This window comes from Gorilla gorilla, chromosome 19, assembly GCF_029281585.2.
Source record: "Gorilla gorilla gorilla isolate KB3781 chromosome 19, NHGRI_mGorGor1-v2.1_pri, whole genome shotgun sequence".
Lineage (NCBI taxonomy): Eukaryota > Metazoa > Chordata > Mammalia > Primates > Hominidae > Gorilla > Gorilla gorilla.
In genome coordinates this window covers 113938914-114011002 of record NC_073243.2, presented here as the reverse complement: position 1 = coordinate 114011002, position 72089 = coordinate 113938914, and positions in this window count along the sequence as shown.

Here is a 72089-nt window from a genome sequence, read left to right as displayed (position 1 = left end):
ATCTGTACGAACATGGAAATATCTACACCACTATCTGTATGAACATGCAAATATCTACACAGCTATCTGTATATCAACGGAAATATCTACACTGCCATCTCTACAAACATGGAAATAACTACACTGTTACCTGTATAAACATGGAAATAACTTCACCGCCACCTGTATGAACATGGAAATAGCTACACTGCCATCCGTACGAATATGGAAATATCTGCACCACCATCTGTATGAACATGTAAATATCTACACCGCCATCTGTATGAACATGGAAATATCTACACCGCTAACTGTATGAATATGGAAATATCTTCACCGCTATCTGTATGAAAATGGAAATATCTACACCGCTATCTGTATGAACATGGAAATATCTACAACGCTCTCTGTATGAACATGGAAATATCTACACCGCTCTCTGTATGAACATGGAAATATCTACACCGCTATCTGTATATCAATGGAAATATCTACACTGCTATCTCTATAAACATGGAAATAACTACACTGCTATCTGTATAAACATGGAAATATCTACACCACCATCTCAATTAACATGGAAATATCTACACTGTTATCTGTATAAACATGAAAATATCTACACCGCTATCTGTATAAACATGGAAATAACTTCACCGCTATCTGTATAAACATGGAAATATCTACAACGCTGTCTCTATAAACTTGGAAATAACTAAACCACTATCTCTATAAACATGGAAATATCTAGACCGCCATCTCTATAAACATGGAAATATCTACACCACCATCTCTATGAACATGGAAATATCTACACGGCCATCTGTACGAACATGGAAATATCTGCACCGCTAACTGTATGAAAATGGAAATAACTTCACCGCTATCTGTATGAACATGGAAATATCTACAACGTTATCTGTATGAACATGGAAATATCTACACTGCTATCTGTATGATCATGGAAATATCTACACCACTATCTGTACGAAGATGGAAATATCTACACCGCTATCTGTATGAACATGCAAATATCTACACAGCTATCTGTATATCAATGGAAATATCTACACTGCTATCTCTATAAACATGGAAATTACTACACTACTATATGTATAAACATGGAAATATCTACAACGCCATCTCCATGAACATGGAAATACCTACACCGCCATTTGTATGAACATGGAAATATCTACACCGCCATCTCTATGAACATGAAAATATCTACACCGCCATTTGTATGAACATGGAAATATCTACACCGCCATCTGTATGAACATGTAAATATCTAGACCGCCATCTGTATAAACGTGGAAATATCTACATCGCTATCTATAAGAACTTGGAATTATCTACACTGCTCTCGGTATAAAATTGAGATTATCTACACCACTATCTCTATAAACATGGAAATATCTACACTGCTATCTCTATAAACATGGAAATAACTACACTTCTATCTGTATAAACATGGAAATATCTACACCGCCGTCTCTATGAAGATGGAAATATCTACACCGCCATTTGCATGAACATGGAAATATCCACACCGCCATCTGTATGAACATGGAAATATCTGCACCGCCATCTGTATGAACATGGATATATCTACACCGGCATCTGGATGAACATAGAAATATCTACACCGCTTTCTGCATGAACATGGAAATATCTACACAGCTATCTGCATATACATGGAAATAGCTACACAGATTTCTCTATAAATATGGAAATAACTACAGCGCTATCTCTATAAACTTCGTAATATCTACACCGCCATCTGTATGAACATGGAAATATCTACACCGCCATCTGTACGGCCATGGACATATCTACACCGCCATCTGTATTAAGATGGAAATATGTAAACCGCTATCTGTATAAACATGTAAATATCTGCACCACTATCTGTATAAACATGGAAATAACCGCATCGCTATCTGTATAAAGATGGAAATATCTACACCGCTATCTGCATAAACATGGAAATATCCACACCACTATCTGTGTAAACATGGAAATGTCTACAACGCTATCTGTGTAAACATGGAAATATCTACACCGCCATCTGTGTAAACATGAAAATATCTACACCACCATCTGTATGAACATGGAAATATCTACCCCGCCATCTGTATGAACATGGAAATATCTACACCGCCATCTCTATAAACGTGGAAATATCTACACTGCTATCTGTATGAACTTGAAAATATCTACACTGCTTTCTGTATAAAATTGAAATTATCTACACCACTATCTCTATAAACATGGAAATATCTACACCGCTATCTGTATAAACATGGAAATATCTACACCGCTATCTGTATAAACATGGAAATATCTTCACCGTTATCTGTATATACATGGAAATATCTACAATGCTGTCTCTATAAACTTTGAAATAACTACACCACTATCTCTATAAACATGGAAATATCCAGACTGCCATCACTATAAACATGGAAATATCCACACCACCATCTGTATAAACATGGAAAAATCTATACCGCTATCTGCATAAACATGGAAATATCTACACCACCATCTCTATGAACATGGAAATATCTACACGGCCATCTGTACGAACATGGAAATATCTACACTGCTAACTGTATGAACATGGAAATATCTACACCGCTATCTGTATGAACATGGAAATATCTACACCGCTATCTGTATGAAGATGGAAATATCTACACCGCTATCAATATGAACATGCAAATATCTTCACAGCTATCTGTATAGCAATGGAAATATCTACACTGCTATCTCTGTAAACATGCAAAGAACTACACTGCTATCTGTATAAACATGGAAATACCTACACCGCCCCCTGTTTGAACATGGAAATATCCACACTGCCATCCATATGAACATGGAAATATCTGCACCGCCATCTGTATGAACATGGAAATATCTACACCGCCATCTGTATGAACATGTAAATACCTACACCGCCATCTGTATGAACATGGAAATATCTACACCGCTAACTGTATGAACATGGAAATATCTACACCGGAGTCTGTATAAACATGCAAATATCTACACAGCTATCTGTATAAAATTGAAATTATGTACACCACTATCTCTATAAACATGGAAATAACTACACTGATATCTGTATAAACATGGAAATATCTACACCGCCATCTGTATGAACATGGAAATATCTACACCGCCATCTGTATGAACATGGAAATATCTGCACCGCCATCTGTATGAACATGTAAATATCTACACCGCCATCTGTATGAACATGGAAATATCTTCACCGCTAACTGTATGAACATGGAAATATCTACACCGTTATCTGTACGAACATGGAAATATCTACACCGCTATCTGTATGAACATGCAAATATCTACACAGCTATCTGTATATCAATGGAAATATCTACACTGCTATCTCTGTAAACATGGAAAGAACTACACTGCTATCTGTATAAACATGGAAATTACTACACCGCCACCTGTATGAACATGGAAATATCTACACTGCCATCCGTACGAACATGGAAATATCTTCAATGCTGTCTCTATAAACTTTGAAATAACTACACAACTATCTCTATAAACATGGAAATATCTAGACTGCCATCTCTATAAACATGGAAATATCTACACCACCATCTGTATAAACATGGAAAAAGCTATACCGCTATCTGCGTAAACATGGAAATATCTACACCGCCATCTCTATGAACATGGAAATATCTACACCGCCATCTGTAAGAACATGGAAATATTTACACCGCCATCTGTATGAACACGTAAATATTTAAACCGCCATCTTTATGAACATGGAAATATCTACACCGCTATCTGAATAACAATGGAAATATCTACACTGCTATCTGTGTAAACATGGAAATATCTACACTGCTATCTGTATAAACATGGAAATATCTACACTGCCATCTCAATTAACATGGAAATATTTACACTGTTATCTCTATGAACATGAAAATATCTACACCGCTATCTGTATAAACATGGAAATAACTTCACCGCTATCTGTATAAACATGGAAATATCTACAACGCTGTCTCTATAAACTTGGAAATAACTACACCACTATCTCTATAAACATGGAAATATCTAGGCCGCCATCTCTATAAACATGGAAATATCTACCCCACCATCTGTATAAACATGTAAATATCTATACCGCTCTCTGCATAAACATGGAAATATCTACACCACCATCTCTATGAACATGGAAATATCTACACCGCTAACTGTATGAACATGGAAATATCTACACCGCCACCTGTATGAACATGGAAATATCTACACTGCCATCCATACAAACATGGAAATATCTGCACCGCCATCTGTAAGAACATGTAAATATCTACACTGCCATCTGTATGAACATGGAAATATCTACACCGCTAACTGTATGAACATGGAAATATCTACACCGCTATCTGTATGAACATGGAAATATCTACACTGCTATCTGTATGAACATGGAAATATCTACACCGCTATCAGTATGAACATGCAAATATCTACACAGCTATCTGTATAGCAATGGAAATATCTACACTGCTATCTCTGTAAACATGGAAAGAACTACACTGCTATCTGTATAAACATGGAAATATCTACACCGCCACCTGTATGAACATGGAAATATCTACACTGCCATCCGTATGAACATGGAAATATCTGCACCGCCATCTGTATGAACATGTAAATATCTACACCGCCATCTGTATGAACATGGAAATATCTACACCGCTAACTGTATGAACATGGAAATATCTACACCGCTACCTGTATGAAAATGGAAATATCTACACCGCTATCTGTATGAACATGGAAATATCTACAACGCTCTCTGTATGAACATGGAAATATCTACACCGCTATCTGTATGAACATGGAAATATCTACACTGCTATCTGTATATCAATGGAAATATCTACACTGCTATCTGTATAAAATTGGAATTATCTACACCACTATGTCTATCAACATGGAAATATCTAAACCGCTATCTGTATGAACATGGAAATATCTACACCGCTCTCTGTACGAACATGGAAATATCTACACCGCTATCTGAATGAACATGGAAATATCTACAACCCTATGTGTATGAACATGCAAATATCTACACAGCTATCTGTATATCAATGGAAATATCTACACTGCTATCTCTATAAACATGGAAATATCTACACTGCTATCTGTATAAACATGGAAATATCTACACTGCTATCTGTATAAAATTGGAATTATCTACACCACTATGTCTATCAACATGGAAATATCTACACCGCTATCTGTATAAACGTGGAAATATCTACACCGCTATCTGTATAAACATGGAAATATCTTCACCACTATCTCTATAAACATGGAAATATCTACAACGCTGTCTCTATAAACATGGAAATATCTACAACGATGTCTCTATAAACTTGGAAGTAACTACACTACTATCTCTATAAACATGGAAATATCTAGACCGCCATCTCTATAAACATGGAAATATCTCCACCACCATCTGTATAAACATGGAAATATCTATACCGCTATCTGCATAAACATGGAAATATCTACACCGCCATCTCTATGAACATGGAAATATCTACACCGCCATCTGTACGAACATGGAAATAGCTACACCGCCAACTGTATGAACATGTAAATATCTACACCGCCATCTGTATGAACATGGAAATATCTACACCGCTTACTGTATGAACAAGGAAATATCTGTACCGCTATCTGTATGAAGATGTAAATATCTACACCGTTATCTCTATGAACATTGAAATATCTACACCGCTATCTCTATGAACATGGAAATATCTACACCGCTATCTGTATGAACATGGAAATATCTACACCGCTATCTGTATGAACATGCAAATATCTACACAGCTATCTGTATATCAATGGAAACAGCTACACTGCTATCTATATAAACATGGAAATATCTCCACCTCTATCTGTATAAACATGGAAATGTCTACACCGCTATCTGTGTAAACATGGAAATATCTACATCGATATCTGTTTAAACATGAAAATATCTACACCGCCATCTCTATAAACATGGTAATATCTACACCGCCATCTGTATGAACAGGGAAATATCTACACCGCTATCTGTATGAACTTAGAAATATCTACACTGCTATCTGTATAAAATTGGAAATATCTACACCACTATCTCTATAAACATGGAAATATCTACACCGCTATCTGTATAAACGTGGAAATATCTACACCGCTATCTGTATAAACATGGAAATATCTACAACTCTGTCTCTATAAACTTGGAAATAACTACAGCACAGTCTCTATAAACATGGAAATATCTAGTCTGCCATCTCTATAAACATGGAAATATCTACGACAACATCTGTATAAACATCGAAATATCTATACCGCTATCTGCATAAACATGGAAATATATACACAGCCATCTCTATGAACATGGAAATATCTACAAGGCCATCTGTAAGAACATGGAAATATTTACAACGCCATCTGTACGAACATGTAAATATCTACAACGCCATCTGTATGAACATGGAAATATCTACACCGCTTTGTGTATGAGCATAGAAATATCTACACCGCTATCTGTATGAACATGGAAATATCTACACCGCTATCTGTATGAATATGCAAATATCTACACAGCTATCTGTATAAAATTGAAATTATCTACACCACTATCTCTATAATCATGGAAATAACTACACTGCTATCTGTATAAACATGGAAATATCTACACCGCCATCTCTATGAACATGGAAATATCTACACCGCCATTTGTATGAACATGGAAATATCTACAACGCCATCTCTATGAAAATGGAAATATCTTCACCGCCATCTGTATGAATATGGATATATCTACACCGGCATCTGGATGAACATGGAAATATCTACACCGCTATCTGCATGAACATGGAAATATCTACACAGCTATCTGCATATACATGGAAATATCAACACAGATTTCTCCATAAATATGGAAATAACTACAGCGCTATCTCTATAAACTTCGATATATCTACACCGCCATCTGTATGAACATGGAAATATCTTCACCGCCATCTGTACGAACATGGACATATCTACACCGCCATCTGTATTAAGATGGAAATATCTACACCGCTATCAGTATAAACATGGAAATATCTGCCCATCTGTATAAACATGGAAATATCAGCACCGCTATCTGCATAAACATGGAAATATCTACACCGCTATCTGCATAAACATGGAAATATCCACACAGCTATCTGTGTACACATGGAAATGTCTACACCGTTATCTGTGTAAACATGGAAATATCTACACCGCCATCTGTGTAAACATGAAAATATCTACACCGCCATCTCTATAAACATGGAAATATCTACACCGCCATCTGTATGAACATGGAAATATCTACACCGCCACCTCTATAAACGTGGAAATATCTACATCGCTATCTGTATGAACTTCGAAATATCTACAATGCAATCTGTATAAAATTGAAATTATCTACACCAATATCTCTATAAACATGGAAATATCTACACTGTTATCTGTATAAACATGGAAATATCTACACGGCTATCTGTATAAACATGGAAATAACTTCACCGCTATCTGTATAAACATGGAAATATCTACAATGCGGTGTCTATAAACTTGGAAATAACTACACCACTATCTCTATAAACATTGAAATATCTATACCGCCATCTCTATAAACATGGAAATACCTACACCACCATCTGTATAAACATGGAAATATCTATACCGCTATCTGCATAAACATGAAAATATGTACACCGCCATCTCTATGAACATGGAAATATCTACACCGCCATCTGTACGAACATGGAAATATCCACACCGCCATCTGTATGAACATGTAAATATCTACACCGCCATCTGTATGAACATGGAAATATATACACCGCTAACTGTATGAACATGGAAATATCTACACCGCTATCTGTATGAACATGGAAATATCTACACCGTTATCTGTATGAACATAGAAATATCTACACTGCTATCTTTATGAACATGGAAATATCTACAACGCTATCTGTACGAACATGGAAATATCTACACCACTATCTGTATGAACATGCAAATATCTACACAGCTATCTGTATATCAACGGAAATATCTACACTGCCATCTCTACAAACATGGAAATAACTACACTGTTACCTGTATAAACATGGAAATATCTACACCGCCACCTGTATGAACATGGAAATGTCTACACTGCCATCCGTACGAACATGGAAATATCTACACCGGCATCTGTATGAACATGTAAATATCTACACCGCCATCTGTATGAACATGGATATATGTACACCGGCATCTGGATGAACATGGAAATATCTTCCCCGCTATCTGCATGAACATGGAAATGTCTACACAGCTATCTGAATATACATGGAAATATCTACACAGATTTCTCTATAAATATGGAAATAACTACAGCGCTATCTCTATAAACTTCGAAATATCTACACCGCCATTTTTATGTACACTGAAATTCCTACACCGCCATCTGTACGAACATGGACATATCTACACCGCCATCTGTATTAAGATGGAAATATCTACACCGTTATCTATATAAACATGGAAATATCTGCCCAACTATCTGTATAAACATGGAAATATCCGCACCGATATCTGTATAAACATGGAAATATCTACACTGCTATCTGCATAAACATGGAAATATCCACACCGCTATCTGTGTAAACATGGAAATGTCTACACTGCCATCCGTACGAACATGGAAATATCTACACCGCCATCTGTATGAACATGGAAATATCTACAGCGCCATCTGTATGAACATGGAAATATCTACACCGCTAACTCTGTGAACATGGAAATATCTACACCGCTATCTGTGTGAACATTGAAATATCTACACCGCTATCTGTGTGAACATGGAAATATCTACACCGCTATCTGTGTGAACATGGAAATATCTACACCGCTATCTGTGTGAACATGGAAATATCTACACCGCTATCTGTGTGAAAATGGAAATATCTACACCGCTATCTGTATGAAATTGGAAATATCTACACTGCTATCTGTATAAAATTGAAATTATCTACACCAGTGTCTCTATAAACATGGAAATAACTACACTGTTATCTGTATAAACATGGAAATATCTACACCGCTATCTGTATAAACATGGAAATATCTTCACCGCCATCTGTATGAACATGGAAATATCTACAACGCTGTCTCTATAAACTTGGAAATAACTACACCACTATCTCAATAAACCTGGAAATACCTACACTGCTAACTGTATGAACATGGAAATATCTACACCGCTATCTGTATGAACATGGAAATATCTACACCGCTATCTGTATGAACATGCAAATATCTACACAGCTATCTGTATTTCAATGGAAATATCTACCCTGCTATCTCTGTAAACTTGGAAATAACTACACTGCTATCTGTATAAACATGGAAATATCTACACCGCCATCTCTATGAACATGGAAATATCTACACCACCATCTCTATGAACATGGAAATATCTACACCGCCATTTGTAAGAACATGGAAATATCTACACCGCCATCTGTATGAACATGGAAATATCTTCACCGCCAACTGTACGAACTTGGATATATGTACTCCGGCATCTGGATGAACATGGAAATATCTACACCGCTATCTGCATGAACATGGAAATATCTACACAGCTATGTGAATATACATGGAAATATCTACAGAGATTTCTCTATAAATATGGAAATAACTACAGCGCTATCTCTATAAACTTCGAAATATCTACACGGCCATCTGTATGTACATGGAAATACCTACACCGCCATCTGTACGAACATGGACATATCTACACCGCCATCTGTATTAAGATGGAAATATCTACACCGATATCTATATAAACATGGAAATATCTGCCAAACTATCTGTATAAACATGGAAATATCCGCACCGCTATCTGCATAAACATGGAAATATCTACACTGCTATCTGCATAAACATGGAAATATCCACGCCGCTAACTGTGTAAACATGGCAATGTCTACACTGCCATCCGTACGAACATGGAAATATCTACACCGCCATCTGTATGAACATGGAAATATCTACAGCGCCATCTGTATGAACATGGAAATATCTACACCGCTAACTGTGTGAACATGGAAATATCTACACTGCTATCTGTGTGAACATGGAAATATCTACACCGTTATCTGTATGAACATGGAAATATCTACACCGCTATCTGTATGAACATGGAAATATCTACACCGCTATCTGTATGAACATGGAAATATCTACACCGCTATCTGTATGAAATTGGAAATATCTACACTGCTATCTGTATAAAATTGAAATTATCTACACCACTGTCTCTATAAACATGGAAATAACTACACTGTTATCTGTATAAACATGGAAATATCTACAACGCTATCTGTATAAACATGGAAATAACTTCGCCGCTATCTGTATAAACATGGAAATATCTACAACGCTGTCTCTATAAACTTGGAAATAACTACACCACTATCTCAATAAACATGGAAATACCTGCACCGCTAACTGTATGAACATGGAAATATCTACACCGCTATCTGTATGAACATGGAAATATCTACACCGCTATCTGTATGAACATGCAAATATCTACACAGCTATCTGTATTTCAATGGAAATATCTACCCTGCTATCTCTATAAACTTGGAAATAACTACACTGCTATCTGTATAAACATGGAAATATCTACACCGCCATCTCTATGAACATGGAAATATCTACACCGCCATTTGTATGAACATGGAAATATCTACACCGCCATCTCTATGAACATGGAAATATCTACACCGCCATTTGTATGAACATGGAAATATCTACACCGCCATCTGTATGAACATGGAAATAACTTCACCGACAACTGTATGAACATGGATATATGTACACCGGCATCTGGATGAACATGGAAATATCTACACCGCTATCTGCATGAACATGGAAATATCTACACATCTATGTGAATATACATGGAAATATCTACAGAGATTTCTCTATAAATATGGAAATAACTACAGCACTATCTCTATAAACTTTGAAATATCTACACCGCCATCTGTATGAACATGGAAATATCTACACCGCCATTAGTACAAACATGGACATATCTACAAAGCCATCTGTATTAAAATGGAAATATCTACACCGCTATCTGTATAAACATGGAAATATCTGCCCAACTATCTGTATAAACATGGAAATATCCGCACCGCTATCTGTATAAACATGTAAATATCTACACCGCTATCTGCATAAACATGGAAATACCTACACCGCCATCTGTGTAAACATGAAAATATCTACACCGCCATCTCTATAAACATGGAAATATCTACACCGCCATCTGTATGTACATGGAAATATCTACACCGCCATCTCTATAAAAGTGGAAATATCTACACCGCTATCTGTATGAACTTGGAAATATCTACACTGCTATTTGTATAAAATTGAAATTATCTACACCCCTATCTCTATAAACATGGAAATATCTACACTGTTATCTGCATAAACATGGAAATATCTACACCGCTATCTGTATAAAGATGTAAATACCTTCACCGCTATCTGTATAAACATGGAAATATCTTCAACGCTGTCTCTATAAACTTGGAAATAACTACACCACTATCTCTGTAAACATGGAAATATCTAGACCGCCATCTCTATAAACATGGAAATAACTCCACCACCATCTGTATAAACATGGAAATATCTATACCGCTATCTGCATAAACATGGAAATATCTACACCGCCTTCTCTATGAACATGGAAATGTCTACACCGCCATCTGTACGCACATGGAAATATCTACACCGCTATCTGTAGGAAGATGGAAATATCTACACCGCTATCTGTATGAACGTGGAAATATCTACACCGCTATCTGTACGAACATGGAAATATCTACACCGCTATCTGTAGGAACATGCAAATATCTACACAGCTATCTGTATATCAATGGAAATATCTACACTGCTATCTCTATAAACATGGAAATAAATACACTGCAATCTGTATAAACATGGAAATATCTACACCATCACCTGTATGAACATGGAAATATCTACACTGCCATCCGTACGAACACGGAAATATCCACACCGCCATCTGCATGAACATGTAAATATCTACACCGCCATCTGTATGAACATGGAAATATCTACACCGCTAACTGTATGAACATTGAAATATCTACACCGCTATTGGTATGAACATGGAAATATCTACAACGCTATCTGTATGAACTTGGAAATATCTACACTGCTACCTGTATGAACATGGAAATATCTACACCGCTATCTGTATGAACATGCAAATATCTACACAGCTATCTGTATATCAATGGAAATATCTACACTGCTATCTCTATAAACATGGAAATAACTACACTGCTATCTGCATAAACATGGAAATATCTACACCGCCATCTCTATGAACATGGAAATATCTACACCGCCATTTGTATGAACATGGAAATATCTACACCGCCATCTGTATGAACATGGAAATATCTTCACCTCCATCTGTATGAACATGGATATATCTACACCGGCATCTGGATGAACAAGGAAATATCTACACCGCTTTCTGCATGAACATGGAAATATCTACAGAGCTATCTGCATATACATGGAAATAGCTACAGAGATTTATCTATAAATATGGAAATAACTACAGCGCTATCTCTATAAACTTCGAAATATCTACACCGCCATCTTTATGAAGATGGAAACATCTACACCGCCATCTGTACGAGCATGGACATATCTACACCGCCATCTGTATTAAGATGGAAATATCTACAACGCTATCTGTATAAACATGGAAATAACCGCACCGCTATCTGAATAAAGATGGAAATATCTACACCGCTATCTGCATAAACATGGAAATATCCACAACACTATCTGTGTAAACATGGAAATATCTACACCGCTATCTGTGTAAACATGGAAATATCTACACCGCCATCTCTGAAAACATGAAAATATCTACACCGCCATCTCTATAAACATGGAAATATCTACACCGCCATCTGTATGAACATGGAAATATCTACACCGCCATCTCTATAAACGTGGAAATATCTACAATGCTATCTGTATGAACTTGGAAATATCTACACTGCTATCTGAATAAAATTGAAATTATCTACACCACTATCACTATAAACATGGAAATATCTACACCGCTATCTGTATAAACATGGAAATATCTACACCACTATCTGTAAACATGGAAATATCTTCACGGCTATCCGTATATACACGGAAATATCTACAATGCTGTATCTATAAACTTTGAAATAACTACACCACTATCTCTATAAACATGGAAATATCTAGACTGCCATCTCTATAAACATGGAAATATCTACACCACCATCAGTATAAACATGGGAATATCTGTACCGCTATCTGCATAAACATGGAAATATCTACACCGCCATCTCTATCAACATGGAAATATCTACACCGCCATCTGTAAGAACATGGAAATATTTACACTGCCATCTGTATGAACATGTAAATATCTAAACCGGCATCTGTATGAACATGGAAATACCTACACTGCTATCTGTATGAACATGGAAATATCTACACCGCCACCTGTATGAACATGGAAATATCTACACCGCCATCTCTATAAACGTGGAAATATCTTCACCGCTATCTGTATAAACATGGAAATATCTACAACGCTGTCTCTATAAACTTGGAAATAACTACACCACTATCTCTATAAACATGGAAATATCTAGACCGCCATCTCTATAAACATGGAAATATCTACACCACCATCGGTATAAACATGGAAATATCTATACCGCTATCTGCATAAAGATGGAAATATCTACACCGCCATCTCTATGAACATGTAAATATCTACACCGCCATCTGTACGAACATGGAAATATCTACACCGCCATCTGTATGAACATGTAAATATCTACACCGCCATCTGTATGAACATGGAAATATCTACACTGCTAACTGTATGAACATGGAAATATCTACACTGCTATCTGTATGAACATGGAAATATCTACACCGTTATCTGTACGAACCTGGAAATATCTACACCGATATCTGTTTGAACATGGAAATATCTACACCGCTATCTGTATGAACATGGAAATATCTACACCGCTATCTGTATGAACATGCAAATATCTACACAGCTATCTGTATATCATTGGAAATATCTACACTGCTATCTCTATAATCATGGAAATAACTACACTGCAATCTGTATAAACATGGAAATATCTACACCGCCACCTGTATCAACATGGAAATATCTACACTGCCATCTGTACGAACACGGAAATATCTACACCGCCATCTGGATGAACATGTAAATATCTACACCGCCATCTGTATGAACATGGAAATATCTACAATGCTAACTGTATGGACATGGAAATATCTACACCGCTGTCTGTAAGAACATGGAAATATCTACACCGCTATCTGTATGAACATGCAAATATCTAAACAGCTATCGGTATAAAATTGAAATTATCTACACCACTATCTCTATAAACATGGAAATAACTACACTGCTATCTGTATAAACATGGAAATATCTACACCGCCATCTCTATGAACATGGAAATATCTACACCGCCATCTGTACGAACATGGAAATATCTACACTGCCATCTGTATGAACATGTAAATATCTACACCGCCATCTGTATGAACATGGAAATATCTACACCGCTAACTGTATGAACATGGAAATATCTAAACCGCTATCTGTATGAACATGGAAATATCTACACCGCTGTCTGTATGAACATGGAAATAACTACACCGCTATCTGTACGAACATTGAAATATCTACACCGCTATCTGTATGAACATGCAAATATCTACACAGCTATCTGTATATCAACGGAAATATCTACACTGCTATCTCTATAAACATGGAAATGACTACACTGCTATCTCTATAAACATGGAAATATCTACACCGCCACCTGTATGAACATGTAAATATCTACACTGACATCCGTACGAACATGGAAATATCTAAACCACCATCTGTATGAACATGTAAATATCTACACCGCCATCTGTATGAACATGGAAATATCTACACCGCTAACTGTATGAACATGGAAATATCTACACCGCTATCTGTATGAACATGGAAATATCGACACCGCTATCTGTATGAACATGGAAATATCTACACCGCTATCTCTATGAACATAGAAATATCTACACCGCTATCTCTATGAACATGGAAATATCTACACCGCTATCTGTATGAACATGCAAATATCTACACAGCTATCTGTATATCAATGGAAATATCTACACTGCTATCTCTATAAACATGGAAATAACTACACTGCTATCTGTATAAACATGGAAATATCTACACCGCCATCTCTATGAACATGGAAATATCTACAGCGCCATTTGTATGAACATGGAAATATCTACACCGCCATCTCTATGAACATGGAAATATCTACACCGCCATTTGTATGAACATGGAAATATCTACACCGCCATCTGTATGAACATGTGAATATCTTCACCGCCATCTGTATTAACATAGATATATGTACACCGGCATCTGGATGAACATGGAAATATCTACACCGCTATCTGCATAAACATGGAAATATCCACACCACTATCTGTGTAAACATGGAAATATCTACACCGCTATCTGTGTAAACATGGAAATATCTACACCGCCATCTGTGTAAACATGAAAATATCTACACCGCCATCTCTATAAACATGGAAATATCTACACCGCCATCTGTATGAACATGGAAATATCTACACCGCCATCTCTATAAACGTGGAAATATCTACAATGCTATCTGTATGAACTTGGAAATATCTACACTGCTATCTGAATAAAATTGAAATTATCTACACCACTATCACTATAAACATGGAAATATCTACACCGCTATCTGTATAAACATGGAAATATCTACACCACTATCTGTAATCATGGAAATATCTTCACCGCTATCCGTATATACATGGAAATATCTACAATGCTGTCTCTATAAACTTGGAAAAATCTACACCACTATCTCTGTAAACATGGAAATATCTAGACCGCCATCTCTATAAACATGGTAATATCTACACCACCATCTGTATGAACATGGAAATATCTATACTGCTATCTGCATAAACATGGAAATATCTACACCGCCATCTCTATGAACATGGAAATATCTACACCGCCATCTGTACGAACATGGAAATATCTATACCGCCATCTGTATGAACATGTAAATATCTACACCGCCATCTGTATGAACATGGAAATATCTACACCGCTAAGTGTGTGAACATGGAAATATCTACACCGCTATCTGTATGAACATGGAAATATCCACACCGCTATCTCTGTAAACATGGAAATGTCTACACCGCTATCTGTGGAAACATGGAAATATCTACACCGCCAGCTCTTTAAACATGAAAATATCTACACTGCCATCCGTATGAACATGGAAATATCTACACCGCCATCTGAATGAACATGGAAATATCTACACTGCTAACTGTATGAACATGGAAATATCTGCACCGCTATCTGTATGAACATGGAAATATCTACACCGCTATCTGTATGATCATGCAAATATCTACACAGCTATCTGTATATCAATGGAAATATCTACTCTACTATCTCTATAAACATGGAAATAACTACACTGCTATCTGCATAAACATGGAAATATCTACACCGCCATCTCTATAAACGTGGAAATATCTACACCGCTATCTGTATGAACTTGGAAATATCTACAATGCTCTCGGAATAAAATTGAAATTATCTACAGCGCTATCCCTATAAACATGGAGATCTCTACATTGCTATAAACATGGAAATATCTACACTGCTCTCTGTATAAACATGGAAATATCTACACCGCTATCTGTATAAACATGGATATATCTTCACCGCTATCTGTATAGATATGGAAATATCTACAACGCTGTCTCTATAAACTTGGAAATAACTACACCACTATCTCTGTAAACATGGAAATATCTAGACTGCCATCTCTATAAACACGGAAATATCTACACCACAGTCTGTATAAACATGGAAATATCTATACCGCTATCTGCATAAAGATGGAAATATCTACACCGCCATCTCTATGAACATGGAAATATCTACACCGCCATCTGTACGAACATGGAAATATCTACACCGCTTTGTGTATGAGCACAGAAATATCTACACCGCTATCTGTATGAACATGGAAATATCTACACCGCTATCTGTATGAATATGCAAATATCTACACAGCTCTCTGTATAAAATTGAAATTATCTACACCACTATCTCTATAATCATGGAAATAACTACACTGCTATCTGTATAAACATGGAAATATCTACACCGCCATCTCTATGAACATGGAAATATCTACACCGCCATTTGTATGAACATGGAAATATCTACACCGCCATCTCTATGAACATGGAAATATCTACACCGCCATTTGTATGAACATGGAAATATCTACACCGCCATCTGTATGAACATGGAAATATCTTCACCGACAACTGTATGAACATGGATATATGTACACCGGCATCTGGATGAACATGGAAATATCTACACCGCTATCTGCATGAACATGGAAATATCTACACATCTATGTGAATATACATGGAAATATCTACAGAGATTTCTCTATAAATATGGAAATAACTACAGCACTATCTCTATAAACTTTGAAATATCTACACCGCCATCTGTATGAACATGGAAATATCTACACCGCCATTAGTACAAACATGGACATATCTACAAAGCCATCTGTATTAAGATGGAAATATCTACAACGCTATCTGTATAAACATGGAAATATCTGCCCAACTATCTGTATAAACATGGAAATATCCGCACCGCTATCTGTATAAACATGTAAATATCTACACCGCTATCTGCATAAACATGGAAATACCTACACCGCCATCTGTGTAAACATGAAAATATCTACACCGCCATCTCTATAAACATGGAAATATCTACACCGCCATCTGTATGTACATGGAAATATCTACACCGCCATCTCTATAAAAGTGGAAATATCTACACCGCTATCTGTATGAACTTGGAAATATCTACACTGCTATTTGTATAAAATTGAAATTATCTACACCCCTATCTCTATAAACATGGAAATATCTACACTGTTATCTGCATAAACATGGAAATATCTACACCGCTATCTGTATAAAGATGTAAATACCTTCACCGCTATCTGTATAAACATGGAAATATCTTCAACGCTGTCTCTATAAACTTGGAAATAACTACACCACTATCTCTGTAAACATGGAAATATCTAGACCGCCATCTCTATAAACATGGAAATAACTACACCACCATCTGTATAAACATGGAAATATCTATACCGCTATCTGCATAAACATGGAAATATCTGCACCGCCTTCTCTATGAACATGGAAATGTCTACACCGCCATCTGTACGCACATGGAAATATCTACACCGCTATCTGTAGGAAGATGGAAATATCTACACCGCTATCTGTGTGAACATGGAAATATCTACACCGCTATGTGTGTGAACATGGAAATATCTACACCGCTATCTGTGTGAAAATGGAAATATCTACACCGCTATCTGTATGAAATTGGAAATATCTACACTGCTATCTGTATAAAATTGAAATTATCTACACCAGTGTCTCTATAAACATGGAAATAACTACACTGTTATCTGTATAAACATGGAAATATCTACACCGCTATCTGTATAAACATGGAAATATCTTCACCGCCATCTGTATGAACATGGAAATATCTACAACGCTGTCTCTATAAACTTGGAAATAACTACACCACTATCTCAATAAACATGGAAATACCTACACTGCTAACTGTATGAACATGGAAATATCTACACCGCTATCTGTATGAACATGGAAATATCTACACCGCTATCTGTATGAACATGCAAATGTCTACACAGCTATCTGTATTTCAATGGAAATATCTACCCTGCTATCTCTGTAAACTTGGAAATAACTACACTGCTATCTGTATAAACATGGAAATATCTACACCGCCATCTCTATGAACATGGAAATATCTACACCACCATCTCTATGAACATGGAAATATCTACACCGCCATTTGTAAGAACATGGAAATATCTACACCGCCATCTGTATGAACATGGAAATATCTTCACCGCCAACTGTACGAACATGGATATATGTACTCCGGCATCTGGATGAACATGGAAATATCTACACCGCTATCTGCATGAACATGGAAATATCTACACAGCTATGTGAATATACATGGAAATATCTACAGAGATTTCTCTATAAATATGGAAATAACTACAGCGCTATCTCTATAAACTTCGAAATATCTACACGGCCATCTGTATGTACATGGAAATACCTACACCGCCATCTGTACGAACATGGACATATCTACACCGCCATCTGTATTAAGATGGAAATATCTACACCGATATCTATATAAACATGGAAATATCTGCCAAACTATCTGTATAAACATGGAAATATCCGCACCGCTATCTGCATAAACATGGAAATATCTACACTGCTATCTGCATAAACATGGAAATATCCACACCGCTATCTGTGTAAACATGGCAATGTCTACACTGCCATCCGTACGAACATGGAAATATCTACACCGCCATCTGTATGAACATGGAAATATCTACAGCGCCATCTGTATGAACATGGAAATATCTACACCGCTAACTGTGTGAACATGGAAATATCTACACTGCTATTTGTGTGAACATGGAAATATCTACACCGTTATCTGTATGAACATGGAAATATCTACACCGCTATCTGTATGAACATGGAAATATCTACACCGCTATCTGTATGAACATGGAAATATCTACACCGCTATCTGTATGAAATTGGAAATATCTACACTGCTATCTGTATAAAATTGAAATTATCTACACCACTGTCTCTATAAACATGGAAATAACTACACTGTTATCTGTATAAACATGGAAATATCTACAACGCTATCTGTATAAACATGGAAATAACTTCACCGCTATCTGTATAAACATGGAAATATCTACAACGCTGTCTCTATAAACTTGGAAATAACTACACCACTATCTCAATAAACATGGAAATACCTGCACCGCTAACTGTATGAACATGGAAATATCTACACCGCTATCTGTATGAACATGGAAATATCTACACCGCTATCTGTATGAACATGCAAATATCTACACAGCTATCTGTATTTCAATGGAAATATCTACCCTGCTATCTCTATAAACTTGGAAATAACTACACTGCTATCTGTAGAAACATGGAAATATCTACACCGCCATCTCTATGAACATGGAAATATCTACACCGCCATTTGTATGAACATGGAAATATCTACACCGCCATCTCTATGAACATGGAAATATCTACACCGCCATTTGTATGAACATGGAAATATCTACACCGCCATCTGTATGAACATGGAAATATCTTCACCGACAACTGTATGAACATGGATATATGTACACCGGCATCTGGATGAACATGGAAATATCTACACCGCTATCTGCATGAACATGGAAATATCTACACATCTATGTGAATATACATGGAAATATCTACAGAGATTTCTCTATAAATATGGAAATAACTACAGCACTATCTCTATAAACTTTGAAATATCTACACCGCCATCTGTATGAACATGGAAATATCTACACCGCCATTAGTACAAACATGGACATATCTACAAAGCCATCTGTATTAAGATGGAAATATCTACACCGCTATCTGTATAAACATGGAAATATCTGCCCAACTATCTGTATAAACATGGAAATATCCGCACCACTATCTGTATAAACATGTAAATATCTACACCGCTATCTGCATAAACATGGAAATACCTACACCGCCATCTGTGTAAACATGAAAATATCTACACCGCCATCTCTATAAACATGGAAATATCTACACCGCCATCTGTATGTACATGGAAATATCTACACCGCCATCTCCATAAAAGTGGAAATATCTACACCGCTATCTGTATGAACTTGGAAATATCTACACTGCTATTTGTATAAAATTGAAATTATCTACACCCCTATCTCTATAAACATGGAAATATCTACACTGTTATCTGCATAAACATGGAAATATCTACACCGCTATCTGTATAAAGATGTAAATACCTTCACCGCTATCTGTATAAACATGGAAATATCTTCAACGCTGTCTCTATAAACTTGGAAATAACTACACCACTATCTCTGTAAACATGGAAATATCTAGACCGCCATCTCTATAAACATGGAAATAACTACACCACCATCTGTATAAACATGGAAATATCTATACCGCTATCTGCATAAACATGGAAATATCTACACCGCCTTCTCTATGAACGTGGAAATGTCTACACCGCCATCTGTACGCACATGGAAATATCTACACCGCTATCTGTAGGAAGATGGAAATATCTACACCGCTATCTGTATGAACGTGGAAATATCTACACCGCTATCTGTACGAACATGGAAATATCTACACCGCTATCTGTAGGAACATGCAAATATCTACACAGCTATCTGTATATCAATGGAAATATCTACACTGCTATCTCTATAAACATGGAAATAAATACACTGCAATCTGTATAAACATGGAAATATCTACACCATCACCTGTATGAACATGGAAATATCTACACTGCCATCCGTACGAACACGGAAATATCCACACCGCCATCTGCATGAACATGTAAATATCTACACCGCCATCTGTATGAACATGGAAATATCTACACCGCTAACTGTAAGAACATTGAAATATCTACACCGCTATTGGTATGAACATGGAAATATCTACAACGCTATCTGTATGAACTTGGAAATATCTACACTGCTACCTGTATGAACATGGAAATATCTACACCGCTATCTGTATGAACATGCAAATATCTACACAGCTATCTGTATATCAATGGAAATATCTACACTGCTATCTCTATAAACATGGAAATAACTACACTGCTATCTGCATAAACATGGAAATATCTACACCGCCATCTCTATGAACATGGAGATATCTACACCGCCATCTGTATGAACATGGAAATATCTTCACCGCCATCTGTATGAACATGGAAATATCTTCACCTCCATCTGTATGAACATGGATATATCTACACCGGCATCTGGATGAACAAGGAAATATCTACACCGCTTTCTGCATGAACATGGAAATATCTACAGAGCTATCTGCATATACATGGAAATAGCTACACAGATTTATCTATAAATATGGAAATAACTACAGCGCTATCTCTATAAACTTCGAAATATCTACACCGCCATCTGTATGAAGATGGAAACATCTACACCGCCATCTGTACGAGCATGGACATATCTACACAGCCATCTGTATTAACATGGAAATATCTACAACGCTATCTGTATAAACATGGAAATAACCGCACCGCTATATGTATAAAGATGGAAATATCTACACCGCTATCTGCATAAACATGGAAATATCCACAACACTATCTGTGTAAACATGGAAATATCTACACCGCTATCTGTGTAAACATGGAAATATCTACACCGCCATCTCTGAAAACATGAAAATATCTACACCGCCATCTCTATAAACATGGATATATCTACACCGCCATCTGTATGAACATGGAAATATCTACACCGCCATCTCTATAAACGTGGAAATATCTACAATGCTATCTGTATGAACTTGGAAATATCTACACTGCTATCTGAATAAAATTGAAATTATCTACACCACTATCACTATAAACATGGAAATATCTACACCGCTATCTGTATAAACATGGAAATATCTACACCACTATCTGTAAACATGGAAATATCTTCACCGCTATCCGTATATACACGGAAATATCTACAATGCTGTATCTATAAACTTTGAAATAACTACACCACTATCTCTATAAACATGGAAATATCTAGACTGCCATCTCTATAAACATGGAAATATCTACACCACCATCGGTATAAACATGGAAATCTCTATACCGCTATCTGCATAAAGATGGAAATATCTACACCGCCATCTCTATGAACATGTAAATATCTACACCGCCATCTGTACGAACATGGAAATATCTACACCGCCATCTGTATGAACATGTAAATATCTACACCGCCATCTGTATGAACATGGAAATATCTACACTGCTAACTGTATGAACATGGAAATATCTACACTGCTATCTGTATGAACATGGAAATATCTACACCGTTATCTGTACGAACCTGGAAATATCTACACCGATATCTGTTTGAACATGGAAATATCTACACCGCTATCTGTATGAACATGGAAATATCTACACCGCTATCTGTATGAACATGCAAATATCTACACAGCTATCTGTATATCATTGGAAATATCTACACTGCTATCTCTATAATCATGGAAATAACTACACTGCAATCTGTATAAACATGGAAATATCTACACCGCTATCTGTATGAACATGGAAATATCTACACCGCTCTCTGTATGAACATGGAAATATCTACACCGCTATCTGTATGAACATGGAAATATCTACACTGCTATCTGTATGAACATGCAAATATCTACACAGCTATCTGTATTTCAATGGAAATATCTACACTGCTATCTCTGTAAACATGGAAAGAACTACACTGCTATCTGTATAAACATGGAAATATCCACACCACCACCTGTATGAACATGGAAATATCTACACTGCCATCCGTACGAACATGGAAATATCTGCACCGCCATCTGTATGAACATGTAAATAACTACACCGCCATCTGTATGAACATGGAAATATCTACACCGCAAACTGTATCAACATGGAAATATCTACACCGCTATCTGTATGAACATGGAAAAATCTACACCGCTATCTGTATGAACATGGAAATATCTGCAACGCTCTCTGTATGAACATGGAAATATCTACACCGCTATCTGTATGAACCTGGAAATATCTACACCGCTATCTGTATATCAATGGAAATATCTACACTGCTATCTCTATAAACATGGAAATAACTACACTACTATCTGTATAAACATGGAAATATCTACACCGCCATCTCTATGAACATGGAAATATCTACACCGCCATTTGTATAAACATGGAAATATCTACACTGCCATCTGTATGAACATGGAAATATCTTCACCGCCATCTGTATGAACATGGATATATCTACACCGGCATCTGGATGAACATGGAAATATCTACACCGCTTTCTGCATGAACATGGAAATATCTACACAGCTATCTGCATATACATGGAAATAGCTACACAGATTTCTCGATAAATATGGAAATAACTACAGCGCTATCTCTATAAACTTCGAAATATCTACACCGCCATCTGTATGAACATGGAAATATCTACACCGCCATCTGTACGGCCATGGACATATCTACACCGCCATCTGTATTAAGATGGAAATATCTACACCGCTATCTGTATAAACATGGAAATATCTGCACCGCCATCTGTATTAACATAGATATATGTACACCGGCATCTGGATGAACATGGAAATATCTACACCGCTATCTGCATAAACATGGAAATATCCACACCACTATCTGTGTAAACATGGAAATATCTACACCGCTATCTGTGTAAACATGGAAATATCTACACCGCCATCTGTGTAAACATGAAAATATCTACACCGCCATCTCTATAAACATGGAAATATCTACACCGCCATCTGTATGGACATGGAAATATCTACACCGCCATCTCTATAAACGTGGAAATATCTACAATGCTATCTGTATGAACTTGGAAATATCTACACTGCTATCTGAATAAAATTGAAATTATCTACACCACTATCACTATAAACATGGAAATATCTACACCGCTATCTGTATAAACATGGAAATATCTACACCACTATCTGTAAACATGGAAATATCTTCACCGCTATCCGTATATACATGGAAATATCTACAATGCTGTCTCTATAAACTTTGAAATAACTACACCACTATCTCTATAAACATGGAAATATCTAGACTGCCATCTCTATAAACATGGAAATATCTACACCACCATCAGTATAAACATGGAAATATCTATACCGCTATCTGCATAAACATGGAAATATCTACACCGCCATCTCTATCAACGTGGAAATATCTACACCGCCATCTGTAAGAACATGGAAATATTTACACGGCCATCTGTATGAACATGTAAATATCTAAACCGGCATCTGTATGAACATGGAAATACCTACACCGCTATCTGTATGAACATGGAAATATCTACACCGCTATCTGTATGAACATGGAAATATCTACACGGCTCTCTGTATGAACATGGAAATATCTACACCGCTATCTGTATGAACATGGAAATATCTACACTGCTATCTGTATGAACATGCAAATATCTACACAGCTATCTGTATATCAATGGAAATATCTACACTGCTATCTCTGCAAACATGGAAAGAACTACACTGCTATCTGTATAAACATGGAAATATCTACACCACCACCTGTATGAACATGGAAATATCTACACTGCCATCCGTACGAACATGGAAATAACTGCACCGCCATCTGTATGAACATGTAAATAACTACACCGCCATCTGTATGAACATGGAAATATCTACACCGCAAACTGTATAAACATGGAAATATCTACACCGCCATCTCTATGAACATGGAAATATCTACAGCGCCATTTGTATGAACATGGAAATATCTACACCGCCATCTCTATGAACATGGAAATATCTACACCGCCATTTGTATGAACATGGAAATATCTACACCGCCATCTGTATGAACATGTAAATATCTTCACCGCCATCTGTATTAACATAGATATATGTACACCGGCATCTGGATGAACATGGAAATATCTACACCGCTATCTGCATAAACATGGAAATATCCACACCACTATCTGTGTAAACATGGAAATATCTACACCGCTATCTGTGTAAACATGGAAATATCTACACCGCCATCTGTGTAAACATGAAAATATCTACACCGCCATCTCTATAAACATGGAAATATCTACACCGCCATCTGTATGAACATGGAAATATCTACACCGCCGTCTCTATAAACGTGGAAATATCTACAATGCTATCTGTATGAACTTGGAAATATCTACACTGCTATCTGAATAAAATTGAAATTATCTACACCACTATCACTATAAACATGGAAATATCTACACCGCTATCTGTATAAACATGGAAATATCTACACCACTATCTGTAATCATGGAAATATCTTCACCGCTATCCGTATATACATGGAAATATCTACAGTGCTGTCTCTATAAACTTGGAAAAATCTACACCACTATCTCTGTAAACATGGAAATATCTAGACCGCCATCTCTATAAACATGGTAATATCTACACCACCATCTGTATGAACATGGAAATATCTATACCGCTATCTGCATAAACATGGAAATATCTACACCGCCATCTCTATGAACATGGAAATATCTACACCGCCATCTGTACGAACATGGAAATATCTATACCGCCATCTGTATGAACATGTAAATATCTACACCGCCATCTGTATGAACATGGAAATATCTACACCGCTAAGTGTGTGAACATGGAAATATCTACACCGCTATCTGTATGAACATGGAAATATCCACACCGCTATCTCTGTAAACATGGAAATGTCTACACCGCTATCTGTGGAAACATGGAAATATCTACACCGCCAGCTCTGTAAACATGAAAATATCTACACTGCCATCCATATGAACATGGAAATATCTACACCGCCATCTGAATGAACATGGAAATATCTACACCGCTAACTGTATGAACATGGAAATATCTGCACCGCTATCTGTATGAACATGGAAATATCTACACCGCTATCTGTATGATCATGCAAATATCTACACAGCTATCTGTATATCAATGGAAATATCTACTCTACTATCTCTATAAACATGGAAATAACTACACTGCTATCTGCATAAACATGGAAATATCTACACCGCCATCTCTATAAACGTGGAAATATCTACACCGCTATCTGTATGAACTTGGAAATATCTACAATGCTCTCGGAATAAAATTGAAATTATCTACAGCGCTATCCCTATAAACATGGAGATATCTACATTGCTATAAACATGGAAATATCTACACTGCTATCTGTATAAACATGGAAATATCTACACCGCTATCTGTATAAACATGGATATATCTTCACCGCTATCTGTATAGATATGGAAATATCTACAACGCTGTCTCTATAAACTTGGAAATAACTACACCACTATCTCTGTAAACATGGAAATATCTAGACTGCCATCTCTATAAACACGGAAATATCTACACCACAGTCTGTATAAACATGGAAATATCTATACCGCTATCTGCATAAAGATGGAAATATCTACACCGCCATCTCTATGAACATGGAAATATCTACACCGCCATCTGTACGAACATGGAAATATCTACACCGCTTTGTGTATGAGCACAGAAATATCTACACCGCTATCTGTATGAACATGGAAATATCTACACCGCTATCTGTATGAATATCCAAATATCTACACAGCTCTCTGTATAAAATTGAAATTATCTACACCACTATCTCTATAATCATGGAAATAACTACACTGCAATCTGTATAAACATGGAAATATCTACACCGCCATCTCTATGAACATGGAAATATCTACACCGCCATTTGTATGAACATGGAAATATCTACACCGCCATCTCTATGAACATGGAAATATCTACACCGCCATTTGTATGAACATGGAAATATCTACACCGCCATCTGTATGAACATGGAAATATCTTCACCGACAACTGTATGAACATGGATATATGTACACCGGCATCTGGATGAACATGGAAATATCTACACCGCTATCTGCATGAACATGGAAATATCTACACATCTATGTGAATATACATGGAAATATCTACAGAGATTTCTCTATAAATATGGAAATAACTACAGCACTATCTCTATAAACTTTGAAATATCTACACCGCCATCTGTATGAACATGGAAATATCTACACCGCCATTAGTACAAACATGGACATATCTACAAAGCCATCTGTATTAAGATGGAAATATCTAAAACGCTATCTGTATAAACATGGAAATATCTGCCCAACTATCTGTATAAACATGGAAATATCCGCACCGCTATCTGTACAAACATGTAAATATCTACACCGCTATCTGCATAAACATGGAAATACCTACACCGCCATCTGTGTAAACATGAAAATATCTACACCGCCATCTCTATAAACATGGAAATATCTACACCGCCATCTGTATGTACATGGAAATATCTACACCGCCATCTCTATAAAAGTGGAAATATCTACACCGCTATCTGTATGAACTTGGAAATATCTACACTGCTATTTGTATAAAATTGAAATTATCTACACCCCTATCTCTATAAACATGGAAATATCTACACTGTTATCTGCATAAACATGGAAATATCTACACCGCTATCTGTATAAAGATGTAAATACCTTCACCGCTATCTGTATAAACATGGAAATATCTTCAACGCTGTCTCTATAAACTTGGAAATAACTACACCACTATCTCTGTAAACATGGAAATATCTAGACCGCCATCTCTATAAACATGGAAATAACTACACCACCATCTGTATAAACATGGAAATATCTATACCGCTATCTGCATAAACATGGAAATATCTACACCGCCTTCTCTATGAACATGGAAATGTCTACACCGCCATCTGTACGCACATGGAAATATCTACACCGCTATCTGTAGGAAGATGGAAATATCTACACCGCTATCTGTGTGAACATGGAAATATCTACACCGCTATGTGTGTGAACATGGAAATATCTACACCGCTATCTGTGTGAAAATGGAAATATCTACACCGCTATCTGTATGAAATTGGAAATATCTACACTGCTATCTGTATAAAATTGAAATTATCTACACCAGTGTCTCTATAAACATGGAAATAACTACACTGTTATCTGTATAAACATGGAAATATCTACACCGCTATCTGTATAAACATGGAAATATCTTCACCGCCATCTGTATGAACATGGAAATATCTACAACGCTGTCTCTATAAACTTGGAAATAACTACACCACTATCTCAATAAACATGGAAATACCTACACTGCTAACTGTATGAACATGGAAATATCTACACCGCTATCTGTATGAACATGGAAATATCTACACCGCTATCTGTATGAACATGCAAATGTCTACACAGCTATCTGTATTTCAATGGAAATATCTACCCTGCTATCTCTGTAAACTTGGAAATAACTACACTGCTATCTGTATAAACATGGAAATATCTACACCGCCATCTCTATGAACATGGAAATATCTACACCACCATCTCTATGAACATGGAAATATCTACACCGCCATTTGTAAGAACATGGAAATATCTACACCGCCATCTGTATGAACATGGAAATATCTTCACCGCCAACTGTACGAACATGGATATATGTACTCCGGCATCTGGATGAACATGGAAATATCTACACCGCTATCTGCATGAACATGGAAATATCTACACAGCTATGTGAATATACATGGAAATATCTACAGAGATTTCTCTATAAATATGGAAATAACTACAGCGCTATCTCTATAAACTTCGAAATATCTACACGGCCATCTGTATGTACATGGAAATACCTACACCGCCATCTGTACGAACATGGACATATCTACACCGCCATCTGTATTAAGATGGAAATATCTACACCGATATCTATATAAACATGGAAATATCTGCCAAACTATCTGTATAAACATGGAAATATCCGCACCGCTATCTGCATAAACATGGAAATATCTACACTGCTATCTGCATAAACATGGAAATATCCACACCGCTATCTGTGTAAACATGGCAATGTCTACACTGCCATCCGTACGAACATGGAAATATCTACACCGCCATCTGTATGAACATGGAAATATCTACAGCGCCATCTGTATGAACATGGAAATATCTACACCGCTAACTGTGTGAACATGGAAATATCTACACTGCTATCTGTGTGAACATGGAAATATCTACACCGTTATCTGTATGAACATGGAAATATCTACACCGCTATCTGTATGAACATGGAAATATCTACACCGCTATCTGTATGAACATGGAAATATCTACACCGCTATCTGTATGAAATTGGAAATATCTACACTGCTATCTGTATAAAATTGAAATTATCTACACCACTGTCTCTATAAACATGGAAATAACTACACTGTTATCTGTATAAACATGGAAATATCTACAACGCTATCTGTATAAACATGGAAATAACTTCACCGCTATCTGTATAAACATGGAAATATCTACAACGCTGTCTCTATAAACTTGGAAATAACTACACCACTATCTCAATAAACATGGAAATACCTGCACCGCTAACTGTATGAACATGGAAATATCTACACCGCTATCTGTATGAACATGGAAATATCTACACCGCTATCTGTATGAACATGCAAATATCTACACAGCTATCTGTATTTCAATGGAAATATCTACCCTGCTATCTCTATAAACTTGGAAATAACTACACTGCTATCTGTATAAACATGGAAATATCTACACCGCCATCTCTATGAACATGGAAATATCTACACCGCCATTTGTATGAACATGGAAATATCTACACCGCCATCTCTATGAACATGGAAATATCTACACCGCCATTTGTATGAACATGGAAATATCTACACCGCCATCTGTATGAACATGGAAATATCTTCACCGACAACTGTATGAACATGGATATATGTACACCGGCATCTGGATGAACATGGAAATATCTACACCGCTATCTGCATGAACATGGAAATATCTACACATCTATGTGAATATACATGGAAATATCTACAGAGATTTCTCTATAAATATGGAAATAACTACAGCACTATCTCTATAAACTTTGAAATATCTACACCGCCATCTGTATGAACATGGAAATATCTACACCGCCATTAGTACAAACATGGACATATCTACAAAGCCATCTGTATTAAGATGGAAATATCTACACCGCTATCTGTATAAACATGGAAATATCTGCCCAACTATCTGTATAAACATGGAAATATCCGCACCGCTATCTGTATAAACATGTAAATATCTACACCGCTATCTGCATAAACATGGAAATACCTACACCGCCATCTGTGTAAACATGAAAATATCTACACCGCCATCTCTATAAACATGGAAATATCTACACCGCCATCTGTATGTACATGGAAATATCTACACCGCCATCTCTATAAAAGTGGAAATATCTACACCGCTATCTGTATGAACTTGGAAATATCTACACTGCTATTTGTATAAAATTGAAATTATCTACACCCCTATCTCTATAAACATGGAAATATCTACACTGTTATCTGCATAAACATGGAAATATCTACACCGCTATCTGTATAAAGATGTAAATACCTTCACCGCTATCTGTATAAACATGGAAATATCTTCAACGCTGTCTCTATAAACTTGGAAATAACTACACCACTATCTCTGTAAACATGGAAATATCTAGACCGCCATCTCTATAAACATGGAAATAACTACACCACCATCTGTATAAACATGGAAATATCTATACCGCTATCTGCATAAACATGGAAATATCTACACCGCCTTCTCTATGAACGTGGAAATGTCTACACCGCCATCTGTACGCACATGGAAATATCTACACCGCTATCTGTAGGAAGATGGAAATATCTACACCGCTATCTGTATGAACGTGGAAATATCTACACCGCTATCTGTACGAACATGGAAATATCTACACGGCTATCTGTAGGAACATGCAAATATCTACACAGCTATCTGTATATCAATGGAAATATCTACACTGCTATCTCTATAAACATGGAAATAAATACACTGCAATCTGTATAAACATGGAAATATCTACACCATCACCTGTATGAACATGGAAATATCTACACTGCCATCCGTACGAACACGGAAATATCCACACCGCCATCTGCATGAACATGTAAATATCTACACCGCCATCTGTATGAACATGGAAATATCTACACCGCTAACTGTATGAACATTGAAATATCTACACCGCTATTGGTATGAACATGGAAATATCTACAACGCTATCTGTATGAACTTGGAAATATCTACACTGCTACCTGTATGAACATGGAAATATCTACACCGCTATCTGTATGAACATGCAAATATCTACACAGCTATCTGTATATCAATGGAAATATCTACACTGCTATCTCTATAAACATGGAAATAACTACACTGCTATCTGCATAAACATGGAAATATCTACACCGCCATCTCAATGAACATGGAGATATCTACACCGCCATCTGTATGAACATGGAAATATCTTCACCGCCATCTGTATGAACATGGAAATATCTTCACCTCCATCTGTATGAACATGGATATATCTACACCGGCATCTGGATGAACAAGGAAATATCTACACCGCTTTCTGCATGAACATGGAAATATCTACAGAGCTATCTGCATATACATGGAAATAGCTACACAGATTTATCTATAAATATGGAAATAACTACAGCGCTATCTCTATAAACTTCGAAATATCTACACCGCCATCTGTATGAAGATGGAAACATCTACACCGCCATCTGTACGAGCATGGACATATCTACACAGCCATCTGTATTAACATGGAAATATCTACAACGCTATCTGTATAAACATGGAAATAACCGCACCGCTATCTGTATAAAGATGGAAATATCTACACCGCTATCTGCATAAACATGGAAATATCCACAACACTATCTGTGTAAACATGGAAATATCTACACCGCTATCTGTGTAAACATGGAAATATCTACACCGCCATCTCTGAAAACATGAAAATATCTACACCGCCATCTCTATAAACATGGAAATATCTACACCGCCATCTGTATGAACATGGAAATATCTACACCGCCATCTCTATAAACGTGGAAATATCTACAATGCTATCTGTATGAACTTGGAAATATCTACACTGCTATCTGAATAAAATTGAAATTATCTACACCACTATCACTATAAACATGGAAATATCTACACCGCTATCTGTATAAACATGGAAATATCTACACCACTATCTGTAAACATGGAAATATCTTCACCGCTATCCGTATATACACGGAAATATCTACAATGCTGTATCTATAAACTTTGAAATAACTACACCACTATCTCTATAAACATGGAAATATCTAGACTGCCATCTCTATAAACATGGAAATATCTACACCACCATCAGTATAAACATGGGAATATCTGTACCGCTATCTGCATAAACATGGAAATATCTACACCGCCATCTCTATCAACATGGAAATATCTACACCGCCATCTGTAAGAACATGGAAATATTTACACTGCCATCTGTATGAACATGTAAATATCTAAACCGGCATCTGTATGAACATGGAAATACCTACACCGCTATCTGTATGAACATGGAAATATCTACACCGCCACCTGTATGAACATGGAAACATCTACACCGCCATCTCTATAAACGTGGAAATATCTTCACCGCTATCTGTATAAACATGGAAATATCTACAACGCTGTCTCTATAAACTTGGAAATAACTACACCACTATCTCTATAAACATGGAAATATCTAGACCACCATCTCTATATACATGGAAATATCTACACCACCATCGGTATAAACATGGAAATATCTATACCGCTATCTGCATAAAGATGGAAATATCTACACCGCCATCTCTATGAACATGTAAATATCTACACCGCCATCTGTACGAACATGGAAATATCTACACCGCCATCTGTATGAACATGTAAATATCTACACCGCCATCTGTATGAACATGGAAATATCTACACTGCTAACTGTATGAACATGGAAATATCTACACTGCTATCTGTATGAACATGGAAATATCTACACCGTTATCTGTACGAACCTGGAAATATCTACACCGATATCTGTTTGAACATGGAAATATCTACACCGCTATCTGTATGAACATGGAAATATCTACACCGCTATCTGTATGAACATGCAAATATCTACACAGCTATCTGTATATCATTGGAAATATCTACACTGCTATCTCTATAATCATGGAAATAACTACACTGCAATCTGTATAAACATGGAAATATCTACACCGCCACCTGTATCAACATGGAAATATCTACACTGCCATCTGTACGAACACGGAAATATCTACACTGCCATCTGGATGAACATGTAAATATCTACACCGCCATCTGTATGAACATGGAAATATCTACAATGCTAACTGTATGGACATGGAAATATCTACACCGCTGTCTGTAAGAACATGGAAATATCTACACCGCTATCTGTATGAACATGCAAATATCTAAACAGCTATCTGTATAAAATTGAAATTATCTACACCACTATCTCTATAAACATGGAAATAACTACACTGCTATCTGTATAAACATGGAAATATCTACACCGCCATCTCTATGAACATGGAAATATCTACACCGCCATCTGTACGAACATGGAAATATCTACACTGCCATCTGTATGAACATGTAAATATCTACACCGCCATCTGTATGAACATGGAAATATCTACACCGCTAACTGTATGAACATGGAAATATCTACACCGCTATCTGTATGAACATGGAAATATCTACACCGCTGTCTGTATGAACATGGAAATAACTACACCGCTATCTGTACGAACATTGAAATATCTACACCGCTATCTGTATGAACATGGAAATATCTACACAGCTATCTGTATATCAACGGAAATATCTACACTGCTATCTCTATAAACATGGAAATGACTACACTGCTATCTCTATAAACATGGAAATATCTACACCGCCACCTGTATGAACATGTAAATATCTACACTGCCATCCATACGAACATGGAAATATCTAAACCACCATCTGTATGAACATGTAAATATCTACACCGCCATCTGTATGAACATGGAAATATCTACACCGCTAACTGTATGAACATGGAAATATCTACACCGCTATCTGTATGAACATGGAAATATCGACACCGCTATCTGTATGAACATGGAAATATCTACACCGCTATCTCTATGAACATAGAAATATCTACACCGCTATCTCTATGAACATGGAAATATCTACACCGCTATCTGTATGAACATGCAAATATCTACACAGCTATCTGTATATCAATGGAAATATCTACACTGCTATCTCTATAAACATGGAAATAACTACACTGCTATCTGAATAAACATGGAAATATCTACACCGCCATCTCTATGAACATGGAAATATCTACAGCGCCATTTGTATGAACATGGAAATATCTACACCGCCATCTCTATGAACATGGAAATATCTACACCGCCATTTGTATGAACATGGAAATATCTACACCGCCATCTGTATGAACATGTAAATATCTTCACCGCCATCTGTATTAACATAGATATATGTACACCGGCATCTGGATGAACATGGAAATATCTACACCGCTATCTGCATAAACATGGAAATATCCACACCACTATCTGTGTAAACATGGAAATATCTACACCGCTATCTGTGTAAACATGGAAATATCTACACCGCCATCTGTGTAAACATGAAAATATCTACACCGCCATCTCTATAAACATGGAAATATCTACACCGCCATCTGTATGAACATGGAAATATCTACACCGCCATCTCTATAAACGTGGAAATATCTACAATGCTATCTGTATGAACTTGGAAATATCTACACTGCTATCTGAATAAAATTGAAATTATCTACACCACTATCACTATAAACATGGAAATATCTACACCGCTATCTGTATAAACATGGAAATATCTACACCACTATCTGTAATCATGGAAATATCTTCACCGCTATCCGTATATACATGGAAATATCTACAATGCTGTCTCTATAAACTTTGAAATAACTACACCACTATCTCTATAAACATGGAAATATCTAGACTGCCATCTCCATAAACATGGAAATATCTACACCACCGTCAGTATAAACATGGAAATATCTATACCGCTATCTGCATAAACATGGAAATATCTACACCGCCATCTCTATCAACATGGAAATATCTACACCGCCATCTGTAAGAACATGGAAATATTTACACCACCATCTATATGAACATGTAAATATCTAAACCGGCATCTGTATGAACATGGAAATACCTACACCGCTATCTGTATGAACATGGAAATATCTACACCGCTATCTGTATGAACATGGAAATATCTACACCGCTCTCTGTATGAACATGGAAATATCTACACCGCTATCTGTATGAACATGGAAATATCTACACTGCTATCTGTATGAACATGCAAATATCTACACAGCTATCTGTATTTCAATGGAAATATCTACACTGCTATCTCTGTAAACATGGAAAGAACTACACTGCTATCTGTATAAACATGGAAATATCCACACCACCACCTGTATGAACATGGAAATATCTACACTGCCATCCGTACGAACATGGAAATATCTGCACCGCCATCTGTATGAACATGTAAATAACTACACCGCCATCTGTATGAACATGGAAATATCTACACCGCAAACTGTATCAACATGGAAATATCTACACCGCTATCTGTATGAACATGGAAAAATCTACACCGCTATCTGTATGAACATGGAAATATCTGCAACGCTCTCTGTATGAACATGGAAATATCTACACCGCTATCTGTATGAACCTGGAAATATCTACACCGCTATCTGTATATCAATGGAAATATCTACACTGCTATCTCTATAAACATGGAAATAACTACACTACTATCTGTATAAACATGGAAATATCTACACCGCCATCTCTATGAACATGGAAATATCTACACCGCCATTTGTATAAACATGGAAATATCTACACTGCCATCTGTATGAACATGGAAATATCTTCACCGCCATCTGTATGAACATGGATATATCTACACCGGCATCTGGATGAACATGGAAATATCTACACCGCTTTCTGCATGAACATGGAAATATCTACACAGCTATCTGCATATACATGGAAATAGCTACACAGATTTCTCGATAAATATGGAAATAACTACAGCGCTATCTCTATAAACTTCGAAATATCTACACCGCCATCTGTATGAACATGGAAATATCTACACCGCCATCTGTACGGCCATGGACATATCTACACCGCCATCTGTATTAAGATGGAAATATCTACACCGCTATCTGTATAAACATGGAAATATCTGCACCGCCATCTGTATTAACATAGATATATGTACACCGGCATCTGGATGAACATGGAAATATCTACACCGCTATCTGCATAAACATGGAAATATCCACACCACTATCTGTGTAAACATGGAAATATCTACACCGCTATCTGTGTAAACATGGAAATATCTACACCGCCATCTGTGTAAACATGAAAATATCTACACCGCCATCTCTATAAACATGGAAATATCTACACCGCCATCTGTATGAACATGGAAATATCTACACCGCCATCTCTATAAACGTGGAAATATCTACAATGCTATCTGTATGAACTTGGAAATATCTACACTGCTATCTGAATAAAATTGAAATTATCTACACCACTATCACTATAAACATGGAAATATCTACACCGCTATCTGTATAAACATGGAAATATCTACACCACTATCTGTAAACATGGAAATATCTTCACCGCTATCCGTATATACATGGAAATATCTACAATGCTGTCTCTATAAACTTTGAAATAACTACACCACTATCTCTATAAACATGGAAATATCTAGACTGCCATCTCTATAAACATGGAAATATCTACACCACCATCAGTATAAACATGGAAATATCTATACCGCTATCTGCATAAACATGGAAATATCTACACCGCCATCTCTATCAACGTGGAAATATATAAACCGCCATCTGTAAGAACATGGAAATATTTACACGGCCATCTGTATGAACATGTAAATATCTAAACCGGCATCTGTATGAACATGGAAATACCTACACCGCTATCTGTATGAACATGGAAATATCTACACCGCTATCTGTATGAACATGGAAATATCTACACGGCTCTCTGTATGAACATGGAAATATCTACACCGCTATCTGTATGAACATGGAAATATCTACACTGCTATCTCTATGAACATGCAAATATCTACACAGCTATCTGTATATCAATGGAAATATCTACACTGCTATCTCTGCAAACATGGAAAGAACTACACTGCTATCTGTATAAACATGGAAATATCTACACCACCACCTGTATGAACATGGAAATATCTACACTGCCATCCGTACGAACATGGAAATAACTGCACCGCCATCTGTATGAACATGTAAATAACTACACCGCCATCTGTATGAACATGGAAATATCTACACCGCAAACTGTATGAACATGGAAATATCTACACCGCTATCTGTATGAAAATGGAAAAATCTACAACGCTATCTGTATGAACATGGAAATATCTGCAACGCTCTCTGTATGAACATGGAAATATCTACACCGCTATCTGTATGAACATGGAAATATCTACACCGCTATCTGTATATCAATGGAAATATCTACACTGCTATCTCTATAAACATGGAAATAACTACACTACTATCTGTATAAACATGGAAATATCTACACCGCCATCTCTATGAACATGGAAATATCTACACCGCCATTTGTATAAACATGGAAATATCTACACTGCCATCTGTATGAACATGGAAATATCTTCACCGCCATCTGTATGAACATGGATATATCTACACCGGCATCTGGATGAACATGGAAATATCTACACCGCTTTCTGCATGAACATGGAAATATCTACACAGCTATCTGCATATACATGGAAATAGCTACACAGATTTCTCTATAAATATGGAAATAATTACAGCGCTATCTCTATAAACTTCGAAATATCTACACCGCCATCTGTATGAACATGGAAATATCTACACCGCCATCTGTACGGCCATGGACATATCTACACCGCCATCTGTATTAAGATGGAAATATCTACACCGCTATCTGTATAAACATGGAAATATCTGCACCAATATCTGTATAAACATGGAAATAACCGCACCGCTATCTGTATAAAGATGGAAATATCTACACCGCTTTCTGCATAAACATGGAAATATCCACACCACTATCTGTGTAAACATGGAAATGTCTACAACGCTATCTGTGTAAACATGGAAATATCTACACCGCCATCTGTGTAAACATGAAAATATCTACACTGCCATCTCTATAAACATGGAAATATCTACACCGCCATCTGTATGAACATGGAAATATCTACACCGCCATCTCTATAAACATGGAAATATCTACACTTCTATCTGTATGAACTTGGAAATATCTACACTGCTATCTGTATAAAATTGAAATTATCTACACCACTATCTCTATAAACATGGAAATATCTACACCGCTATCTGTATAAAGATGGAAATATCTACACCGCTATCTGTATAAACATGGAAATATCTTCACCGCTCTCTGTATATACATGGAAATATCTACAATGCTGTCTCTATAAACTTTGAAATAACTACACCACTATCTCTATAAACATGGAAATATCTAGACTGCCATCTCTATAAACATGGAAATACCTACACCACCATTTGTATAAACATGGAAAAATCTATACCGCTATCTGCATAAACATGGAAATATCTACACCGCCATCTCTATGAACATGGAAATATGTACACCGCCATCTGTAAGAACATGGAAATATTTACACCGCCATCTGTATGAACACGTAAATATTTAAACCGCCATCTGTATGAACATGGAAATATCTACACCGCTAACTGTATGAACATGGAAATACCTACACCGCTATCTGTATGAACATGGAAATATCTACACCGCTCTCTGTATGAACATGGAAATATCTACACTGCTATCTGTATGAACATGGAAATATCTACACCGCTATCAGCATGAACATGCAAATATCTACACAGCTATCTTTATATCAATGGAAATATCTACACTGCTATCTCTGTAAACATGGAAAGAACTACACTGCTATCTGTATAAACATGGAAATAACTACACCGCCACCTGTATGAACATGGAAATATCTACACTGCCATCCGTACGAATATGGAAATATTTGCACCACCATCTGTATGAACATGTAAATATCTACACCGCCATCTGTATGAACATGGAAATATCTACACCGCTAACTGTATGAATATGGAAATATCTACACCGCTATCTGTATGAAAATGGAAATATCTACACCGCTATCTGTATGAACATGGAAATATCTACAACGCTCTCTGTATGAACATGGAAATATCTACACCGCTCTCTGTATGAACATGGAAATATCTACACCGCTATCTGTATATCAATGGAAATATCTACACTGCTATCTCTATAAACATGGAAATAACTACACTGCTATCTGTATAAACATGGAAATATCTACACCGCCATCTCAATTAACATGGAAATATCTACACTGTTATCTGTATAAACATGAAAATATCTACACCGCTATCTGTATAAACATGGAAATAACTTCACCGCTATCTGTATAAACATGGAAATATCTACAACGCTGTCTCTATAAACTTGGAAATAACTAAACCACTATCTCTATAAACATGGAAATATCTAGACCGCCATCTCTATAAACATGGAAATATCTACACCACCATCTCTATGAACATGGAAATATCTACACGGCCATCTGTACGAACATGGAAATATCTGCACCGCTAACTGTATGAAAATGGAAATATCTTTACCGCTATCTGTATGAACATGGAAATATCTACAACGTTATCTGTATGAACATGGAAATATCTAAACTGCTATCTGTATGATCATGGAAATATCTACACCACTATCTGTACGAAGATGGAAATATCTACACCGCTATCTGTATGAACATGCAAATATCTACACAGCTATCTGTATATCAATGGAAATATCTACACTGCTATCTCTATAAACATGGAAATTACTACACTACTATATGTATAAACATGGAAATATCTACACCGCCATCTCCATGAACATGGAAATACCTACACCGCCATTTGTATGAACATGGAAATATCTACACCGCCATCTCTATGAACATGAAAATATCTACACCGCCATTTGTATGAACATGGAAATATCTACACCGCCATCTGTATGAGCATGGAAATATCTAGACCGCCATCTGTATAAACGTGGAAATATCTACATCGCTATCTATAAGAACTTGGAATTATCTACACTGCTCTCGGTATAAAATTGAAATTATCTACACCACTATCTCTATAAACATGGAAATATCTACACTGCTATCTCTATAAACATGGAAATAACTACACTTCTATCTGTATAAACATGGAAATATCTACACCGCCATCTCTATGAAGATGGAAATATCTACACCGCCATTTGTATGAACATGGAAATATCCACACCGCCATCTGTATGAACATGGAAATATCTTCACCGCCATCTGTATGAACATGGATATATCTACACTGGCATCTGGATGATCATGGAAATATCTACACCGCTTTCTGCATGAACATGGAAATATCTACACAGCTATCTGCATATACATGGAAATAGCTACACAGATTTCTCTATAAATATGGAAATAACTACAGCGCTATCTCTATAAACTTCGTAATATCTACACCGCCATCTGTATGAACATGGAAATATCTACACCGCCATCTGTACGGCCATGGACATATCTACACCGCCATCTGTATTAAGATGGAAATATCTAAACCGCTATCTGTATAAACATGTAAATATCTGCACCACTATCTGTATAAACATGGAAATAACCACATCGCTATCTGTATAAAGATGGAAATATCTACACCGCTATCTGCATAAACATGGAAATATCCACACCACTATCTGTGTAAACATGGAAATGTCTACAACGCTATCTGTGTAAACATGGAAATATCTACACCGCCATCTGTGTAAACATGAAAATATCTACACCACCATCTGTATGAACATGGAAATATCTACACCGCCATCTGTATGAACATGGAAAAATCTACACCGCCATCTCTATAAACGTGGAAATATCTACACTGCTATCTGTATGAACTTGAAAATATCTACACTGCTTTCTGTATAAAATTGAAATTATCTACACCACTATCTCTATAAACATGGAAATATCTACACCGCTGTCTGTATAAACATGGAAATATCTACACCGCTATCTGTATAAACATGGAAATATCTTCACCGTTATCTGTATATACATGGAAATATCTACAATGCTGTCTCTATAAACTTTGAAATAACTACACCACTATCTCTATAAACATGGAAATATCCAGACTGCCATCTCTATAAACATGGAAATATCTACACCACCATCTGTATAAACATGGAAAAATCTATACCGCTATCTGCATAAACATGGAAATATCTACACCACCATCTCTATGAACATGGAAATATCTACACGGCCATCTGTACGAACATGGAAATATCTACACTGCTAACTGTATGAACATGGAAATATCTACACCGCTATCTGTATGAACATGGAAATATCTACACCGCTATCTGTATGAAGATGGAAATATCTACACCGCTATCAATATGAACATGCAAATATCTACACAGCTATCTGTATAGCAATGGAAATATCTACACTGCTATCTCTGTAAACATGGAAAGAACTACACTGCTATCTGTATAAACATGGAAATACCTACACCGCCACCTGTTTGAACATGGAAATATCTACACTGCCATCCATATGAACATGGAAATATCTGCACCGCCATCTGTATGAACATGTAAATATCTACACCGCCATCTGTATGAACATGGAAATATCTACACCGCTAACTGTATGAACATGGAAATATCTGCACCGCTACCTGTATGAAAATGGAAATATCTACACCGCTATCTCTATGAACATGGAAATATTTACAACGCACTCTGTATGAACATGGAAATATCTACACCTCTATCTGTATGAACATGGAAATATCTACACCGCTATCTGTATATCAGTGGAAATATCTACACTGCTATCTGTATAAACATGGAAATAACTATACTGCTATCTGTATAAACATGGAAATATCTACACCGCCATCTCAATTAACATGGAAATATCTACACTGTTATCTGTATAAACATGAAATTATCTACACCGCTATCTGTATAAACATGGAAATAACTTCACAGCTATCTGTATAAACATGGAAATATCTACACCGCCATCTCTATGAACATGAAAATATCTACACCGCCATTTGTATGAACATGGAAATATCTACCCCGCAATCTGTATGAACATGGAAATATCTAGACCGCCATCTGTATAAACGTGGAAATATCTACATCGCTATCTGTAAGAACTTGGAAATATCTACACTGCTCTCGGTATAAAATTGAAATTATCTACACCACTATCTCTATAAACATGGAAATATCTACACTGCTATCTGTATAAACATGGAAATATCTACACCGCTATCTGTATAAACATGGAAATACCTTCACCGCTATCTGTATAAACATGGAAATATCTAGACCGCAATCTCTATAAACATGGAAATATCTACACCTCCATCTGTATAAACATGGAAATATCTGTACCGCTATCTGCATAAACATGGAAATATCTACACCACCACCTCTATGAACATGGAAATATCTACACCGCCATCTGTATGAACATGGAAATATCTACACCGCCATCTGTATGAACATGTAAATACCTACACCGCCATCTGTATGAACATGGAAATATCTACACCGCTAACTGTAGGAACATGGAAATATCTACACCGGAGTTTGTATGAACATGCAAATATCTACACAGCTATCTGTAAAAAATTGAAATTATCTACACCACTATCTCTATAAACATGGAAATAACTACACTGATATCTGTATAAACATGGAAATATCTACACCGCCATCTGTATGAACATGGAAATATCTACACCGCCATCTGTACGAACATGGAAATATCTGCACCGCCATCTGTATGAACATGTAAATATCTACACCGCCACCTGTATGAACATGGAAATATCTACACCGTTATCTGTACGAACATGGAAATATCTACACCGCTATCTGTATGAACATGCAAATATCTACACAGCTATCTGTATATCAATGGAAATATCTACATTGCTATCTCTGTAAACATGGAAAGAACTACACTGCTATCTGTATAAACATGGAAATTACTACACCGCCACCTGTATGAACATGGAAATATCTACACTGCCATCCGTACGAACATGGAAATATCTACAATGCTGTCTCTATAAACTTTGAAATAACTACACAACTATCTCTATAAACATGGAAATATCTAGACTGCCATCTCTATAAACATGGAAATATCTACACCACCATCTGTATAAACATGGAAAAAGCTATACCGCTATCTGCGTAAACATGGAAATATCTACACCGCCATCTCTATGAACATGGAAATATCTACACCGCCATCTGTAAGAACATGGAAATATTTACACCGCCATCTGTATGAACACGTAAATATTTAAACCGCCATCTTTATGAACATGGAAATATCTACACCGCTATCTGCATAACAATGGAAATATCTACACTGCTATCTGTGTAAACATGGAAATATCTACACTGCTATCTGTATAAACATCGAAATATCTACACTGCCATCTCAATTAACATGGAAATATCTACACTGTTATCTGTATGAACATGAAAATATCTACACCGCTATCTGTATAAACATGGAAATAACTTCACCGCTATCTGTATAAACATGGAAATATCTACAACGCTGTCTCTATAAACTTGGAAATAACTACAGCACTATCTCTATAAACATGGAAATATCTAGGCCGCCATCTCTATAAACATGGAAATATCTACCCCACCATCTGTATAAACATGTAAATATCTATACCGCTCTCTGCATAAACATGGAAATGTCTACACCACCACCTCTATGAACTTGGAAATATCTACACGGCCATCTGTACGAACATGGAAATATCTACACCGCTAACTGTATGAACATGGAAATATCTACACCGCTATCTGTATGAACATGGAAATATCTACACGGCTATCTGTATGAACATGGAAATATCTACACCGCTATCTGTATATCAATGGAAATATCTACACTGCTATCTCTGTAAACATGGAAAGAACTACACTGCTATCTGTATAAACATGGAAATATCTACACCGCCACCTGTATGAACATGGAAATATCTACACTGCCATCCATACAAACATGGAAATCTCTGCACCGCCATCTGTAAGAACATGTAAATATCTACACTGCCATCTGTATGAACATGGAAATATCTACACCGCTAACTGTATGAACATGGAAATATCTACACCGCTATCTGTATGAACATGGAAATATCTACACCGCTATCTGTATATCAATGGAAATATCTACACTGCTATCTGTATAAACATGGAAATAACTACACTGCTACCTGTATGAACTTGGAAATATCTACACCGCCATCTCAATTAACATGGAATTATCTACACTGTTATCTGTATAAACATGAAAATATCTACACCGCTATCTGTATAAACATGGAAATAACTTCACCGCTATCTGTATAAACATGGAAATATCTGCAACGCTGTCGCTATAAACTTGGAAATATCTACACCACTATCTCTATAAACATGGAAATATCTAGACCGCCATCTCTATAAACATGGAAATACCTACACTACCATCTGTATAAATATGTAAATATCTATACCGCTATCTGCATAAACATGGAAATATCTACACCACCATCTCTATGAACATGGAAATATCTACACGGCCATCTGTACGAACATGGAAATATCTACACCGCTAACTGTATGAACATGGAATTATCTACACCTCTATCTGTATGAACATGGAAATATCTACACCGCTATGTGTAAGAACTTGGAAATATCTACACTGCTCTCGGTATAAAATTGAAATTATCTACACCACTATCTCTATAAACATGGAAATATCTACACTGCTATCTGTATAAACATAGAAATATCTACAACGCTATCTGTATAAACATGGAAAATCTTCACCGCTATCTGTATGAAGATGGAAATATCTACACCGTTATCTGTATGAACATGGAAATATCTACACCGCTCTCGGAATGAACATGGAAATATCTACACCGTTATCTGTACGAACATGGAAATATCTACACCGCTATCTGTATGAACATGCAAATATCTACACAGCTATCTGTATATCAATGGAAATATCTACACTGCTATCTCTATAAACATGGAAATAACTACACTGCTATCTGTATATACATGGAAATATCTACACCGCCACCTGTATGAACATGGAAATATCTACACCGCCTTTTGTATGAACATGGAAATATCTACACTGCCATCTCTATGAACATGGAAATATCTACACCGCCATCAGTATGAACATGGAAATATCTTCACCGCCATCTGTATTAACATGGATATATGTACACCGGCATCTGGATGAACTTTGAAATATCTACACCGCCACCTGTATGAACATGGAAATATCTAAACTGCCATCCGTATGAACATGGAAATATCTATACCGCCATCTGTATGAACATGTAAATAACTACACCGCCATCTGTATGAACATGGAAATATCTACAACGCTAACTGTGGACATGGAAATATCTACACCGCTATTGGTATGAACATGGAAATATCTACACCGCTATCTGCATTAACATGGAAATATCTACACCGCTATCTGTATGAACATGGAAATATCTACACCGCTATCTGTATGAACATGGAAATATCTACACCGGAGTCTGTATGAACATGCAAATATCTGCAAAGCTATCTGTATAAAATTGAAATTATCTACAGCACTATCTCCATAAACATGGAAATAACTACACTGCTATCTGTATAAACATGGAAATATCTACACCGCCATCTCTATGAACATGGAAATATCTACACCGCCATCTGTACGAACATGGAAATATCTACACCGCCATCTGTATGAACATGTAAATATCTACACCGCCATCTGTATGAACATGGAAATATCTTCACCGCTAACTGTATGAACATGGAAATATATACACCGCTATCTGTATGAACATGGAAATAAGTACACCGCTCTCGGAATGAACATGGAAATATCTACACCGTTATCTGTACGAACATGGAAATATCTACACCGCTATCTGTATGAACATGCAAATATCTACACAGCTATCTGTATATCAATGGAAATATCTACATTGCTATCTCTATAAACATGGAAATAACTACACTGCTATCTGTATAAACATGGAAATATCTACACCACCACCTGTATGAACATGGAAATATCTACACCGCCATTTGTATGAACATGGAAATATCTACACCGCCATCTCTATGAACGTGGAAATATCTACACCGACATTTGTATGAACATGGAAATATCTACACCGCCATCTGTATGAACATTGAAATATCTTCACCGCCATCTGTATTAACATGGATATATGTACACCGGAATCTGGATGAACATGGAAATATCTACAACGCTATCTGCATGAACATGGAAATATCTACAGGGCTATCTGAATATACATGGAAATATCTACACAGATTTCTCTACAAATATGGAAATAACTACAGCACTATCTGTATAAACTTCGAAATTTCTACACCGCCATCTGTATGAACATGGAAATATCTACACCGCTAACTGTATGAACATGGAAATATCTACACCGCTACCTGTATGAAAATGGAAATATCTACACCGCTATCTGTATGAACATGGAAATATCTACAACGCTCTCTGTATGAACATGGAAATATCTACACCGCTATCTGTATGAACATGGAAATATCTACACTGCTATCTGTATATCAATGGAAATATCTACACTGCTATCTGTATAAACATGGAAATAACTATACTGCTATCTGTATAAACATGGAAATATCTACACCGCCATCTCAATTAACATGGAAATATCTACACTGTTATCTGTATAAACATGAAAATATCTACACCACTATCTGTATAAACATGGAAATAACTTCACCGCTATCTGTATAAACATGGAAATATCTACACCGCCATCTCTATAAACATGAAAATATCTACACCGCCATTTGTATGAACATGGAAATATCTACACCGCCATCTGTATGAACATGGAAATATCTAGACCGCCATCTGTATAAACGTGGAAATCTCTACATCGCTATCTGTAAGAACTTGGAAATATCTACACTGCTCTCGGTATAAAATTGAAATTATCTACACCACTATCTCTATAAACATGGAAATATCTACACTGCTATCTGTATAAACATGGAAATATCTACACGGCTATCTGTATGAACATGGAAATATCTTCACCGCTATCTGTACAAACATGGAAATATCTAGACCGCCATCTCTATAAACATGGAAATATCTACACCTCCATCTGTATAAACATGGAAATATCTGTACCGCTATCTGCATAAACATGGAAATATCTACACCGCCACCTCTATGAACATGGAAATATCTACACCGCCATCTGTATGAACATGGAAATATCTACACCGCCATCTGTTTGAACATGTAAATATCTACACCGCCATCTGTATGAACATGGAAATATCTACACCGCTAACTGTATGAACATGGAAATATCTACACCGGAGTCTGTATGAACATGCAAATATCTACACAGCTATCTGTATAAAATTGAAATTATCTACAACACTATCTCTATAAACATGGATATAACTACACTAATATCTGTATAAACATGGAAATATCTACACCGCCATCTCTATAAACATGGAAATATCTACACCACCATCTGTACGAACATGGAAATATCTGCACCGCCATCTGTATGAACATGTAAATATCTACACCGCCATCTGTATGAACATGGAAATATCTTCACCGCTAACTGTATGAACATGGAAATATCTACACCGCTATCTGTATGAACATGGAAATATCTACACCGTTATCTGTATGAACTTGGAAATATCTACACCGCTCTCAGAATGAACATGGAAATATCTACACCGTTATCTGTACGAACATGGAAATATCCACACCGCTATCTGTATGAACATGCAAATATCTACACAGCTATCTGCATATCAATGGAAATATCTACACTGCTATCTCTGTAAACATGGAAAGAACTACACTGCTATCTGTATAAACATGGAAATATCTACACCGCCACCTGTATGAACATGGAAGTATCTACACTGCCATCCATACAAACATGGAAATATCTGCACCGCCATCTGTAAGAACATGTAAATATCTACACTGCCATCTGTATGAACATGGAAATATCTACACCGCTAACTGTATGAACATGGAAATATCTACACCGCTATCTGTATGAACATGGAAATATCTACACTGCTATCTGTATGAACATGGAAATATCTACACCGCTATCAGTATGAACATGCAAATATCTACACAGCTATCTGTATAGCAATGGAAATATCTACACTGCTATCTCTGTAAACATGGAAAGAACTACACTGCTATCTGTATAAACATGGAAATATCTACACCGCCACCTGTATGAACATGGAAATATCTACACTGCCATCCGTATGAACATGGAAATATCTGCACCGCCATCTGTATGAACATGTAAATATCTACACCGCCATCTGTATGAACATGGAAATATCTACACCGCTAACTGTATGAACATGGAAATATCTACACCGCTACCTGTATGAAAATGGAAATATCTACACCGCTATCTGTATGAACATGGAAATATCTACAACGCTCTCTGTATGAACATGGAAATATCTACACCGCTATCTGTATGAACATGGAAATATCTACACTGCTATCTGTATATCAATGGAAATATCTACACTGCTATCTGTATAAACATGGAAATAACTATACTGCTATCTGTATAAACATGGAAATATCTACACCGCCATCTCAATTAACATGGAAATATCTACACTGTTATCTGTATAAACATGAAAATATCTACACCGCTATCTGTATAAACATGGAAATAACTTCACCGCTATCTGTATAAACATGGAAATATCTACACCGCCATCTCTATGAACATGAAAATATCTACACCATCATTTGTATGAACATGGAAATATCTACACCGCCATTTGTATGAACATGGAAATATCTACACCGCCATCTGTATGAACATGGAAATATCTAGACGGCCATCTGTATAAACGTGGAAATATCTACGTCGCTATCTGTAAGAACTTGGAAATATCTACACTGCTCTCGGTATAAAATTGAAATTATCTACACCACTATCTCTATAAACATGGAAATATCTACACTGCTATCTGTATAAGCATGGAAATATCTACACTGCTATCTGTATAAACATGGAAATATCTTCACCGCTATGTGTATAAACATGGAAATATCTACACCGCTAACTGTATGAACATGGAAATATCTACACCGCCATCTGTATGAACATGTAAATATCTACACCGCCATCTGTATGAACATGGAAATATCTTCACCGCTAACTGTATGAACATGGAAATATTTACACCGCTATCTGTATGAACATGGAAATATCTACACCGTTATCTGTATGAACATGGAAATATCTACACCGCTCTCAGAATGAACATGGATATATCTACACCGTTATCTGTACGAACATGGAAATATCTACACCGCTATCTGTATGAACATGCAAATATCTACACAGCTATCTGTATATCAATGGAAGTATCTACACTGCTATCTCTGTAAACATGGAAAGAACTACACTGCTATCTGTATAAACATGGAAATTACTACACCGCCACCTGTATGAACATGGAAATATCTACACTGCCATCCGTACGAACATGGAAATATCTGCACCACCATCTGTATGAACATGTAAATATCCACACCGCCATCTGTATGAACATGGAAATATCTACACCGCTAACTGTATGAATATGGAAATATCTACACCGCTATCTGTATGAAAATGGAAATATCTACACCGCTATCTGTATGAACATGGAAATATCTACAACGCTCTCTGTATGAACAAGGAAATATCTACACCACTATCTGTATGAACATGGAAATATCTACACCGCTATCTGTATATCAATGGAAATATCTACACTGCTATCCCTATAAACATGGAAATAACTACTCTGCTATCTGTATAAACATGGAAATATCTACACCGCCATCTCTATAAACGTGGAAATATCTACACCGCTATCTGTATGAACTTGGAAATATCTACACTGCTATCTGTATAAAATTGAAATTATCTACACCACTATCTCTATAAACATGGAAATATCTACACGGTTATCTGTATAAACATGGAAATATCTACACCGCTATCTGTATAAACATGCAAATATCTTCACCGCTATCTGTATAAACTTGGAAATATCTACAACGCTGTCTCTATAAACTTGGAAATATCTACACCACTATCTCTATAAACATGGAAATATCTAGACCGCCATCTCTATAAACATGGAAATACCTACACCACCATCTGTATAAACATGGAAATATCTATACCGCTATATGCATAAACATGGAAATATCTACACCGCCATCTCTATGAACATGGAAATATCTACACCGCCATCTGTACGAACATGGAAATATCTACAACGCCATCTGTATGAACATGTAAATATCTACACCGCCATCAGTATGAACATGGAAATATCCACACCGTTACCTGTATGAACCCGGAAATATCTACACCGCTATCTGTATGAACATGGAAATATCTACACCGTTATCTGTATGAACATGGAAATATCTACACCGCTATCTGTATGAACATGGAAATATCTACACGGCTATCTGTACGAACATGGAAATATCTACACCGCTATCTGTATGAACATGCAAATATCTATACAGCTATCTGTAAAGCATTGGAAATTCCTACACTGCTATCTCTATAAACATGGAAATAACTACACTGCTCTCTGTATAAACATGGAAATATCTACACTGCTATCTGCATAAACATGGAAATATCCACACCGCTATCTGTGTAAACATGGAAATGCCTACATCGCAATCTGTGTAAACATGGAAATATCTACACCGCCATCTGTGTCAACATGAAAATATCTACACCGCCATCTCTATAAACATGGAAATATCTACACCGCCATCTGTATGAGCATGGAAATATCTACACCGCCATCTCTATAAACGTGGAAATATCTACACCGCTATCTGTATGAACTTGGAAATATCTACACTGCTATCTGTATAAAATTGAAATTATCTACACCACTATCTCTATAAACATGGAAATATCTACACGGTTATCTGTATAAACATGGAAATATCTACACCGCTATCTGTATAAGCATGCAAATATCTTCACCGCTATCTGTATAAACTTGGAAATATCTACAACGCTGTCTCTATAAACTTGGAAATAACTACACCACTATCTCTATAAACATGGAAATATCTAAACCGCCATCTCTATAAACATGGAAATACCTACACCACCATCTGTATAAACATGGAAATATCTATACCGCTATATGCATAAACATGGAAATATCTACACCACCATCTCTATGAACATGGAAATATCTACACCGCCATCTGTACGAACATGGAAATATCTACTCCGCAATCTGTATGAACATGTAAATATCTATACCGCCATCAGTATGAACATGGAAATATCTACACCGCTACCTGTATGAACCCGGAAATATCTACACCGCTATCTGTATGAACATGGAAATATCTACACCGTTATCTGTATGAACATGGAAATATCTACACCGCTATCTGTATGAACATGGAAATATCTACACGGCTATCTGTACGAACATGGAAATATCTACACCGCTATCTGTATGAACATGCAAATATCTATACAGCTATCTGTATAGCAATGGAAATACCTACAATGCTATCTCTATAAACATGCAAATATCTATACAGCTATCTGTATAGCAATGGAAATACCTACACTGCTATCTCTATAAACATGGAAATAACTACACTGCTCTCTGTATAAACATGGAAATATCTACACCGCCCCCTGTATGAACATGGAAATATCTACACTGCCATCTGTATGAACATGGAAATATCTACACCGCCATCTCTATAAAGGTGGAAATAACTACACCGCCATCTGTATGAACATGGAAATATCTACACCGCCATCTCTATAAAGGTGGAAATATCTACACCGCTATCTGTATAAACATTGCAATATCTACACCGCTATCTGTATAAACATGGAAATATCTTCACCGCTATCTGTATAAACATGGAAATACCTACAACGCTGTCTCTATAAACTTGGAAATAACTACACCACTATCTCTATAAACATAGAAATATCTAGACCGCCATCTCTATAAACTTGGAAATATCTACACCACCAACTGTATAAACATGGAAATATCTATACCGCTATCTGCATAAACATGGAAATATCTACACCGCCATCTCTATGAACATGGAAATATCTACACCGCCATCTGTACGAACATGGAAATATCTACACCGCCATCTGTATGAACATGTAAATATCTACACCGCCATCTGTATGAACATGTAAATATCTACACCGCTAACTGTATGAATGTGGAAATATCTACACAGATATCTGTATGAACATGGAAATATCTACACCGTTATCTGTATGAACATGGAAATATCTACACTGCTATCTGTATCAACATGGAAATATCTACACCTCTATCTGTACGAACATGGAAATATCTACACCGATATCTGAATGAACATGCAAATACCTACAGAGCTATCTGTATATCAATGGAAATATCTACACTGCTATCTCAATAAAAATGGAAATAACTACACTGCTATCTGTATAAACATGGAAATATCTACACCGCCATCTGTATGAACATGGAAATATCTACACTGCCATCCGTACGAACATGGAAATATCTACACCGCCATCTGTATGAACATGGAAATATCTACACCGCCATCTGTATGAACATGGAAATATCTACACCGCTATCTGTATGAACATGCAAATATCTACACAGCTATCTGTATAAACATGGAAATAACTACACTGCTATCTGTATGAACATGGAAATATCTACACCGCCATCTCAATTAACATGGAAATATCTACACTGTTATCTGTATAAACATGAAAATATCTACGCCGCTATCTGTATAAACATGGAAATAACTTCACCGCTATCTGTATAAACATGGAAATATCTGCAACGCTGTCGCTATAAACTTGGAAATATCTTCACCACTATCTCTATATACATGGAAATATCTAGACCGCCATCTCTATAAACATGGAAATACTTACACTACCATCTGTATAAATATGTAAATATCTATACCGCTATCTGCATAAACATGGAAATATCTACACCACCATCTCTATGAACATGGAAATATCTACACGGCCATCTGTACGAACATGGAAATATCTACACCGCTAACTGTATGAACATGGAATTATCTACACCGCTATCTGTATGAACACGGAAATATCTACAACGTTATCTGTATGAACATGGAAATATCTACACCGCTATCGGTATGAACATGGAAATATCTACACCGCTATCTGTACGAAGATGGAAATATCTACACCATTATCTGTATGAACATGCAAATATCTACACAGCTATCTGTATATCAATGGAAATATCTACACTGCTATCTCTATAAACATGGAAATTACTACACTGCTATCTGTATAAAAATGGAAATATCTACATCGCCATCTCCATGAGCATGGAAATATCTACACCGCCATTTGTATGAACATGGAAATATCTACACCGCCATCTCTATGAACATGAAAATATCTACACCGCCATTTGTATGAACATGGAAATATCTAAACCGCCATCTGTATGAACATGGAAATATCTAGATCGCCATCTGTATAAACGTGGAAATATCTACATCGCTATCTGTAAGAACTTGGAAATATCTACACTGCTCTCGGTATAAAATTGAAATTATCTACACCACTATCTCTATAAACATGGAAATATCTACACTGCTATCTGTATAAACATAGAAATATCTACACCGCTATCTGTATAAACATGGAAAATCTTCACCGCTATCTGTATGAACATGGAAATATCTACACCGGGGTCTGCATGAACATGCAAATATCTACACAGCTATCTGTATAAAAATGAAATTATCTACACCACTATCTCTATAAACATGGAAATAACTACTCTGATATCTGTATAAACATGGAAATATCTACACCACCATCTCTATGAACATGGAAATAGCTACACTGCCATCTGCACGAACATGGAAATATCTACACCGCCATCTGTATGAACATGTAAATATCTACACCGCCATCTGTATGAACATGGAAATATCTACACCGCTAACTGTATGAACATGGAAATATCTACACCACTATCTGTATGAAGATGGAAATATCTACACCGTTATCTGTATGAACATGGAAATATCTACACCGTTATCTGTCCGAACATGGAAATATCTACACCGCTATCTGTATGAACATGCAAATATCTACAGAGCTATCTGTATATCAATGGAAATATCTACACTGCTATCTCTATAAACATGGAAATAACTACACTGCTATCTGTATATACATGGAAATATCTACACCGCCACCTGTATGAACATGGAAATATCTACACCGCCATTTGTATGAACATGAAAATATCTACACCGCCATCTCTATGAACATGGAAATATCTACACCGCCATCTGTATGACCATGGAAATATCTTCACCGCCATCTGTATTAACATGGATATATGTACACCGGCATCTGGATGAACTTGGAAATATCTACACCGCCACCTGTATGAACATGGAAATATCTAAACTGCCATCCGTATGAACATGGAAATATCTATACCGCCATTTGTATGAACATGTAAATATCTACACTGCCATCTGTATGAACATGGAAATATCTACAACGCTAACTGTGGACATGGAAATATCTACACCGCTATTGGTATGAACATGGAAATATCTACACCGCTATCTGCATTAACATGGAAATATCTACACCGCTATCTGTATGAACATGGAAATATCCACACCGCTATCTGTATGAACATGGAAATATCTACACCGGAGTCTGTATGAACATGCAAATATCTACACAGCTATCTGTATAAAATTGAAATTATCTACACCACAATCTCCATAAACATGGAAAAAACTACACTGCTATCTGTATAAACATGGAAATAACTACACCGCCATCTCTATGAACATGGAAATATCTACACCGCCATCTGTACGAACATGGAAATATCTACACCGCCATCTGTATGAACATGTAAATATCTACACCGCCATCTGTATGAACATGGAAATATCTACACCGCTAACTGTATGAACATGGAAATATATACACCGCTATCTGTATGAACATGGAAATATCTACACCGCTCTCGGAATGAACATGGAAATATCTACACCGTTATCTGTACGAACATGGAAATATCTACACCGCCATCTGTATGAACATGCAAATATCTACACAGCTATATGTATATCAATGGAAATATCTACATTGCTATCTCTATAAACATGGAAATAACTACACTGCTATCTGTATAAACATGGAAATATCTACACCGCCACCTGTATGAACATGGAAATATCTACACCGCCATTTGTATGAACATGGAAATATCTACACCGCCATCTCTATGAACGTGGAAATATCTACAGCGACATTTGTATGAACATGGAAATATCTACACCGCCATCTGTATGAACATGGAAAAATCTTCACCGCCATCTGTATTAACATGGATATATGTACACTGGCATCTGGATGAACATGGAAATATCTACACCGCTATCTGCATGAACATGGAAATATCTACAGGGCTATCTGAATATACATGGAAATATCTACACAGATTTCTCTATAAATATGGAAATAACTACAGCACTATCTGTATAAACTTCGAAATATCTACACCGCCATCTGAATGAACATGGAAATATCTACACCGCTAACTGTATGAACATGGAAATATCTACACCGCTACCTGTATGAAAATGGAAATACCTACACCGCTATCTGTATGAATATGGAAATATCTACAACGCTCTCTGTATGAACATGGAAATATCTACACCGCTATCTGTATGAACATGGAAATATCTACACTGCTATCTGTATATCAATGGAAATATCTACACTGCTATCTGTATAAACATGGAAATAACTATACTGCTATCTGTATAAACATGGAAATATCTACACCGCCATCTCAATTAACATGGAAATATCTACACTGTTATCTGTATAAACATGAAAATATCTACACCGCTATCTGTATAAACATGGAAATAACTTCACCGCTATCTGTATAAACATGGAAATATCTACACCGCCATCTCTATGAACATGAAAATATCTACACCGCCATTTGTATGAACATGGAAATATCTACACCGCCATCTGAATGAACATGGAAATATCTAGACCGCCATCTGTATAAACGTGGGAATATCTACATCGTTATCTGTAAGAACTTGGAAATATCTACACTGCTCTCGGTATAAAATTGAAATTATCTACACCACTATCTCTATAAACATGGAAATATCTACACTGCTATCTGTATGAACATGGAAATATCTACACCGCTACCTGTATGAAAATGGAAATATCTACACCGCTAACTGTATGAACATGGAAATATCTTCACCGGAGTCTGTATGAACATGCAAATATCTACACAGATATCTGTATAAAATTGAAATTATCTACAACACTATCTCTATAAACATGGATATAACTACACTGATATCTGTATAAACATGGAAATATCTACACCGCCATCTCTATGAACATGGAAATATCTACACCGCCATCTGTACGAACATGGAAATATCTGCACCGCCATCTGTATGAACATGTAAATATCTACACCGCCATCTGTATGAACATGGAAATATCTTCACCGCTAACTGTATGAACATGGAAATATTTACACCGCTATCTGTATGAACATGGAAATATCTACACCGTTATCTGTATGAACATGGAAATATCTACACCGCTCTCAGAATGAACATGGATATATCTACACCGTTATCTGTACGAACATGGAAATATCTACACCGCTATCTGTATGAACATGCAAATATCTACACAGCTATCTGTATATCAATGGAAATATCTACACTGCTATCTCTGTAAACATGGAAAGAACTACACTGCTATCTGTATAAACATGGAAATTACTACACCGCCACCTGTATGAACATGGAAATATCTACACTGCCATCCGTACGAACATGGAAATATCTGCACCACCATCTGTATGAACATGTAAATATCCACACCGCCATCTGTATGAACATGGAAATATCTACACCGCTAACTGTATGAATATGGAAATATCTACACCGCTATCTGTATGAAAATGGAAATATCTACACCGCTATCTGTATGAACATGGAAATATCTACAACGCTCTCTGTATGAACAAGGAAATATCTACACCACTATCTGTAGGAACATGGAAATATCTACACCGCTATCTGTATATCAATGGAAATATCTACACTGCTATCTCTATAAACATGGAAATAACTACTCTGCTATCTGTATAAACATGGAAATATCTACACCGCCATCTCTATAAACGTGGAAATATCTACACCGCTATCTGTATGAACTTGGAAATATCTACACTGCTATCTGTATAAAATTGAAATTATCTACACCACTATCTCTATAAACATGGAAATATCTACACGGTTATCTGTATAAACATGGAAATATCTACACCGCTATCTGTATAAACATGCAAATATCTTCACCGCTATCTGTATAAACTTGGAAATATCTACAACGCTGTCTCTATAAACTTGGAAATATCTACACCACTATCTCTATAAACATGGAAATATCTAGACCGCCATCTCTATAAACATGGAAATACCTACACCACCATCTGTATAAACATGGAAATATCTATACCGCTATATGCATAAACATGGAAATATCTACACCGCCATCTCTATGAACATGGAAATATCTACACCGCCATCTGTACGAACATGGAAATATCTACAACGCCATCTGTATGAACATGTAAATATCTACACCGCCATCAGTATGAACATGGAAATATCCACACCGTTACCTGTATGAACCCGGAAATATCTACACCGCTATCTGTATGAACATGGAAATATCTACACCGTTATCTGTATGAACATGGAAATATCTACACCGCTATCTGTATGAACATGGAAATATCTACACGGCTATCTGTACGAACATGGAAATATCTACACCGCTATCTGTATGAACATGCAAATATCTATACAGCTATCTGTATAGCATTGGAAATTCCTACACTGCTATCTCTATAAACATGGAAATAACTACACTGCTCTCTGTATAAACATGGAAATATCTACACTGCTATCTGCATAAACATGGAAATATCCACACCGCTATCTGTGTAAACATGGAAATGCCTACATCGCAATCTGTGTAAACATGGAAAAATCTACACCGCCATCTGTGTCAACATGAAAATATCTACACCGCCATCTCTATAAACATGGAAATATCTACACCGCCATCTGTATGAGCATGGAAATATCTACACCGCCATCTCTATAAACGTGGAAATATCTACACCGCTATCTGTATGAACTTGGAAATATCTACACTGCTATCTGTATAAAATTGAAATTATCTACACCACTATCTCTATAAACATGGAAATATCTACACGGTTATCTGTATAAACATGGAAATATCTACACCGCTATCTGTATAAGCATGCAAATATCTTCACCGCTATCTGTATAAACTTGGAAATATCTACAACGCTGTCTCTATAAACTTGGAAATAACTACACCACTATCTCTATAAACATGGAAATATCTAAACCGCCATCTCTATAAACATGGAAATACCTACACCACCATCTGTATAAACATGGAAATATCTATACCGCTATCTGCATAAACATGGAAATATCTACACCACCATCTCTATGAACATGGAAATATCTACACCGCCATCTGTACGAACATGGAAATATCTACTCCGCAATCTGTATGAACATGTAAATATCTACACCGCCATCAGTATGAACATGGAAATATCTACACCGCTACCTGTATGAACCCGGAAATATCTACACCGCTATCTGTATGAACATGGAAATATCTACACCGTTATCTGTATGAACATGGAAATATCTACACCGCCATCAGTATGAACATGGAAATATCTACACCGCTATCTGTACGAACATGGAAATATCTACACCGCTATCTGTATGAACATGCAAATATCTACACAGCTATCTGTATATCAATGGAAATATCTACACTGCTATCTCTGTAAACATGGAAAGAACTACACTGCTATCTGTATAAACATGGAAATTACTACACCGCCACCTGTATGAACATGGGAATATCTACACTGCCATCCGTACGAACATGGAAATATCTGCACCACCATCTGTATGAACATGTAAATATCCACACCGCCATCTGTATGAACATGGAAATATCTACACCGCTAACTGTATGAATATGGAAATATCTACACCGCTATCTGTATGAAAATGGAAATATCTACACCGCTATCTGTATGAACATGGAAATATCTACAACGCTCTCTGTATGAACAAGGAAATATCTACACCACTATCTGTAGGAACATGGAAATATCTACACCGCTATCTGTATATCAATGGAAATATCTACACTGCTATCTCTATAAACATGGAAATAACTACTCTGCTATCTGTATAAACATGGAAATATCTACACCGCCATCTCTATAAACGTGGAAATATCTACACCGCTATCTGTATGAACTTGGAAATATCTACACTGCTATCTGTATAAAATTGAAATTATCTACACCACTATCTCTATAAACATGGAAATATCTACACGGTTATCTGTATAAACATGGAAATATCTACACCGCTATCTGTATAAACATGCAAATATCTTCACCGCTATCTGTATAAACTTGGAAATATCTACAACGCTGTCTCTATAAACTTGGAAATATCTACACCACTATCTCTATAAACATGGAAATATCTAGACCGCCATCTCTATAAACATGGAAATACCTACACCACCATCTGTATAAACATGGAAATATCTATACCGCTATATGCATAAACATGGAAATATCTACACCGCCATCTCTATGAACATGGAAATATCTACACCGCCATCTGTACGAACATGGAAATATCTACAACGCCATCTGTATGAACATGTAAATATCTACACCGCCATCAGTATGAACATGGAAATATCCACACCGTTACCTGTATGAACCCGGAAATATCTACACCGCTATCTGTATGAACATGGAAATATCTACACCGTTATCTGTATGAACATGGAAATATCTACACCGCTATCTGTATGAACATGGAAATATCTACACGGCTATCTGTACGAACATGGAAATATCTACACCGCTATCTGTATGAACATGCAAATATCTATACAGCTATCTGTATAGCATTGGAAATTCCTACACTGCTATCTCTATAAACATGGAAATAACTACACTGCTCTCTGTATAAACATGGAAATATCTACACTGCTATCTGCATAAACATGGAAATATCCACACCGCTATCTGTGTAAACATGGAAATGCCTACATCGCAATCTGTGTAAACATGGAAATATCTACACCGCCATCTGTGTCAACATGAAAATATCTACACCGCCATCTCTATAAACATGGAAATATCTACACCGCCATCTGTATGAGCATGGAAATATCTACACCGCCATCTCTATAAACGTGGAAATATCTACACCGCTATCTGTATGAACTTGGAAATATCTACACTGCTATCTGTATAAAATTGAAATTATCTACACCACTATCTCTATAAACATGGAAATATCTACACGGTTATCTGTATAAACATGGAAATATCTACACCGCTATCTGTATAAGCATGCAAATATCTTCACCGCTATCTGTATAAACTTGGAAATATCTACAACGCTGTCTCTATAAACTTGGAAATAACTACACCACTATCTCTATAAACATGGAAATATCTAAACCGCCATCTCTATAAACATGGAAATACCTACACCACCATCTGTATAAACATGGAAATATCTATACCGCTATATGCATAAACATGGAAATATCTACACCACCATCTCTATGAACATGGAAATATCTACACCGCCATCTGTACGAACATGGAAATATCTACTCCGCAATCTGTATGAACATGTAAATATCTACACCGCCATCAGTATGAACATGGAAATATCTACACCGCTACCTGTATGAACCCGGAAATATCTACACCGCTATCTGTATGAACATGGAAATATCTACACCGTTATCTGTATGAACATGGAAATATCTACACCGCTATCTGTATGAACATGGAAATATCTACACGGCTATCTGTACGAACATGGAAATATCTACACCGCTATCTGTATGAACATGCAAATATCTATACAGCTATCTGTATAGCAATGGAAATACCTACAATGCTATCTCTATAAACATGCAAATATCTATACAGCTATCTGTATAGCAATGGAAATACCTACACTGCTATCTCTATAAACATGGAAATAACTACACTGCTCTCTGTATAAACATGGAAATATCTACACCGCCCCCTGTATGAACATGGAAATATCTACACTGCCATCTGTATGAACATGGAAATATCTACACCGCCATCTCTATAAAGGTGGAAATAACTACACCGCCATCTGTATGAACATGGAAATATCTACACCGCCATCTCTATAAAGGTGGAAATATCTACACCGCTATCTGTATAAACATTGCAATATCTACACCGCTATCTGTATAAACATGGAAATATCTTCACCGCTCTCTGTATAAACATGGAAATACCTACAACGCTGTCTCTATAAACATGGAAATAACTACACCACTATCTCTATAAACATAGAAATATCTAGACCGCCATCTCTATAAACTTGGAAATATCTACACCACCAACTGTATAAACATGGAAATATCTATACCGCTATCTGCATAAACATGGAAATATCTACACCGCCATCTCTATGAACATGGAAATATCTACACCGCCATCTGTACGAACATGGAAATATCTACACCGCCATCTGTATGAACATGTAAATATCTACACCGCCATCTGTATGAACATGTAAATATCTACACCGCTAACTGTATGAATGTGGAAATATCTACACAGATATCTGTATGAACATGGAAATATCTACACCGTTATCTGTATGAACATGGAAATACCTACACTGCTATCTGTATCAACATGGAAATATCTACACCTCTATCTGTACGAACATGGAAATATCTACACCGATATCTGAATGAACATGCAAATACCTACAGAGCTATCTGTATATCAATGGAAATATCTACACTGCTATCTCAATAAAAATGGAAATAACTACACTGCTATCTGTATAAACATGGAAATATCTACACCGCCATCTGTATGAACATGGAAATATCTACACTGCCATCCGTACGAACATGGAAATATCTACACCGCCATCTGTATGAACATGGAAATATCTACACCGCCATCTGTATGAACATGGAAATATCTACACCGCTATCTGTATGAACATGCAAATATCTACACAGCTATCTGTATAAACATGGAAATAACTACACTGCTATCTGTATGAACATGGAAATATCTACACCGCCATCTCAATTAACATGGAAATATCTACACTGTTATCTGTATAAACATGAAAATATCTACGCCGCTATCTGTATAAACATGGAAATAACTTCACCGCTATCTGTATAAACATGGAAATATCTGCAACGCTGTCGCTATAAACTTGGAAATATCTTCACCACTATCTCTATAAACATGGAAATATCTAGACCGCCATCTCTATAAACATGGAAATACTTACACTACCATCTGTATAAATATGTAAATATCTATACCGCTATCTGCATAAACATGGAAATATCTACACCACCATCTCTATGAACATGGAAATATCTACACGGCCATCTGTACGAACATGGAAATATCTACACCGCTAACTGTATGAACATGGAATTATCTACACCGCTATCTGTATGAACACGGAAATATCTACAACGTTATCTGTATGAACATGGAAATATCTACACCGCTATCGGTATGAACATGGAAATATCTACACCGCTATCTGTACGAAGATGGAAATATCTACACCATTATCTGTATGAACATGCAAATATCTACACAGCTATCTGTATATCAATGGAAATATCTACACTGCTATCTCTATAAACATGGAAATTACTACACTGCTATCTGTATAAAAATGGAAATATCTACATCGCCATCTCCATGAGCATGGAAATATCTACACCGCCATTTGTATGAACATGGAAATATCTACACCGCCATCTCTATGAACATGAAAATATCTACACCGCCATTTGTATGAACATGGAAATATCTAAACCACCATCTGTATGAACATGGAAATATCTAGATCGCCATCTGTATAAACGTGGAAATATCTACATCGCTATCTGTAAGAACTTGGAAATATCTACACTGCTCTCGGTATAAAATTGAAATTATCTACACCACTATCTCTATAAACATGGAAATATCTACACTGCTATCAGTATAAACATAGAAATATCTACACCGCTATCTGTATAAACATGGAAAATCTTCACCGCTATCTGTATGAACATGGAAATATCTACACCGGGGTCTGCATGAACATGCAAATATCTACACAGCTATCTGTATAAAAATGAAATTATCTACACCACTATCTCTATAAACATGGAAATAACTACACTGATATCTGTATAAACATGGAAATATCTACACCACCATCTCTATGAACATGGAAATAGCTACACTGCCATCTGTACGAACATGGAAATATCTACACCGCCATCTGTATGAACATGTAAATATCTACACCGCCATCTGTATGAACATGGAAATATCTACACCGCTAACTGTATGAACATGGAAATATCTACACCACTATCTGTATGAAGATGGAAATATCTACACCGTTATCTGTATGAACATGGAAATATCTACACCGTTATCTGTCCGAACATGGAAATATCTACACCGCTATCTGTATGAACATGCAAATATCTACACAGCTATCTGTATATCAATGGAAATATCTACACTGCTATCTCTATAAACATGGAAATAACTACACTGCTATCTGTATATACATGGAAATATCTACACCGCCACCTGTATGAACATGGAAATATCTACACCGCCATTTGTATGAACATGAAAATATCTACACCGCCATCTCTATGACCATGGAAATATCTTCACCGCCATCTGTATTAACATGGATATATGTACACCGGCATCTGGATGAACTTGGAAATATCTACACCGCAACCTGTATGAACATGGAAATATCTAAACTGCCATCCGTATGAACATGGAAATATCTATACCGCCATTTGTATGAACATGTAAATATCTACACCGCCATCTGTATGAACATGGAAATATCTACAACGCTAACTGTGGACATGGAAATATCTACACCGCTATTGGTATGAACATGGAAATATCTACACCGCTATCTGCATTAACATGGAAATATCTACACCGCTATCTGTATGAACATGGAAATATCCACACCGCTATCTGTATGAACATGGAAATATCTACACCGGAGTCTGTATGAACATGCAAATATCTACACAGCTATCTGTATAAAATTGAAATTATCTACACCACAATCTCCATAAACATGGAAAAAACTACACTGCTATCTGTATAAACATGGAAATAACTACACCGCCATCTCTATGAACATGGAAATATCTACACCGCCATCTGTACGAACATGGAAATATCTACACCGCCATCTGTATGAACATGTAAATATCTACACCGCCATCTGTATGAACATGGAAATATCTACACCGCTAACTGTATGAACATGGAAATATATACACCGCTATCTGTATGAACATGGAAATATCTACACCGCTCTCGGAATGAACATGGAAATATCTACACCGTTATCTGTACGAACATGGAAATATCTACACCGCCATCTGTATGAACATGCAAATATCTACACAGCTATCTGTATATCAATGGAAATATCTACATTGCTATCTCTATAAACATGGAAATAACTACACTGCTATCTGTATAAACATGGAAATATCTACACCGCCACCTGTATGAACATGGAAATATCTACACCGCCATTTGTATGAACATGGAAATATCTACACCGCCATCTCTATGAACGTGGAAATATCTACAGCGACATTTGTATGAACATGGAAATATCTACACCGCCATCTGTATGAACATGGAAATATCTTCACCGCCATCTGTATTAACATGGATATATGTACACCGGCATCTGGATGAACATGGAAATATCTACACCGCTATCTGCATGAACATGGAAATATCTACAGGGCTATCTGAATATACATGGAAATATCTACACAGATTTCTCTATAAATATGGAAATAACTACAGCACTATCTGTATAAACTTCGAAATATCTACACCGCCATCTGAATGAACATGGAAATATCTACACCGCTTACTGTATGAACATGTAAATATCTACACCGCTAACTGTATGAATGTGGAAATATCTACACAGATATCTGTATGAACATGGAAATATCTACACCGTTATCTGTATGAACATGGAAATATCTACACTGCTATCTGTATCAACATGGAAATATCTACACCTCTATCTGTACGAACATGGAAATATCTACACCGATATCTGAATAAACATGCAAATACCTACAGAGCTATCTGTATATCAATGGAAATATCTACACTGCTATCTCAATAAAAATGGAAATAACTACACTGCTATCTGTATAAACATGGAAATATCTACACCGCCATCTGTATGAACATGGAAATATCTACACTGCCATCCGTACGAACATGGAAATATCTACACCGCCATCTGTATGAACATGGAAATATCTACACCGCCATCTGTATGAACATGGAAATATCTACACCGCTAACTGTAAGAACATGGAAATACCTACACCGCTATCTGTATGAACATGCAAATATCTACACAGCTATCTGTATATCAATGGAAATATCTACACTGCTATCTCTATAAACAAGGAAATAACTACACTGCTATCTGTATAAACATGGAAATATCTACACCGCCATCTCTATGAACATGGAAATATCTACACCGCCATTTGTATGAACATGGAAATATCTACACGGCCATCTCTATGAACTTGGAAATATCTACACCGCCGTTTGTGAACATGGAAATATCTACACCGCCATCTCTATGAACATGGAAATATCTACACTGTCATTTTTATGAACACGGAAATATCTACACCGCTATCTGTAAGATCATGGAATTATCTGCACGACTATCTGTATAAACATGGAAATAACCGCACCGCTATCTGTATAAACATGGAAATATCTACACCGCTATCTGCATAAACTTGGAAATATCCACACCGCTATCTGTGTAAACATGGAAATGTCTACACCGCTATCTGCATAAACATGGAAATATCTACACCGCCATCTCTATTAACATGGAAATATCTACACCGCCATCTGTATGAACATGGAAATATCTACACCGCCATCTCTATGAACATAGAAATATCTACACTGCCATTTGTATGAACATGGAAATATCTACAACGCTGTCTCTATAAACTTGGAAATAACTACACCACTATGTCTGTAAACATGGAAATATCTACACCACCCTCAGTATAAACATGGAAATATCTATACCGCTATCTGCATAAACATGGAAATATCTACACCACCATCTCTATGAACATGGAAATATCTACACCGCCATCTGTACGAACATGGAAATATCTACACCGCCATCTGTATGAACATGTAAACATCTACACCGCCATCTGTATGAACATTGAAATATCTACACTGTTAACTGTATGAACATGGAAATATCTACACCGCTATCTGCATGGACATGGAAATATCTACACCGTTATCTGTATGAACATGGAAATATCTACACCACTAACTGTATGAACATGGAAATATCTACACTGCTATCTGTATGAACATGGAAATATCTACACCATTATCTGTATGAACATGGAAATATCTACACCGCTATCTGTATGAACATGGAAATAACTACACCGCTATCTCTACGAACATGGAAATATCTACACCGCTATCTGTATGAACATGCAAATATCTACACAGCTATCTGTATATCAATGGAAATACCCACACTGCTATCTCTATAAACATGGAAATAACTACACTGCTATCTGTATAAACATGGAAATATCTACACCGCCACCTGTATGAACATGGAAATATCTAGACCGGTATTGGTATGAACATGGAAATATCTACACCGCTATCTGTATGAACATGGAAATATCTACACCGCCATCTGTATGAACATGGAAATATCTACACCACCATCTGTATGAACATGTAAATATTTACACCGCCATCTGTATGAACACGGAAATATCTACACCGCTAACAGTATGAACATGGAAATATATACACCGCCATCTCTTTGAACATGGAAATATCTACACCGCCATTTGTGAACATGGAAATATCTACACCGCCATCTCTATGAACATGGAAATATCTACACTGTCATTTGTATGAACATGGAAATATCTACACCGCCATCTGTAAGATCATGGAAATATCTGCACGACTATCTGTATAAACATGGAAATAACCGCACCGCTATCTGTATAAACATGGAAATATCTACAACGCCATCTCTATGAACATGGAAATATCTACACCGCCATTTGTATGAACATGGAAATATCAACACCACCATCTCTATGAACATGGAAATATCTTCACCGCCATTTGTATGAACATGGAAATATCTACACCGCCATCTGTATGAACATGGAAATATCTACACTGCCATCTCTATAAACGTGGAAATATCTACTCCGCTAACTGTATGAACTTGGAAATATCTACACTGCTCTCGGTATAAAATTGAAGTTATCTACACTCTATCTCTATAAACATGGAAATACCTACTCTGCTATCTGTATAAACATGGAAATACCTACACCGCCATCTGTATAAATATGGAAATATCTTCACTGCTATCTGTGTAAACATGGAAATATCTACACCGCCATCTCTATGAACCTGGAAATATCTACACAGCCATCTGAATGAACATGGAAATATCTACACCGCCATCTCTATGAACATGGAAATATCTACACCGCCATTTGTATGGACATGGAAATATCTACTCCGCCATCTGTATGAACATGGAAATACCTTCACCGCCATTTGTATGAACAGGGATATATCTACACCGGCATCTGGATGAACATGGAAATATCTACACCGCTATCTGCATGAACATGGAAATATCTACACAGCTATCTGAATATATACGGAAATATCTACAAAGATTTCTCTATAAATATCGAAATAACTACAGCGCTATCTCTATACACTTCGAAATATCTACACTGCCATCTGTATGAACATGGAAATATCTACACCGCCATCTGTACAAACATGGACATATCTACACCGCCATCTGTATTAAGATGGAAATATCTACACCGCTATCTGTATAATCATGGAAATATCTGCCCAACTATCTGTATAAACATGGAAATATCCGCACCGCTATCTGTATAAACATGGAAATATCTACTCTGCTATCTGCATAAACATGGAAATATCCACACCGCTATCTGTGTAAACATGGAAATGTCTACACCGCTATCTGTGCAAACATGGAAATATCTACACCGCCATCTGTGTAAACATGAAAATATCTACACTGCCATCCGTATGAACATGGAAATATCTACACCGCCATCTGTATGAACATGTAAATATCTGCACCGCCATCTGTATGAACACGGAAATATCTACACCGCTAACTGTATGAACATGGAAATATCTACAATGCTAACTGTATGAACATGGAAATATCTACACCGCTATCTGTATGAACAAGGAAATATCTACACCGCTATCTGTATGAACATAAATATCTAAACCGCCATCTGTATGAACATGGAAATATCTACACCGCTAACTGTATGAACATGGAAATATCTACACAGCTATTGGTATGAAAATGGAAATAACTACACCGCTATCTGTATGAACATGGAAATATCTACACCGCCATCTGTATGTACATGGAAATATCTACACAGCCCTCTGTATGAACATGTAAACATCTCCACCGCCATCTGTACGAACATGGAAATATCTTCACCGCTAACTGTATGTACATGGAAATATCTACACCGCTATCTGTATGAACATGGAAATATCTACACCGCTATCTGTATGAACATGGAAATATCTACACCGCTATCTGTATGAACATGGAAATATCTACACCGCTATCTGTATGAACATGCAAATATCTACACAGCTATCTGTATATCAATGGAAATATCTACACTGCCATCTCTATAAACATGGAAATAACTACACTGCTATCTGTATAAACATGGAAATATCTACACCGCCATCTCTATGAACATGGAAATATCTACACCGCCATTTGTATGAACATGGAAATATCTACACCGCCATCTCTATGAACACGGAAATATCTGCACCGCCATATGTATGAAAATGGAAATATCTACACCGCCATCTGTATGAACATGGAAATATCTACACCGCGATCTCTATAAACGTGGAAATATCTACACAGCTATCTGTATGAACTTGGAAATATCTACACTGCTCTCGGTATAAAATTGAAATTATCTACACCACTATCTCTATAAACATGGAAATATCTACACTGCTATCTGTATAAACATGGAAATATCTACACCGCTATCTGTATAAACATGGAAATATCTTCACCGCTATCTGTATAAACATTGAAATATCTACAACGCTGTCTCTATAAAATTGGAAATAACTTCACCACTATCTCTGTAAACATGGAAATATCTAGACTGCCATCTCTATAAACATGGAAATATCTACACCACCATCTGTATAAACGTGGAAATATGTACACCGCCATCTGTACGAACATGGAAATATCTATACCGCCATCTGTATGAAGATGTAAATATCTACACCGCCATCTGTATGAACATGGAAATATCTACACCGCCATCTCTATGTACATGGAAATAACTACACTGCCATCTGTACGAACATGGAAATATCTACATCGCCATCTGTATGAACATGTAAATATCTACACCGCCATCTGTATGAACATGGAAATATCTACACCGCTAACTGTAAGAACATTAAAATATCTACACCACTATTGGTATGAACATGGAAATACCTACACCGCTATCTGTATGAACATGGAAATATCTACACCGCTATCTGTATGAACATGGAAATAGGTACACCGCTATCTGTTTGAACATGGAAATATCTACACTGCCATCTGTATGAACATGGATGTATCTACACCGGCATCTGGATGAACATGGAAATAACTACACCGCTATCTGCATGAACATGGAAATATCTACACAGCTATCTGCATACACTTGGAAATATCTACGCAGATTTCTATATAAATATAGAAATAACTACAGCGCTATCTCTATAAACTTCGAAATATCTACACCGCCATCTGTATGAACATGGAAATATCTACACCACCATCTGTATAAACATGGAAATATCTATACCGCCATCTGCATAAACATGGAAATATCTACAACACCATGTGTATAAACTTGGAAATACCTATAACGCTATCTGCATA